At 38.1% G+C, this 71,582-nt stretch overlaps 4 protein-coding genes and 2 long non-coding RNA genes across 15 annotated transcripts in view; 3 read left to right on the top strand and 3 right to left on the bottom strand.

The window, feature by feature from the left end:
- Window positions 1-4,640, bottom strand: part of LOC113677193 (vacuole membrane protein 1) — a 14,118-nt gene extending 9,478 nt beyond the window's left edge. The window contains exons 1-3 of one of the 2 annotated variants that reach the window (XM_027193958.2): window positions 4,320-4,640; window positions 4,135-4,199; window positions 2,406-2,467 (exon numbers count right to left, since the gene is read on the bottom strand). In XM_027193958.2, coding sequence (XP_027049759.2) covers window positions 2,406-2,467; window positions 4,135-4,199; window positions 4,320-4,475 — 283 coding nt within the window. In that variant the 5' untranslated portion in view covers window positions 4,476-4,640. The remainder of the gene's footprint in view (window positions 1-2,405; window positions 2,468-4,134; window positions 4,200-4,319) is intronic. The other variant, XM_027193959.2, reaches the window with a different exon arrangement.
- An 11,173-nt stretch (window positions 4,641-15,813) lies between these two features.
- Window positions 15,814-44,040, top strand: LOC113677198 (A-kinase anchor protein 1, mitochondrial). Of its 8 annotated transcripts, none has more exons than XM_089190736.1 (8): window positions 18,310-18,366; window positions 23,876-23,961; window positions 26,161-26,273; window positions 28,861-28,997; window positions 34,853-36,010; window positions 39,426-39,493; window positions 39,794-39,924; window positions 40,727-44,040. In XM_089190736.1, the coding sequence occupies exons 4-8, from the start codon at window positions 28,945-28,947 to the stop codon at window positions 40,784-40,786; spliced, it is 1,470 nt and encodes a 489-aa protein (XP_089046862.1). In that variant the 5' UTR covers window positions 18,310-18,366; window positions 23,876-23,961; window positions 26,161-26,273; window positions 28,861-28,944; the 3' UTR covers window positions 40,787-44,040. The 8 variants fall into 8 exon arrangements, with proteins under 8 accessions (XP_089046864.1, XP_089046865.1, XP_089046862.1 ...); XM_089190735.1 differs by lacking the exon at window positions 18,310-18,366 and adding an exon at window positions 20,448-20,910; XM_089190738.1 differs by lacking the exons at window positions 18,310-18,366; window positions 28,861-28,997 and adding an exon at window positions 15,814-15,877.
- Window positions 16,929-49,677, bottom strand: LOC149036264 (uncharacterized). The gene is made up of 3 exons (XR_016182034.1): window positions 49,589-49,677; window positions 48,928-48,986; window positions 16,929-18,436 (listed from the first exon to the last, which is right to left on the bottom strand). It is a non-coding gene; the product is annotated as an uncharacterized LOC149036264 (long non-coding RNA).
- On the top strand, window positions 44,858-49,591 carry LOC113677182 (uncharacterized). The gene has a single exon (XM_027193946.2). It carries the CDS (start codon window positions 46,408-46,410, stop codon window positions 48,607-48,609), a length of 2,202 nt encoding a protein of 733 aa, XP_027049747.2. The 5' UTR covers window positions 44,858-46,407; the 3' UTR covers window positions 48,610-49,591.
- Window positions 49,678-53,714: 4,037 nt separating the features above from the next.
- On the bottom strand, window positions 53,715-62,047 carry LOC113677183 (uncharacterized). Of its 2 annotated transcripts, XM_089190734.1 has the most exons (6): window positions 61,705-62,022; window positions 59,486-59,541; window positions 58,674-58,752; window positions 56,976-57,029; window positions 56,700-56,795; window positions 53,715-55,813 (listed from the first exon to the last, which is right to left on the bottom strand). In XM_089190734.1, exons 3-6 carry the CDS (start codon window positions 58,705-58,707, stop codon window positions 54,285-54,287), a joined length of 1,713 nt encoding a protein of 570 aa, XP_089046860.1. In that variant the 5' UTR covers window positions 58,708-58,752; window positions 59,486-59,541; window positions 61,705-62,022; the 3' UTR covers window positions 53,715-54,284. The 2 variants fall into 2 exon arrangements, with proteins under 2 accessions (XP_089046860.1, XP_089046859.1); XM_089190733.1 differs by lacking the exon at window positions 59,486-59,541 and having other exon boundaries at window positions 61,705-62,047.
- Window positions 62,048-67,849: 5,802 nt separating this feature from the next.
- LOC149036263 (uncharacterized) lies at window positions 67,850-68,579 on the top strand. The gene is made up of 2 exons (XR_016181829.1): window positions 67,850-68,119; window positions 68,414-68,579. It is a non-coding gene; the product is annotated as an uncharacterized LOC149036263 (long non-coding RNA).
- Window positions 68,580-71,582: the final 3,003 nt, after the last annotated feature.

The raw sequence follows: 71,582 nt of genomic DNA, 5'->3' as shown, positions 1-71,582 counted from the left end.
TCTCAAGATGTCATTAGTAATCCTTCTTATTGTCTGCTGTAAAATTCTGAGATGTTACATATAGTTTGGAGAATTTTACGGTCAAGCAATAATGCCCTAATCAATAATTTTATTGATGCTTGTTACTTGTCTGATATTGTATTAAAGCCAAGGTTTGATTCTCTTGGTGGCATGAGGTGTTCGCTGAACATTCCAGGACATCTGATAATTGCTATGAAAAAGTTAATAAAGCTACCCTTGACCAAAAAGGAAAAAACCGCAACTTCTGATAACTACATTTCTAATCATTTTCCAGATACAACTCTACTTTGTTTGCTCATTGTTCAGAAACACGAGTCCAGAGAAATGCCTCAAACAAACTTAATGGGTCTAATTCGAAATAACTCAAGCGGCTGTACACTAAGCTTATTTTCTGTATAGAAACAATGCATGTCTTAAAGAAGACAACGGTAAACACAAGGTCCACAAATAGTCCTGACCAAATGTTACAGCAACATATAACAGGAACAATTTAAAACACATCAAAAGAAGAAACTCAAGAATAGCCTAAAAAGCTGTACCAGTAAAGCTGATTTCACTGCCGTGATCGAAGGCTAGGCCTACTTAAGGCTAACTCTAACAAACCCTTCTTTATACAAGTCATGGTTTTGAACTTAAAGTCCAAAACCTGTGTTGATTATATAATCCAGAGAATACACATCGCTTTCAACTGACAGTCTCCCTGTTCTGTCTACAAGCTTCCGCACAATACAACTATTCTTGTAATGACCTTTTAAGTATGAAGGTTTTGGAACAGCATTTTTAGCTTTTCCAGAGACAACACTCTTGCCAAAATCAACTATAACAGGGTAGAACCTGGTCTTCATGTTTCTCTAAAACAACATTATTATATTTTAGGTCATTGTGAGCAAATTCACACTAATGAATATTGTCTAACATGACTACCATGTAAGGAGGGTAGAGAAGAGCTTAGAAAAAATCCTCAGGTATACACTACCCAAGAGGGTATTGGAGAGATTAAAAGTAACCCTCAGGTATACACTAACCAGGAGGGTATTGAAGAGATTAAAAGTAACCCTCAGGTATACACTACCCAAGAGGGTATTGGAGAGATAAAAGTAACCCTCAGGTATACACTACCCAAGAGGGTATGCAGGAGATTAAAAATAACCCTCAGGTATACACTACCCAAGAAGGTATAGAAGAGATCAAAAGTAACCCATAGGTATACACTACCCAGGAGAGGATAGAAGAGATTAAAAGTAACCCTCAGGTATACACTACCCAAGAGGGCATGAAAAATTGAATTCACACTAATTAATATTGGGAGAGCACTCTTTGTCTAGACCCTTCCTTTTGACTGAAAGTTGAGGTATCCACTGTTAACTTATATAACTATTATTCTTTACTAGTTTCTGAATGTCTTTGTCAAGCTCAGCTATTCTTGACTGACAACTAAATGTAGTTCCCCATAATTATTCAACGAGAGGCATTTCCTACCTAAAGCGTATGGTCAAGAGTGATCTGATTTACCACATCAACAACAGGATTATATTTTGAGACCTCACAAATCCATCTGCTGGAAATTCTCACTTTCTAATTAGTCCAACACAGAGATCAAATGAACATACAATTCAATAATTCATTATTTCAATATCATCGAGGTCTTAAAATCAACTTGCTGCCAAGCTTGATAATTGATTCTGGCAAACATTAATTTTCTGTCTTCTGATTAATGAAGCCCTGTTGGGAGGGGGGGGGGGGGGGGAGGGAGGAGCCTATATGTCTCCTGTCTGAGTTTCAAACCTTAAAAGCTAGCTTTTCATGTTGCAATTTTGGAAGGTTTCATGTCGCTGCCACAATGTTGCCCAAAGCCACTGATAGAATGTTAAATGTAAATGTGTCCTCATAATTCTGTTCCAGAACCATTTTATGTTAGGATAATTTTTTATTATCAACCAAACTTAATTAATAACCTTGCAAAGTGTGACATGGGAATACAGAGAGGAAAAACTCATGGAAAGTTTAACTTGTTTGTAAAATACAATTTCTTCTACCTGAATACACTGCATATTTTAGAAAGCCAATGTAGCTGTTGATTTCACAGTTCTCTTTGTCCCAGAGTCATGTGGCTTTGTCAGAGTCATGTTGCTTGTCGGAATTTACCTTATCAGGACCCCACTGATTGGGTGATAAGAGGTAACGAAAAACTAAGGGAATACTGTCTGATTTACCACCAAACTCTCAGACATAAAAATAAAGGAAACATTTGACAAACAGTATGGAGAGTTTATTTATAAATAGTAAAGGTAAGAGGTTTATATTCAGTCTGATAGAAGAACTTTCACATAGTTTCTTTTAATAATGATGTACTTGATTCTGTGTTTTAAGATCACTCTTCTTACCTTGATTCATTTTTTCCCTATGCCTTGCTCCTCCAGTATTGGCAGAGGAGGTTTGTTGCTTACTGAAAACAAAAACATTAATAGATAAACAAACAAATGGCAGTCAAAGGTGGATCACTGTGGGAGAAAACTAACTGATAAATTGTGGATCCTACAAGAGAATATACAATAAAACAGTACACAGGAAAAGGAGACATACAACTTTTGATCCTACAGACAATAATATCACAATGTGTTAAACATTTCTGCACTCATGCTGTGTTTGGGAGTTAACTTTCTGGATCACAAAATCATTGACATATATAAATTATAAAATAGGTTGATACTGAGGGACCTTGAGCAGAAAACTAGTGATTGGTAATGATTGTGTATTTCTCTTTGTGACAGTTATTGTTAGTTGTACTCTAAGAGAATATTGGGTAAATCCTAACATTAAAATACACAGAAGATCTCATAAAATGAAACACCTCTGAAAGTATTTATATCCTAAAAACAATGTTAATTTTTTCAATCAACCCCTGAAAATTAAAGCCCCCTACTCTGGAAGTAATAACCAGTAAGTAAGTACCAGTATGTTCAAAGTGATGACAGAGATCTCAGATCCTTCTGTTACATCATAGTTATCATATCAAAGAGCAACTTGGTTTACAAATGAAAAAGAACTGAATACTTCAGAAGTAAAAAACAGCTAGAGGCAAATTGAATTCATTGCCTGAGAACCAAGGCAAGAGGAGAGTGGATAGGACAACACATAACAGGGCAAAAAGAACTACCAGAGCTAAGAGACTAACTCAGTGATGAAATGAGTTTGCCGAGTTGATACAGAAACATTTCAACTCCCCCCAGTGATGGAAATGTCTGGTCATTGGAGGAATCTACAGGTCAAATAAATTGTTTATAAACATTGACTGATTTCAATAAATGTAAAAAGTGATTTTAAAGTAGTTCATGCAAATATACTTTCTCAAAAGCTAATGTTAATTTATTCCTTCAGACATTAAAAATTGTCAATTTGAGCTGAAAAGTCAGCTAAATAATGAAAAGAACTTAGAAATGACAAAATTATTCTCTACATTTCAAACAATTGACACATCATGAATTGCAAATAAGTAAAAAATTGGCAAAGAAAACTGAATGACATCATCACACATCATGGATAGAAAAAATAAATGAGCAAAAAACTGAATAGAAAGGAAATATGATAAATTCTAATAACACTGAAACTGAGACTTTCAATTGCAGCGGAGGAAATCATACACATCAAAGAGATCAGACAATCTTTCTTCAACTAATTTTCTTTGCAATGAACCCCAGAACAACATATCACAAACACTGTACAGCTAATCAAACACGTGGATGTCACGACTAACTTTCGTCGGAAAATGAATTTGTTAACTTCCAGTTCTCTAAGGTTTAAAATACGAAATATGCCACACTTGCGACTAAAACAGTAAATAATGAATTGACAAATCACTGCCAGCAAAGAAAAAGAGAATTCTTCAATTCACATAAATATGAGTATTTTCCCGGATAAACTAATAATACCAGTGCGCCGGATTTGAACACGTATGCAGACACAGTGAGGACGTATGATTGCAAGACAACCATGAGAATTACACCCCTAACTATTTCTTTCGATGTATGTCTTTCTATCATAGCTATAAGTGTAAAATATATGATTACAATCAAATAATAGCCTTAAAGACGGTAAAAAAGGGAATCTGCTTACCAATTGGTAGATTCTTCGGACATTTCGTTTAGGGGTATTACATCTAAACTCTCTAATCGTGCAATCTATGAGTACAGCGGAAACGAAATAAATGATAAATATTTAAATAAAGCTAACGCGGAAACGCGAAGCTTATTAAAGAACAGCATATAAACATATGTAATTCAGGTACAACAGAAAATTACCAATTCTGCTTTCAAGCCTGTTGTAGGATACCCTCTTCTTTTTAATTCTTGGCGCAATTTCACAACAGTCCACGAGTTCAATATTGACGGACTGATCTCGGGATCTTTCGCCGCGATTCGTGCCAGCTGTCGGGCACTTCGCCTACGCTCGGCCATAGATCGCGCGGAAATATTAAGGGCAAAGTCCTTGCTGTGGATAAGCGACGACAGATCTCCTAGGTATCTGTAAAAATTGCGGAAATCCAAGGTGTCAAAAGAGTCCAACGAACAAAGGAAAAGCGCTCGAAAATGGCTGCTGTGTTTCAAATGGGAACAACCGCTGGAAACAATAATTGTCACCTTCGCTCAATCTCATACCGCTGACTGAGAAGTAAAAAGACCCTTCCTGACTACTCAACATTCGGTTTCTACAATTCTACAATGACTCAGTCTCGGAATTACTGGAATTATTAATTAATAATTTTTCTGCCAGTTTCACGTCTGAATCTTTCATATATTCGGGTTTTTCTCCAGTTCCCCCCACTTCCCTCCCCCCCGGCAACCGTTAGTATGGACGGAAATTCCTTCTCCGCGACGCTTAGCATTGGAAGGAAGCCCCATTCGATTGCATCTTTCCGTGAGTTATTGGCGACTTTCCCCTCCTAAAGGATCAGCTGAATGAATTATTTGGAGCTGTATCAAGATCTAATAACATTCTACCTCCTCCTAATCATTTTATCTATTCAATTTTTCCATTTACTGTGCTGAAAATGCGAGAAGTTGAAGTAAATCTCTTCAGGGAGTTTGCGACACAACTTGAGCCACTCGTGAACTTACCAATTGGCTTAAGCTGGCAATAAAAACGATGGAACATAAAAAGGAACCATACCTGTAATTCACTGCTGCTTCTTTTTTGGGCCACGTAAACTGAACGACCCATCGGACAACCATCTTAATAGATAATAGATAAATAGTTTGATAGTTAAAAGAAAATTTTTTAAATAGTTGAAGAAACTTTAATTCGGCCATTTCTCTCTCTTGCCTGAATAGTATAGTACAGTATAGTATCTGGTATGTGTTAAATTTGGCGGCAATTCGAAGAAAGTATATAGAATCGTTTAGCTAAATCAGAAACATCATATTATGATTGTGAATAATATTATGTCAGATTTCTTGTCTCTATCAAATCAGAAGAGATTCATTCCTCTGAGGTCCGCAGACGAACGTGAGTTAAAGCCAAGAGCAGAAAGCTGCAAACTTTTAATGGAGAACATGATGAATTAGGTGAAGTGCAACATGCTGGGGTAAGAGTGGTGCCTGTTACCACAGAATACAAAATAATCCGAAAAGAGAAATGACACCAACTCGTCCCAGGGCTTTTCCCTCGAAAATTGGGGCATCCCAACTCTCAAGGGAGAAGCCCTGGGAACGAGGTTGTAGGGACACCTTGCTCTTCACATCATTTTAGATGGAAGACATATATGACCATATATGAGTCATCTTGAAAAATCCTTTGACAATAAATCTTTTAAGATCCAATCTCACTTTTCTACGATGGGCAAAAGTACAGTTGAAAATACAGAATGGTGAAGAGATTCTGAGAAATATCATTATAACAAAAAATTGGAGCTCCGTTCTGTGAGGTTCAGGGACTATCCCAAACAATTAAGCTTGGTACAGTAAAAGAAAGCGAACAACATTCGAAGCAGTCAATTGATAAAATTTATTATGCGTTAATCATCAAAAGGACAACAGAGAGAGAGAAAAAAAAGAGCATTTCAAACTTTGACCCTATGATTAAAAAAATGAGATTCCATATTGCATTATCTGGTACATCAAAGCGTAGCAAACGGAGAGCGCCAAAATCAAAGGACCAGACCGAAAAAAAATTAGAAAAAACGAAAGACAAGTCTTCGTTATTGAATTTTCATGAAAATCTGTTAGACAACAGCCATGCAGTCAATTATAAAAGAGGTCGTTTGAAGGGCTGCATGCCGTGCGGTAAAGTGAATGACAACATGTAATAATTAACGCTCAACCTTCGGAATTTAGCTATACAGAAAGCTTGGAAGCTTTCTCGAAATATCTTTGGCATAACGTTAATTAATTTGCCAAAATTACTAAATTTACAGAGGGTTTCCGGCCAACTAATCTGGTTTCCGACCACCAGTAGAAAACCAATTTTCCCTTGACAAAGAAAAACAAGCTTTCCTCGCCAAAGAAAAGGGACATGCCAACTCATAAATGCACTTTCTTTTCCTTACGTTGAATTTAGAAAAAAAAAATAATGATCTCGCTCACGCGCAAAGCAGCACGTTTACAAAGAGTTCGCGGGTCGTTTAAAACTGACCATTCATCTTTGAAGATCATTAAACACGCCGTAGAGGAAGTCTAATAAAAAAATATTGATAACGAATGCACTGCCTCGAGTTTAGCGTGGGAAAATCAGTATTGTATCAGTTGATTCTTTGAACACTGAATCCACAAAATGTCGTTTTTTTGAGCCATCATTTTCATTTCGTATTGACTTTTTCGCATCTGGTATAAATAAATACCTGGCAACACTGGATAAGAAACTAGTAACCCCACATTCAAAATGTTTTGTTCTTTCGCTGTCAAAAATTTTCCCACGATTTGAAATTTGAAGCCTTACTCCTACTTGTTCTCAAGTCCGCTCTATTGCCACATGTGTATCGTGTGTTCAGCTAGCACCACGCGTCCGAAGCCCTCAGCGTGGGTCTCCTATTTCCAACTGCTGGGTTACTCTCACACTAAGCTTGATAGAGCAGTTTTCAATTTAATGGCGAAAGTAATCCGGGATTGTTTTAATTTAACTGCATGACGGTCTTTAACCGGTCTAGAAAAATTCGTGCCACCCTCTCGATCAATCAGATACGAGAATCAAACCAATCGCAACTTGGTCACCAGCATTTTCCCGCGCTTTAGAGAGATCGGACCAATGTGTAAGAAGTTTCTATTGGCTCCAGTGATATTTTCCTCTGTTTTGACTGGCCGTTGTGATTACTCACGGGCTTTTTTTTTGGCTCTAAGGCACTCAGTTGAAATATATTCTAACCTACTGCTGTTTAGGAAAGAGCGAAAGCTCCTTACTCTTTAGAGAACACTGAACTCTAGAGAGTGGAGATAATTGAGCATACTTTTATACACCACGTGGCGCTAAGCTCACAGATATCTGTATATTAAATATGTTCATGATCAAAGTGAAATTGAAGCTATTGCTAGATAAAACCACGTTTTATGAATGCCTCCTGCCTTTCAGGCCATTTGCGCGACTGATAATGGAGAGGTTTAGTATAACGTTGGCGGTAAACGGAAGACGCTATATGGTAAATTTCAAAGTCACTTTCGGCGGTTTCAGCCGTTTTTGCGTTAAGAGGAAAACATTTACTTTAGCAATGAACAAGAGAACACTCTCTTGCTATGAACAAGACTCTTTCAGTCTGCTATTTTTCTTTGCGGATTATTTAACGATTATAGGGGAAGTGAGTTAAAACAGCCTTTTTTTCCGCCGTTCAACTTTGTCATAGACACGCCATTTAACTCAATTATGGAGAAAAAAAATTCGTATCTAAAAAAAAAAAAGGATACTCGCATTTTTTCTGTTCGATTCATTTACAGACCAAAAGAGAAGTAAGCGAAGGAAGAGGTGAAACTTAAGAAAAGTCGAGTTTTCAGTAACTCGGACGTGGGTCTCTCCGCGGTCCCACTGGCATAGTGCAAACACACATTTCTTTCACTAGTTGTGCACGTGCGTCTTATTTGGACCGGTAAACCGGAAATTAAATGCATTGCAGCGTAGGCCATAAGGTAACTTAGCAAACGGACATGTCAGTGTCATTATTGATTGTACAACTACAGTCATTAACTTGAGAACACATCAAAACATATGGCATCTCTCACTTATCCAAGGCCACGTGATACTCATACTCTTTCATAATTGATGTGTGTTGCCCCTTACGATGCTTACGTAAATTTTCAATAAAGCGTTTTGATTCGTGATAATTGGGAGACCATACAGTATGAGAAAAGATTCAAATTCAGTGTCATCATTCACAATTTTTAAACAACTTGATTTAATTTATTCACGATGATGTATACCATGTCTTATCACAATTGCCTGGAGCCGGAAAGGGTGAACTTTTATCTAAAACTTTATGCGCCAGAATAGCTGATTTTCGGCTGCCATTATTTTATTTGAGATCGAGAAATTGTTATTCGTTAATTCGAACGTTAAAATGTCAGGAAACCAAAAAAAAAAAAAAAAATGTTTTGGCGCATACGCCCACGTCATCATTCCTTAAATTTCCTTAAATTTTGTTCCTAGAATTAAATATGGCTTCAGACCCGTAAAGTTACTAGAACTTTCAAGGAACGGGCCCGAAGCCAAACGACCTGTAACTTGTACGATAAGGAAAACAACGATTGTCTACAAAGAACTGAGTTTGCGTTAAGCCTGGCTTCCAGCATCGCCTCAAAAAATTCGCATGATCAAGAAGATAGAGGCGACTGTTCATCAAGCCTTACCTCTATTATCTTATGACCTGTAAGCCTCTTGAGAGCTTTTATTGAAAACTATGAGACAAAAATCCCCGTATCAGGGTGGTACACGATAGCGTGGGCAGGGCCTCGAAAATCTGCACGGTTCCGCGAGCTAAAGAGAGAAAGGCGCAAAAAAGAGAGAACGACGGTCATAAATGGTTTTTAATTTAGTTTGGTGGCGCCACGACGGGAAAATATTTGGCGCTCGATCATGAAGCACTAACCTCGCTACGCTCGTTCCAAATATTCTCCCTTGCGGCCCTCCCTCTTTGTCAAAAAGTACATATCATTCCAGATCATATTATACAATCCGTCGGAATCGTCTGGATCAGTCTTTTTTAAGTGTTCACAACCTCGTCGCTAATTCTCCACCACAGAATACATCTAATCACGGTATTCATTTTTCTTTTTTTCTATTTTTTTTTAAAATTCCAATCATGACATGGTAAATCCTTTTAAACTTTATAATTTTTAACTTTCTCCTTTATTTTTTGTTGTTTGTATTCTCTTTCTTTGACCTTTAGTGTCGGGTGTAAAACTAGGCGAAAACTTTGCGAGTGGAAGTCCAAGATAGCATATTCTTCCAACTCAAACATGCAATTAGTGGAAGTGTTGGAAATAGCTTGCGTTAATTTTCTTTTCCCCCCTGCCTACGCTTACAGTGCAGAGATACGATGATGAAAATAGCAATGCAAATAAGGTTTTGATTTAAGCGATATTCGGACAAAACTGCACAGCAATTTTGACAGGCGTGACATGAGCGAGAGGTTTTTTCACTGAAGCCGTTACTTAGTAACAAAGTAGCAAAGAAGATCCGTTTAGTCATAGAAGCAGGTGGGTAATCCATCTATTGTATTTCTTCCTGCATTAGTTGTTTGGATAGGCCCTGTGCTAGTAAAATTCGTCCGCCGAAAAGCGACTTTTCTCACTGATATGTCTGTAACGATTTCATCCGAACATCTGATGCAAAATCAGTTACTAAGTAAATTTACTGAATATGCATATACTATTGCTACCGATAGGGTCTTTCTGTTCTTACTCCCAATTCATTGATACACTGACACAAATTTGTGTCATTTATGGAGGAAGTCATAAACCAACTTGACTTATGCTCGCCATAAAAGCCCACATGTATTTCGCAACCGCCTTTTCTGATCAAAGCTGGATCAGCTGGCTAGGTCTTATGACCCTGAGTGACAAGGACTTCTAATTGTCAACGACAGTGTGGAAAAAAAATTGTCATTGCGCTGGGTTCTCGGTTTCTTCTGTAGAAAATCAAGAACAGGTGAGCCAGAATTTCTCTTTTGAATTGGTTAGCATATCAAGATGTGTAACAAATTAAGACTCATGAGCTAGTTACCTTGAGTAACATGTTCCACGTGGTCGTCAAGTAATATTTAAAGTAACTCTTTTCTCAAAAAAGTATAAAAAAGGCCCAAATGGTCAACGACATTAGAAAAAAAAAAGAGAGGGAGCAAAATCTTAGAAATTTCGGCTTTAAGTCATTCTTATCTTTAACAAGTTTAAAAAAAGGGACAATGGAAAAGTGCCGACGATTTCTTGACCTCAACATGACAAGGTCATAAGAAGTTTTAACTCTGAACTAATTTAATTCTGCGGCAATCACTCGAGACATGAATTCTGATTGGTCATCAAAATTTCTGCTATATTCATCAATCATCGAAAATATGGTACAGAGGTGTTTGTGGAGAATATATTGCAAAAGGCTTACTTACTTTGGAATCGAGGGGGAATTGAATATCCCGCGTGTAAAAATGTGCAAAAACGAGGCCCGCGAAAATGGAGTATCTCGTAACAATATTAAGAGTTTTGTACCTCACGAACGGAGAGGAAAAAAGCCGCATTTTTATTTTCTTGCAATTTTACGCGCAGTGCAACAATCAGGTGTTCAGGTAGAATATCGCTTAGGACATGTTTTTCAGTCTTTAAACTCGATGCGACATAACACGGTTGAAAAAGCTGTTGCCATAATTAAGATGAAAACTAGGTTTATTGTAAACTTCCCTCACGGCATAAGCTCAACCGAAGGTAAAACAAGGCACTGGCTGTTAAACCTACAAGTGTGGTAGACTGAATGATGACTGCCTCTAAAAGACTCAGTTAAATCGCTCTCAGTTAGACAGGTCTCATGAAAAATTTGAGAAATCCAATTAACAAATCTTGCAAATTTGCTCCAATTTGAAACGGTGTAGATTATTGAGTTAGGTGTTGTTAGAAAATATGCTGATCTAAATTTATGAAACGCACTCAGAGTAACAAATGGAAAAAAAATCACTGATTATATTTGATGTCAAGCAAATTCAAGTTGCCACCGTGCATGCTTCAGGTTTGAAATGTATCGCTTCAAGGACAGCTCATTTAGTTAAGCTGTGTGATGTTACTACATGGTATATTATTACACTGATCTAGACTTTCACTCAACAAAACGAGCACCGTGATCGGTTGATTCTTGATCACTTGTCCTGATCAAATTCAAATGTATCCCGACCGGGATACAATTGCGCAGTTGTTGCACGCGTGCCGAATACGCGCGCCGAATGCACGCGCCGAATACGCGCGCCGCATACGCGCACCGCATACGCGCGCCGAATATGATTGTTTAAGGGAAAGTCTAAATATATAAAAAAAACACTTTATGTATGGTTCCTCGGGAAACTAGTTAGTTTTGTGTTCCCTAGAGTCCTGATGTTTCCCTCGACTTCGTCTCGGGAAATATCAGGACTCCCGGGAAAACAAAACTGACTGTTTCCCTCGGGACTATACATTAAGTGTCTAACGTAAGTTAGAGGTGTTCCTTGCAAAATCACTGAACATGCTATAAAGATCGTGCCTGAACCTCTACATCAGTTTTACTGATTTTTTTCCCACTTGTCGAAGTAGAGATATACTTTCACTAAAAATCAAATCTTTTCGATACTGAAAGACAATAGGTATGAAGCAGTTATCGAGTTACCCCGATAAAGCAGATTAAGGGATGAGAACGAGCATCTGCGTTCAGATCGAGGAAAAAAAAAGATTCTCGTTTAAAAGGAACATAAGCTTTGTAGCTTAACAGAATTAAACACTATGTGAAGCAGATAATTCAGGGATGTTGTGTCAAAGTCGTGAGGCAACTGACAAGCTACAAAATTCACGGTGCAATGATGAAACGAGCGTTCGAACTTCACGAATGCTGTTGCTGTAGCATATAGGAAGTGACTTTCGTTCTAGCACTAAAGTCACGTGGACAAAATTCTGTGTTCTTGTGTGCCTGCGCTATCTTTTCTTGAGCAGCGATCATCAAATTTTGCGAGAGCCATAAACAGTTGACACATTCTTAATGAACTCTTATATCTACAATTAAAAAGATAATTGGTTGAGGTAGAAAGGATAGCAAACAAGAGGCTGCAGTGGCCTTGTAAAATAGAAATGGAGCGATAACGTATTTAACGTTTTTGCGAACATTTCTACGCGGCTCGAGCGTGTTGGTCGTGACACCGTTTGCCATGCCTGTGACCATGCAAGTCGAGCTTCCTTAAAAAAAGTATTTCCATAAAGGCCTCGACCATCGAGAAAGGACACAAGATTGCGCTCTGTTTGTTTCAGAGGGCCGTAAATTCCTTATTCTCGTCCCCAACGGCCTTGCAATTTTTTAAATCGTCGGAGCCTGATAATCAGACACTGCAAGGGAAGATATACGACGACTGCAGGGTAATTTTAAACTTGGACTTTTCCCCAGGAAGCCCACGTTATGAGAATACCTGTTACACGTTACACGTAATAAGAATACCTAGTATGCACAAAAGAAGCGAAAACGTCGCTCAAGGCGATAGCCGCGAGTGACTCCAGCTTCTCGAGTGCCAAGCAAACATCTCACGTGTATCGATAACTAAATAGTGTACACTGTGGTGTTTACCATTTGTTTTATAACATAATATTGATACCTTGTAGAAAAAGAGTTCCCTCTTACTGAATCAATCTAACGCGTCAAGACTAAACAAATGCGAAACTTAGTCATTGCTTTTGCTAACGTCGGCAGAGTACACCCTTGAAAAATAGTAGACACTGAGTTGATCAGTTAAAGGGCGCTTTATACGTTGGCTAACATAAGTTATAACAAGTGACGGCGAGCTCACTGTGTATAATTTGCTTAGTTGAGGATTGATGCTGGACTGAACTATTATAAGAGACCTCTGAATGAAAGAAAGAAGGACGCACATATACTTTTAGAAGGATAAAAGAAAGAGCTAATTTTGTCTCCACTACACAACAAATAACACAGTAGTATACACCAAAAAGTTTATTTAGGTAAGCCTGCCGAGGACCAACGCGAGGCTTTTATAAATAAAAGAGCTATTTCATCTGGGTGAAATCTAAGGTAAGGGTGAAGTAAATCATTTTCCCATTATTCAAACATATTTTTTATTGCTTTCACCGAAAGCACCTAGGCTTAACATGGTGGGTGATCATGATCTTTAACAGTTGGAATTTCGGATACTTGTATTAACACAACATGCAAAAACCAAAAGCTTATGCTGTAGCAAATCAACCAATTTCATATTATGAGCTTTATTATACCGACGCAGTTTGATTAGTATTTACTTATGATCTATTGTAGGACAGACGCGTAGATGACGCCACTATTACCAATATTTTGCTTTTGTTTATCTTAGAGAAAAACAAACAGATTCCATCTTGCCGTGGGTCTGTTCAGTAATAGATCACAGAAGGCGTCAAAATGTGGTAGGAAAATCAGTGACACTCTCAGCTGCGCCTCGTGTGCAATTTTAATTTTCTGTTCCTACCACTCTTTGATGGATCTACAGATTAACACCGGTTGTAAATGAAGACGTTGAAAAGCTGAAGATTTATATTCAAGGAGGTGCAATCCGTAACGCAGTCAGTTTAATCTTCATAAAGAAGTTGACAGCCTGTTGTACTTATTATACAGAATATTATCTCCATTTCTCGGATCAAGAATAACAAGCTAAACACTGAGAAAATGCAGGAACCAATTATTATTGGAGAGCAAAGAACCCTAAGACAGACACACCCACCTCTCCGGCGACCTATGTAAATGCAATCGATACCTCGTTCATTGTCTATTAAAAAACATTCGATATAATATGTAAAGTGTTTATCTTGGAACTGCTTCAATTAGCACAACGGATTCTCATTAACGAAGTGAACGTGAAGGCGAACGAAAATGTGTCACTTAGTTACAATTTTTTTTCGTCAATCCATCATTTTTTTTCCAGATGAGTAATTTTTTTCCCATTTCAAACGAATAACTTTAAGTCGAGAATTGTTGACAAAGCAAAGCTAACCCTAAGCAAAGTATAAGTCTCTTAGATTGCGTGCGGATTGCGCGTGGAAACTCGTCGCTTGCAATCACAATACTATCGAGTCCAAACTTGATTTTCAAAATCTGAAAAATAATTGAAAGAAAACTTGACTTTTTTTTCATTGAGGCACTGAATATTTCTTTGAACAAGGAAAATATACATTATTTATTTACTCCGTGAACATTGCTTGATTTAGTTAACAACTATTGCGCAAATGTAATTGCGCGCCCACGACAAATGTCGCTAGGACTCTTACTATTTTTGGATTCAGAGCAGCTGGTACAATTATAAATAGCCTGACAAATTGTATTAATCCTGACTGCCTATAGTTAATTCTCATGTCTGAAAAAAAAAGATATGAATATTCTCACGAGCTCTCACGAGAGCAAGGCGCGATCGTGATAAAAATAGAACCTGGGTTAGAAGTCTTATCACTTTCAACCCTCAACAGGATGAACTTTACATGCAAAAAAAAAAGATGAAAAACCTTCAGAAAATAACCCAAATGTAATGTGCATAAGTTAACAACTGAGTTAAAAACCATTGCGCAAGGAAAATAAGGCGCCCGCGGCTAATCTCATTAAGATTCGTATACTTTTTGGATTTAGAGCGGCTGAAACCACCATAAAAAGCCTGACAAATCAATCGTGACTGTCTACAGATAATTTCCATGTCTGAAAAAACACGGATATTTTTATGAGCCCCAGTGATAACAATGCGCGATTATAAAAGAACAAAGGAGCTAGCTCTGAAGTCTTACAAGTTCGAACTTTCGACAAGATACAACAATATTAATGCAAACCCGACAAAGAAATTTGCGTATGTAGCGCACATAAGTATACTTGCATGCACAAACGCCAGGAGACGAGACTGCAGACGTTAGGTAGCATACAGGGAAATATTATTTATGATCCTCTGGCACTCGTATTCTTTGGTGTCAATTTTAATACCAAGATCTGTTTCGAACTCTATTATGGCCAATCACGTGATAAAAGGCATCGCTTGACCACAGAGAAAGTCAAGTCTAGATCACCGCGCATGTGTAGTCAGGCGTATGTTGATGTTTTAAACAATTAGTTTTAAACTTTACCTGACTACAAGTGAAAAGATTGATACGTGGGCACGTTTTCTTTGCCTTGACCTTTTGCAGGATTGTTGAGCAATTGCTTTCGTGGAGTGTGAGAACAAACAAAGTGTTTAAACAGTCATAAAATGAATAAAAAATTCAGAGGATTGAGTGCAATTTAAATCATAATAGAAGTTTAGCTGTTTTGTAATCAAATCAAGAACATTTATTGTTTCCCGTGTATACAGTTCATTTCCCATAGAAGTTGATTTTTTACTAAACTGTACGATTAGTACCATCGTTAAAGTGATATTGTTGAATGCAGTGAGCACTTCAATTCTCTTTCATTCAACGCTTCCTGAAGCTCAGACAAACTTAAAGGTGGGTCAAAATAGAAAAAAATATTGTGAAAGAGCAGAATTTCGCAATATTCTACGTACGAAAAAATACGTTTAGTTGTTGTTACGTAATGAAACCACAAGTGATGACTTGAAAAATTTATGACCTGAACTTGTATAAAATATATAACTTGAAAAGATCTGTGGTCTTACGGCGGGAGCCTTAGGAGCGACAGCTGGAAGGTCTTTGGCGTGACTTTGAATTTGATGGTAAGTTGTGACTTCTTAATTATTTTAAAGAAATCTTTTTGTCATACTAGTGCTACAAACAACGATTCAGAGACACACTTCAGTTTCAAAAAAAAGGTTTTAGTGACAAAAAAATGAATTGATGGTAATTCCTTGGAATTGAGAGTAACATGAGATATCTGTTTAAATAACCTAACTGTTCTGCACAGTCTATACAGTGATCTGAAGAGGATACAGAAAAATAGGTCACCGCGCTTCACAATGCGATATGACCAACGCAGATAATTGTTAATACAACTATCAAACTGCATGTTAATACTATACAGTGATTTAACCTTCGTCGGGTGAGCACAAACAATACTATGCTGAAATAACTCTTATTTAAATGACAAACTGCACGTGATGCATTCGTTGTTAAGTGTTTCGTTACTTAGGTTTCTTAGCTCTTGACTTTCTCAGCTCCAGTACAGTCTCCTAGTTTGCGAGCAAGCTCTCATCAGCCCTACGGCACAATTAGCGAAGCTTGCGGGTTTTCGAGGGGGCGGGTGACGAGAGCGTGCAAGAGGCTGGGTGCGCGAAGGATCTGCAATTGTCTACTTCGCAGTTTATCATTGCCTGTCGCGTGACGTTGCGTGACACCGCAAAAGTTAGTTATGAAAAAGAAACAATTCAATTTTCATTTCACAGTAAGGTCGCACGTAAATAAAAGGCACCGGTTATATGGAATCGCAGATATTTTTTTTTGTACACTACTGAAGGCTTCGTTCAAATTAGCACCATACCATTTTTCTAAGATGATTCTTGGAGTCAGTTTAACGACACAAAGAAGAGGAGGCCATTTTGATGCGTGCCTAAGCGAGAGCTCTAAAGTTAGTCTTTTTTGCGCGCTATTTCGCGCAAGAAAATTTATAATTCACAGTGGGGAACAGAGTTACATTTTAATGGCGAAATTCTCTGGGATATCAGGAAAACCTACGTGCCAAATTAGATAACAAGATTACTTCATCAAAGGCAGTTTTCGAATGCGCGTATAAAAAAATACTGAGATAAGCAAAGAAGTAGCCGTATATTCCAAGGCATTTCCCGGTTTTATTTAGCTACATTCAAGATACAACGGGTGGCTAGCCATAATGAACTTAAAAAAAATGCATTTTCGCTGCTTGTCGTCTATGAGAAGGAGATGACGATGATCTTTTGGATATTTATAATCTAAGTTTTTATTTTTTAGCCAGAAATGTGCATTTTTTTAATACATCTTAGGTAACCCAATATCAGCTATTATAATTCAGATTATTCCCCTCCACAGGAAATGGGCAACTAAGCCAGGCGAATGCAAAAAAGAAAACAACAAAAAGGAACTGCTTTCAAATTTAAATCCGCACGAAAGCAAATTTTTATGTAAACTATGTGGGATGGAAAAGGGAGCTGCATACTCCTTTTCATCTAGAAATATCACGTAAAAAACCCACACAAAGGGTCTGTATATTCAAAACTGACGCAGTCGCTCACCTTTACTATATTATTCCGCATCACAACTTCAGTTTAGCTGATCTTTAGAAACGTTTGTTCATGCTTCCTTACTTTCGAAGTATTAGATAAATTACAACTTACAGGGAAAGTTTAAGGCAAGTTTACGATTTTTTCAGTTTAAGCGAGATATGAGCTCTATGAACTGAATTTTTAAAACGAAGTTGCCAATGTTTGCATCTATGGGGTACATTATAGTCGTTCGTTGACAAAAAAGTACTCGCGTAGTTTTAACATTTTTCGAACGAGTGAACAGACAGCCCTGATTAGTAAATCGATACTATAAGAAAGGTTAAATGACTTATCGGTAAATTATTGATCGCAACATCTTCCCTGTATTTCTACTTTACCCACTGTCATGCTCGATCGCGCTTTGTCAAGTTGCGAATTGAAAAAATTCTGCGCTAACGTTTCGTCTTATGCAATCTGCTTCAGTGTAACACATCCTCAAACATCTTTACACCTTTCTAAATTATTCACAACTAGTTTTTTTTTTCAATTAACCAGCAATTAAAGTATTATCTAGAGTATTATTTCGATTTCTAACTAAAATCTGAATCGAAGTTTAGAACTACGTATTAAAGAACTGGTCCAGAACATATCGTGACGTTGGTGTACCAGCCAACTCAGTCCATCTGACGCGTGCAAACATGTTGGGCGTGAGCAGAGGCGTGCGCACGCGCACGTTGAAACCCAGCCTGAGTTAAAATGTCGTTAATAGTTAAGGGGGCTGTAGTCAATGACTTATAACTAAACCACTGACTCATCGAGGTGGGATTATTTTAAAAGGAGCTAAGATCATGCAAGACGTGATTAAAAACTCAAGTATCTTAAAACACAAACATCTACATGACAGTTCCACACACGCCTTACAAGCAAACCCACATGCCTTATATTGTATTACATGGTGCGTTTTTTATCACAAGTTGTCGAAGTTCAGCGAAGTCAGATGCTGAAGAACGGAGGTTCAGCGTGTACACTAGGTAAGCTTAATTTTTTCATGGGTCTTAGCGAGCGATTCAGCTGGCCGCCATGAACAACGTTACATTTGATCTGCAAATTAAAGAAACAGGAAGTTCAGATTAAGGCTAAGACATTAGCAAAATTAAAGTTCGCATACTACTGCATGGTTCGCCACAACGACCGGCAATCAAGGAACTTGAGTCAACTTCAAGATCAATTATTTTGTTCTAATTCAACTCAATGTCATAATTTTTTGGGCATTATTATTTGTGTTAATTCTTAAACCAAAATGGTAGTTTTAAAGTAAATCTACTATTAATTACTCTAGCTCTTTTTAAAAACAAATGTTTAATCGTAAACCGCAAACAACGCGGTAAGTTCAGTTTAAACCAGTTTAACGGTTTTTGTTCTTTTTCCTGATAGCTTTAGGGACTAGCATCAGATTTTGTTTTTGAACCCAGCAAATTAGCATTTGTCAACTAAATGAGCTGCTGTAGTCAGTCAATGACAATCCGTTTACTCTTCTCTCTTTTTTTTTTTTGCTATTGAGCTGTTTTTTTTAAAACTTTTATTCGCCTCTGCGTTCGGTCGAGTCTTTGAAAATGGCCGGTGAGTTCTCTGAGGTTTATCAAGATCCGAATTCGAACTGTAAGTGGTCGGATCAAATGTAGGTCGTCCAAATAGATTGCGCAATTGCAATCGAAAGCAGATTAATTATGTCGGTCTGAAAGCATATTACATACAGCGTCAAATAGATGTGGATAAAAAACGATGGTAGCAGATTACGAGTCGACAGTCGCTATTTCGAATCCTGTTGACCAAAGAAATTTATTGAGCCTCTCATTTGAAGCTTTTTTGAAAAAATATTGTTGTCATAACACGAGCCGAACACAAACACAGATAATGAACGGGTCGCCATTTTCGGCTTATTCGCTACTCAGGTTTTTTTTGAACTTCATTGTTAAGTGAGAAGGGGAGATTAATACGTAGGACGTACCATGAGGATTTTGTTTTGGTTAGATCAGTTTTTCAACTTAAAAGCTATTTGAAAAAGTCGATCAAAATTTGCTTCCTGAGGGGGTATGGTGCTGAAGTAGATGCAGTTCACGGGTTGTTTTAAAAAGCCTTAAGGCACCGGTGGTTGGGGCACGTAAAACGGCAAAACGAAGTGTGAAAGAACAAAAGGACCTTGTGGGTTGAGATTTGGGCGCTCAAGCGTGGGACAGTTCTTAACCACCTCTCGGTGGCAGCCATTTGAATGTCAGTTGGAGATTTGACTGATATAATAGGTGCCTTGGATAAGGCTGGAGATAATGCGAATCGCGGTGAGATTCAGTGCGTACTGAGAAGCGATTCGGTTTGAAAAAATTCAATCAGGAAAAGTAGTAAATCGAAGTCTTTCTAAACCGATCGAGCAAATGTGCTGAGTAATAATTCAAACATTACTTAACAATCAGCGAAATTATACATTAGCATGTGTGCATTTATACATCAGTTCCATGGCTAGAGAGGATTTCCGTATTTTTACTGGGAAAGCGGAAGAAAAAGCGAACGACAGCCGTCACATCGCGACTAAGCGACTTTAAACAGCAGATGAAAAACAGAGCTATTTTTAAGATATTGTTAAAATGATTTTTTTCATTCGGACTCAGACACACACTCAGTCATTCGGGTGGATATGTAGGCTGCATTTGAGGTCGTTTTTTCAGAGTCGGCGTTTGGAAGGCCGAGGTGGACGTTTTTTGAAAAACACAGTTATGACTTGAATAATAATTCTGTCTTAAAAAAAAAATTTACGTGCAACTGAAATATAATCTATTTTAGTGGTCTACGACAATAGCAACCTGAAAGTGTTAATGTCTAAGCCTATATTCTCCGACAGAAGGGACAGAATTACACCAAGCCGTAATAGCTATTATGCTGAACGCGCGACTAATCAGAAATATAGCGACAATATTATGTAAACTATTAAAATTTCTGCGATGCCATAGTAACTTTATTACAACAGTTTACTCTTGTTGTACATATTAGCGATGAAGCTATTCTTTCGTTCTGTCGTTTTTTGTTCTTATGTAAGTCTCTGTTTCATGCTTTGCGGCAGGATATAACCGTTAGCGATGCAAGAGAAAGTGAAGAATCTGTTCACCATGTTAGCGCGTGGGAGGTACACTCGCGCCTTATGCATTGTGGGATAAAATATTCTCGCGTGGGAGTTGCACGTGGGCCGCCAAAGAAAATCTGCAGCACTCATGAATGAAATTGACAGAGTTTTACTAGAAGGCGTTGTAGGTTTCGGGAGAGGATGTTCTTTATTGCGAGATCGATGCCTTGATGGGAGGAATTCCGACAATTTTCACTCGCGAGAAAGAGAGACATATCGTGTTGTGGTACTCGATGGTGTGACAGCTCCTTGTTCATCGAGTAGTCCCGGCAAATTCAAACTTAGATTATCCATGCGAAATATTCTCATTGATAACTGATTTAAAGGATTGTTGTGGTTTTTTAAACGACGGTAGAAGGATTAGGGTGGCCATTTGGGGAGAGAAATAGCGAGGAATTTTCAAGTAAGTGCAAAGATCGATGTGTGTAGTTTGTAGTTCACCAAAAGAATGCAAGTCAGTCGCACTTCGATCGTAAGAGCTCAAAATGCCACGGACTCACTTCAGAACAGCGTGCTTTTATTTACATTGATTAAAATTTCTTGGAAAAAGCGCACCAAAAATTTGTTTCAAGCCGAAAAAAAAACTTTTAAATGTCAGAGAGATTTCCAATGGGATATTGCAAAGTACTCTACAATAGTGCCAAGTAATAACAGTCCAGCGGAATTCCGGTAAAATGTCTAAATCTTGGCTTCAAAGACTTTGCATATAGTTGGGATTTACGACTTCCTGTAGACTATAAATAATTTCAAAACATTTCGTAATACTCTTTAGAATATTAACGAGCTTTCACGAGGTTAAAGTTCTTTCTATAAAGAACTTTTTAAGAAATCAGCTGATTGTAAGTTAAGACTAAGCAGACATGGAAATTAACAGTCAGGAAGTCTCCTTCGTAATATTTTTTGCAGTCAGTTCGTTTGAAACTAACAGCTAAACTCTGTTTCCTTTTTAAATACAATCACATGCTCTACATTTTTTCAATATCATGAAATAAAAATATTTGATAAAGGACTTATTAAAATTTTTGGAGTGGGTCTGCTAGGATATTGAGGAAGTTGTATGGTGTTATTGAAGAACTGATGCACGTACTGAACACCTTTTTAGATAGTTTTTCTGAATAAGTTACAGCGAATAACTCAGTTTCCACGAGAGTAAAGTTATTTTTTTATTTCTTAATCCCATCAGTGATGAGTGTTGGACAAATCCTGTGGTTATTGCTGATAATAAAATTCATTGTGAAGTTAGTACATACGTACAGTACTTGTGATAAGAATAGCGAGTCTTTCGATATTTGTTTCCCTTCAGGAGACTATTTCATTCAAAATGATGTCGAAAAGCTGGGTATGAGAGATTAAAATAGCATTTTAACCTTCTCCTGGCAATAATGTAGACAGTATGACTTAATACACAGTGAAATTAATGTCTAAACCTGTTAAAGCTAATTATATACCAACTTCCAAAAACAGTTTCATGTAATATGATGCACACAGCATTTTGATTGGTTGGCATTGATAAATGATAGCTGGACAGGAAGATATTGGGCACACAAAGCAGGAAATTGTAATTTCTTGAGGCTTTTCTTATGATAATGAGAGGTGACTAAAGCCAGACAGCATCTTCCTGTATTCAGCAGAATGAAAGACAAAACAAAACATAACATACCTTACCCACAGAGGGGAGTATCACTATAGAGACATGTTAACAGTGTGAACATATAAATGTAGTCGACCAATATTTACTGGAACCATTAGGATAGTCAGCCAGTGTCTTATGTTTAGATGTCACCCTGCTCTGGTGACATACAGATCTCAGCAAACAATTGAACATATGGCACTCTCCTGTCACTGTATTGGTTAAACCCATCGGCTGTCTATCACCCTTAATACATGTGTTGTCTGAGTCTATCTGCCATACGCATGATTAGAAAAGCAAAGGCTGAAAATATTAATTTTCTGGTGTAGATGCTATGGCTTGCAACAGTAGGTTCAAATTGTTAATAATTTACTTGACACAATATGTTTGGAGCACCTTCAGTTTGTTTGTTATGTGAAAATCCCTCAGGCTAGGTCACTTCCTGAGCTAAGAAAAAAATCATAAATAGACATACCTTCAACTCCACACTCTCAGTCACTCATCTTGTCTAGCAGAATAGCTAACTAGCATTGATGTATGTGAAAAGAGATGCAAATAGTGTATAGATCACGACTGGTTTTGAGGAGGAGGAGTTGCCATGTTTACTAGGTTTGTACATTGTAAGCCATAAAAACCACAATTGTTAACTTATAAATATACTATTCCAGCTGATCCAGGTTTACAAGAGAGATTTCGCTCGACAAACTTTCTATCTTACTTGAAATGGCATTACAGCCCTAAAAATATAATTACAAGGTGTTGGTTATTGAAGTGTAGTAATACTTTCCTGTGATAATCTTCAGCAGCGATTTCAAAAGAAGAGACTTGGAATGTTATGCAAGTAGAGTTAAGAAATACTAGAAACACAGAATGCAAGCTGCAAACAATTTAAATTTACCAGAGAATGGCTGATAAAATTTAAATTTTTAGCATCCTCCCACTCGTCTTTACTGTTGAACTTAAATGGTATTATTGGAATAACCCCATGTGACATCTCTCTACACCCACCTCTAGGAATGTGTTATCTAAAACAATGGAAATTTTTACCTTACAGATCATTACTGATGATTTTTGCCATATACATAGATGAAATTTTGCCTATAATGCTAGCTTGATATTTTAGAAATACAGTACCTCATTAAGTTTTTCTTTTAAACTTAAGTTGTGATAGTTTTGCTCAATAAATAAAAAAAGCATATTTTAAGTTTAAAATACTCCCTATAAATAAGACAAATATACATTTAAGTTAGAGAAATTTTACAGTGTCTAGGAGGGGAGAGGGAGGGAGGGAGGGAGGGAGGGAGGGATGGGTGGGCAAAAGACAGCTTTAAAATCCAAGATGCAGTCAAAACCAAGATACAGTTTAAGGGTCTGGAGTCAAGCCTCCTTCCCTCCCCCTGAGTGTTCAGAAGAGGCTATGAAAAGGGAGGAAACAGTTGTCTTTTGCTTTTGAAAAGTACTTCTCAAAAATACTCCTGATGCTAAAATGTCACAATACACTCACCCAAACACAACTATCAACCAATGAGAGAGTGTGTACTATCTCAATTATTTACTAATGAAAGTTGTGATTATTGTTTGTATTCTGTTTCTGCAACAGAATTTTCTGTATGTTACCTTAATTTTTTTTTAAGTTTAATTCTGCCCTGCAATATGACTTTTACCCCTTTAAGTAAGGTAAACAGGGAGTAAATATCATATGTTAACAAAAATAAATGTTTCTTCATTAATTTTCCAGAAAAAGATTTAAGTCTCCAATACACAGTGGAAATTGTGCAGGATTAAAGATATTTGAGAGAGGAGGAAACCTGTTACAATCTGAAGGTACAATTTCTTTTGATATTTCACCCTTTACATTCTACCATCAGAATGTATATTCTCCATACTGTTCTCCTTACATTTCATATGGTGCTGACAAGGAGAATTTGTTTAATAATCAAGAGCTTCTTTAGTTGGTGATCATTTCCTGTTTTCTCATGAGCAAAATGTGTGTTTCAGGGGTGATATTGTAAGGAGAAATTAGATGCTAGTCACTCTTAGGAGTCAGTGAGTTAAGCAAACATGTTTACTATGTGTACATAGATTTGGTGACTTTCGTTGAGTTTTTGTCTGCCTAACTGGCCTTTTCAAAATATTACAAGAACAAGAACTGTGTCTTCTACCTAGCTGTGGCTCTTGCTGGGACATGCAGTCATGCATCACACCACCTGTACCTCTCCAAGTCAAGTACAAGGAGAGGAAGCATGTTAGATGAAAAGCAAAACTGTTGCTGTTTGAGAGAGGGAGGGGACTTTGAGAATTTAGACTTGAATCACATTTTGTGCTGGGATGGATTTCCTTGCATAATAAATGCAGAGCCCCGCATTGAATTAATTCTCTACACATTGCACTTTCCTGGCAACAAACTAGAAGGAATTAAGAAAACTGCAACAAAAATTAACCAAAATTTAATTCCCTTTAGAGCATAGATGTTGCAATTATGTGAGCACTGACCCCTTCCCACAGCAGTGTTGGAGTTTTGATTCACAAACCATTGATATCATAAGTCAGTGAGATTTTTTCCTGCTATGAGCTTTGGTCAGGGCTCTCTCCTAGTTTTTCTCTTCCACTTCCCCTCCCTCCCATAAAATCAACAAACCAAACCTTTAATCAACTTGGAAACAACCATCTAGCTTAAACTCCTGGGGTAGGGAGAGGCATTCTGGGAGTTGACCCTTTTAATATCACTTGGAACCAAAATGGAACTTCACCGCCCAACAAGGAGAAAATCGGGGAGGAAAAAATGGAAATCATTAATAAAGAAGATATTGTTAGAATTAAACGCGAAATTTTCAGAACTAAAATTGTTTAAAATGTGGTAGAGACAGTGCAGAGAAGTTACAGTTAGATCATGGAAGCAAAGTAGGGCTTTGTAAAATGACCAGGAACACAAGACAATGATCTTTGCCTGGGTTTGACCTTCTGATGCGCACCACTCTCTCTTCTATTTAATGGACTGAAAACGTTTTTGGATTTTTTCTGCACTGCACTTTGAACCACCAAGATCCGTAAAAGCTCTTTTTGAATTAAATATTGTGTTTGCCGACCAAAACTCTGATCAGAACAGTTGAGTAAAGAGAAAGTAACTCAGATGTCGAAATGTGAAAGAAAAAGCAGAGATGGTTTAGCTTCTCTTTTCAGTAAATTGGCTGGTATGAGTTTCTCTTGGTTTACGGCCAAACAAGGAAAGGTCAAGAATCAAAGTTTTTAGTTTCTATTACTGTAAATTGGCTATTAGATTTTCTTGTTTAAGTCATCCATACTGTAAATGCCAGCGCAGTTCATACTTTCCTAAGGACTTCCTCAAACAATTTCTGAGAAAGTGGTTTTATTGCAACATCGTGCAGTAAAACAGATAGGAAAGTGCGTCAAAGTGCCAATTTAGAATGCCATGGATGGTTTTCTTGGAATCACCTACTTTCAGGTTTCTGACGAAAAATTTCATGTCTTCAAATCACTATTTCGAGTTAATTACCATTATGCAGTGTCACGATTTAAATCTGATATTAACAGGCAAACATTCTGTTTTTGGCTAGACTTAATACCCGGTAAAAGGTTTTTTTTAAAACTACGTTTTCATTAGTTGTCCACACGGCTAACTTTTTAGGTTGCGCGCGTATTGCTTAAAGAAAAGTATTAACAAACAAACGTATTTTGCAAACGATACTATTCCGAAAGTTATTAGTTCAGCGTTAGCAGTTTCGTGGATTACAGACCATATAAACTTGCTCAACTTCAAATTAAATTAATTTCGGCGAAGTTGTCTACAGAGGAAGCACTTGAAGCTGTTGCAAAACCTCATGTGTGCGCGCGGAGTGTTAAGTAACCGAGTATATCACGCGAGTACTCTGCGCGAAATAAACTCACTCTTCGCGTTATGGAAAAAAAATTATACGCCCCATTTATTTGGTGGTTTTAATGTGTAGTTATTCACGCTAAACATGCATGTTGTGTGATACTGACGGAAATGTGATCTATTTATAGACTATTTACGAACAGAAGATGGTTCAGTTCCGCTATTGTGACGAGTGATTACACAACGCATGTTACAGCACTGCGTTTGGGGACCTTGACGCCGGAATAAGCCGAAGTGTGAGGTAGGTTTCAGTAAATCTTATACGACATGTCTTGAGATGTCTTTATATCTATATAAGGAATAAAATCGCTGTAGCATAGCGTTTAAGACGGATTAAATGGGCCTTAAACAGCTTGGAATAACAATAATAGGTCGGTGGGTGAAGTCTGGGTTAAGATGAATTGAGAGATTTTTTTCGACACTGTGGAATTTTAATGTATTCTTGAAATTTCGCGAATCGACTTTTTCAGCGGTGTTTCTTTGTCTTGGGAGTTTTTCTGTGTGTAAGTTATTTTTAGGTCTTCCTTTTAATCGACACCGTAATAAAAACTTTAAAACAGCGTGCTACCGTTAAGATGCAACTAAAACTTTCCCTCTTGGAATAGTTTACATGTCTATCTAATGCGTTTATAATACCCTTGGCAAATTGATCGCGCGTGTAGCAGGAAAGTCTAAAAACAAGAATTCATATCAAGGAGGAACTTATGACTCAGCTTCCTTGTTTCGAATCATTCCAGCTGCAAACCATGGCACCCGTCAAAGCCTTTTTAAAACTGAGAGAATTCTCAAAGTGCTTATAGAAGTCGGGGCATCATCCGACTGTTTAATTGCATCTGCATTGGTTTTGTTAAAGAAGGACTTTCTTTACACGTTCTTGAGGTAAAGTTAATTAAGTGAGGGAAGTTTTGAGAGATTAGACGATAATTTTACTTTCCGCCTAACGAACGAAATAGCGGAAGCAAATAATGTTTTTTATGACAGTCCTAATACTCGCAGCCATATGGTCTTTTCTTTTAGTTCTCGTCATATCCGTATATTTTCCACACATTCGCTTACTTGTGCTTGTGGAACTACGCTGGCGTTTTCTGCGCTCAGTTTGGGAGCAATCTCAAGTGCTGAAGTAATTTTTCAGTAGTTGCTGCATATATTGAAATAGTTTGATAGACATTAACTTCCGGCACGAAAACTCGGTAATTCAAAAAGTGGACACATCTAAACACAAATGCTTAGCAAGAATCTTAATATCTGTCACCAATCGAAGACATTATATGGCAATGAAGGTATTCATATCCGTATAAACACAATTTGTGAATGAGTACTTGACAATCCGATGGAGTAGCAATTTTATTCAGCTATTCTTTCTTGGCACATGTGTCAGTCAGGATGCAAATGAACCAATAAAATATACATGGCTAGCGGATTTCGACTTCGTGTCAAAATCCTTCGTCCTTTATTAAAAATAATTTTCAAGGAGATTTTGGAGTTTCTATGGAATCGGTCTTTTTCATGATACTTTGCACAGATCGGAAAAAGAAATTTCACGTGACTGCTATCATTCAGAGGAATAATGCCTATGAACATTTCCGCTTGCATCTTACAAGATGAATACAAAAACAAAGTTAATGATAATTTGATAAGTCATTCAGAGTTTCCCACTTCAAGTAATAGAGCAAATTAAATAAGATATAAAGGTAGCAATAATTGTGTTGACGATAACTCATAAGAATGGTAAATTCAGTTGAAAATACATTCAAGGAATCGCGTACACATTGCAATAACACGTAACGATTGTTAAGTGCAAATTCCATTGTCAGTGGCAGTTCTCACATGCACAGCGATACCTTCTTGGTCGTTCTTCATCAGCTTTACTTCACGACTGAAAAACGGCAACAAAAAGGGAAAAAAACAAACAAACAAACAAAGAACTTAAGTCGAGCTATTTTAAACGATGACCCTGTGAGTGTCGAGAGGAAAAAACGAGATTTTCTAGGAAGATAGGAGGAGGGCAGCCATCAGACCACTTGTACTAAGATTTGCGAATGGAAATAATTTGTATCGCTGTGCAACTGGTAATTAACTTAGCGGGAGATATCCTTATAGTGATTAGTTAGCTCGATACATCTTCGCAGTCAGGGGAAGGCGATCATTCAATTCGACAAAGTAAGCTTAGTTAAACCAAGTTTCGTTATAGTTGTTATGTCTCGGCCGTAAATTTATTAACCGTCCAGTTTCAGAGTCCACATGGTCTAACAGGGTTATTTAAAGAACATTTAAGCGGCAGTTGCTATAGCGCTACGCGTAGGAATGAACCAGCGCTCAACGCAATACATCCTCATAAATTTGTAAGTCGTCGCGTTTCAGACGTGTGTCCACCAGAGCCTACAAGGTTTTACAGAGTTATTTAAAGAACATTTAAGCGGTAGTAGTAACGGTGCTAATCGCAAGAATGAATCATCGCAATGCGTCCTCGTAGTTTTCGTGTTTCAGACGCGTGTCCATTAGAGCCTACAAGGGCTTACAGGGTTATTGAAAGAACTATAATTTGCCTTATTTTAGGCGCTAAAGGCAAGAATAAACTAACGAAACGCGTCCTCGCTTCGATCAAAGTTTAAGAGGAATTCACCTGCTGAAGCCGACCGCAGTAGTTTGAGTGGAATTTATACGGACCTGTAACAGTGTTTTTTGTACGGTAAAAAAGTCTCATACAGTAAACGCTTGATAAAGCTTGACAAATCAAACCGGAAAAGTGCAATAAAAAGCGGAGAAGATTGATAAGGTCCGCAAACAAGCACCATTTAAGTATTTTGGCTCGTTTCCTATTTTTAAAGAGGTGACGGTAAAGTGGCGTGATAAAGTTTGAGAGCAGACCTCGATAATTCTCGAAGCGAAGCAGACAATTGACGTGGAAGATAATGAATGCCAAAGATTACGAGAGAAAAATGCATAAATGGAAATGTGATCGCAAGTAAGTTATTTTAATTTGTCACATTTGGCTTGTGGATAATAAGTTACAAGGAAACTGTTATGAAAGCAAAATGCATAAAGCAAAGCTTACGAAAAGAATTGAGACATCAGCGGAAGTAGCTCCAACCCATGTTTCCTGGATATGAGTTAGGCGCTAAACCATTTCAGCTTAAAAGGCAAGGCAATTCCAGTGAGTTCTGTTTACCACGCATATGATAATCATGAAAAAAAAAAACATGCAAAAATGATATTTTTCTCTGTGCGAAGGGCCGTGTTTTTACACCGTTTCGGCCTGTCAAAACTCGCAAGCTTTAAACGCAAGTTTTTTTTTTTTCTGGCATGTTTTCCAGACCGCCACTCGCAATGTGTCAGGTTGTTTTCCCGAGCAGACGCCGGAAAATCCTTCTCAAAATCATTTTTCATACTTCTGTTGTTGTTACAGAGGGTTTTTTTTGTTCTCTGTTGTTTTTCAAAGTCTTTTGTTACTTTAAGTTACTTCCCTATAAGGATAGCGTAAACGTCGTGATACAATTTCTCATCGTACAGTAATAATTTCATCTTCCGTTTTTCTAATGCGCTGAATTCTGTTACTGATCCTTGAAAGTGAAAGGTGGAACTAGAATTATGTTTTTTTAACCACCATTGCACACCGCAGAAACGTTTTTCTACGGAACTTTTTCCTTATTTGGCAAAAGCGTAGTTCGTGTGGGAAATAGCGTGTGATCGATGATGAGAAGAGTTGCTATCACCAGAATGTGACTCAACAGCGTCAAGTTAATTCAAGCGTGGGCAGTAGTTTATTTTCTGCACTATATCTTCGTGTTGCACTCGTCATGTTCTCACGGCTTATAGCGTTGCTAACAACGGAACATGTCTCCATTGTGTCTTATTATGAAAGGCGTGGGTACTAAGGTTTCTGTTTGTCACGTGGAATTTAAGGTGAAAACATTTTCTCAGTCTGTTACGTTACGTCATTACGGCTTTGAACCAACTTGATCGAAATAATAACAGAGATTCAGTGGTTTCCTGAAGATGAACCAAAGAAATTAGGCATGGTTTTCCCATGGTAACGACTGATGAAATTGGAACGCTTGTTTTAAAAAAATCTGATATTTCAACTCGACCTAGTTTTAGTTCTTTCATTTTTAGATGTATCAATGTCGCATTTCGTTGAAATAGAAATTCATCGAAACCATTGAGGAGGAAGTTTTAGGCAAACTCCAACTACAAGTATTTTCCTTCTCCGCCATATCCTATACGTTTGGTAATTGAAAGCTATGGTTATTAAAAGCGAAAGCAGGAAAAAATGTCAACTAAACTTTAGCCGAAAGAGCGTTCTTTCCTCAACGTAAGAAATCAGGTTAAAAATGAACGCGATTATTTTGACGAGTTAATTTGCTGTGGGAAGTAGACTAAATAAACGGGATGTCTCAGTGATAGCTAAGGAAGTTGGCGTTCCACTCACCGGAGTCGTCAAGGCACAGCGAATGATAGATAGTTTTGGGGATATCAAGAACAGTGTAGATGTGGCATATTTGGTAAATCACAACACAAAATTCGTATCTCAAAGCAATTTGTCTATTCCTAGAGAATTTTTTACAAGGTCAGTTACTGTAAGGGAAAGTTTCTGCTCTCAATGTCGACAAAGTCCCTCACTTTCTCTTTAGAGACTTCCCGTCTTTTTTTTCTTCCTGTTTTAATTACCCTCAGTGCAAAATAGGAACAGTCACGGGAATTTCATTTTTTGACGGTTTTGTTCCAGTATAGTATCGCTAGCGGGTCATGTTAGGGAATGAATTCACCGGAATGCGAACGCCGTTTCGATGGATGTCGAGGAAGATGTTCTGTTAAAGACTCATCTACGTAAATCCAGGTATATAGAAAATGTAGCTTTATTGCCAACATGCGATACTGTGAGAATTATCGAACAAGTAACGGCGAGGAAGAAAGTGTACGGGCGATTTAAGAAGTTCATTTTCCATTCTACAAAATTACTAACAACAATTTCTGCCACTAGTAATTGTGCTTACATATCGGTTTTTTTGTCAACCTTCCATTCGTGAGTCGGTAGTTCAAGTTGCCTTAATTTTTGCAACGGATGTCGCGGAAGATGTTCTGTTAAAGACTCATCTACGCAAATCCAGGTATACAGAAAATGTCGCTTTATTGTCAACATGCGATACTGTGAGAATCATCGAACATTCGAAGAAAGTGTACGAACGATTTACGAAATTCATTTTCTATTCCACAAAATTACTAACAGCAATTTCTGCCTCAGGTTACTGTGCTTACATATCGGTTTGTTTCAACGTTCCAATCGTGGGTCGGTAGTTCAAGTTGCCTTAACTTTGCAACGGCAAGATTCTTTATAGCACCGGCGTTTTTGTGTTTTAGAATCACTTTATAGCCGGCATTGTTTAAGTAAACGGGCTTTTGAAAGTAGCGTTAATTGCTTGTGGTAAAAGCGTAGCTTAATTGGGTGCATAAAGGTCAATAGATCGAGATTTTGAAGCCTAAGAAAATTTCTCATGGTAACGTGTAATTTGGGTAAGATACGTTACCACCTCACGAACTCTTTGATCTACAAGTCTAATTGGCATTGGTAAATTGCGTGTCATGGCAACCGGTTAAGGGGAAAATCCCAGGATGGACTAACACCCCACCAAGACGGAACAACACAAAGTGAGAATGCGGGGCATGTCTCTTAAAAAATTTAACCCCAGTTTGGTTCTCTTCTTGAACTGAACCAGTATAGTAGTTTTTATTGACCCTCCGCCTGGGAGGGTATTTTGAGTTAGTTAACAACTCTTTGCGAGGAACTTCGGCCAGACAGCGTTGATCAGTTTACAATATTTTGAAGGAAATTTTTGCAAATGCCTCCAATTTCGGAATCAAATTTCCTAAAGAGGAATGATAGCTAGGGCATTTTTCCTCTGCCGTAGAACGTACCCATTTCTACACTTCGTTTCTAAAATGTGAAGAAACCTCAAAAGACCTACACGATCTAAATCTATTTCAATTTTAGACAGAACGATAAAAAAAACATATTCTTTGGAGCAGCAATATCTACATAGTCAACAACAAGGTGTACACCCTTTACTTGGAAGTAAAATTACCCCTAATTTGTTTCACGCTAAGATTATCGGTGTATGCCACTTAATTGAGTGTTAGGGAAGGCTTGAAGTCATTGTATTTTTCTCCGGAATGCATCTGATCGAGAAGAAGAAAGACGAGAAAAGGTTTCGAGTCTACACGATGTTGGGTTCAAAAGAAAAAATGTCGAGGAAATTAATGCTGTAGTTTTTTACTTTATACTTTGCAGTTGATACTCCTACATTTGTGGTAGGTGTGCGTGAGTGTCTCCCCTGTGTTAATCTACTCTTGTTAACGATCAAGTTAAGATTTGTAGCCTGCGAAACGTCACTTCCGATGCACCGGTGTTCATATGTAGGTGACATATTTTAGTTATTAAGCATATTCTTGGTGAACAAGTTTAAAGCTGGTTTTAGTTATACGGAGATTGCAACTCGACGTTACATGATAGTGCAGCGGTGAGAGGCTTACATTTTGAAATTTTCACTCAACAAAATGTTTATTTTCGTAAAAAGACGTTGCAAAATTGAGATGGCCAGGTCGGTTTCTATTGAGCTAAAACCAGCCAAATTAACTCAAATTAACCAGCCCTTAAGCTCGCCACATAAATCCACCTGCTCAGATCAAAATAGCATGCCCCGTTTTAGCTTTGCGCATACAAAGTTGTTATTCTCCCGATTATCCTATCGGCGGAACAGTTACACATCTGAAATGAAAGAAACAAGTCTATCTTTTAGAGCGCACTCTGTAGTCCCTCGACGTTTTGTCAAGGACGAGGCTTAACTGATAAGCGTCAGTCGTGGCCACGGAACCGGAATAAACGCGTGCAGAAAATGGCCACTCTTCGTGAAGTGCCCGCTGGGCAAGAACGAAATGCGAGGCGTATGAGGTACAATGAAAATGCACGACACATAGTCATCAGTTAAAAGTCAAATTGCGTTGCAGTACAGGCAAGCAGTTAAGAACACGACAGTGCACAACAACACTACACGGTAATGAACAAATTCTCGTCCGAAAAGATATTTTCTTCTATAATAATTTGGTTGGGTGGTGTGTTTGTCTCATCACCATTCTGGTTATGTAATAAAATGCTTTCTGCGTGTTTTGTCTATCAGGTAAACGCAAGTTGTCGAGTTGTGTTATTTTCGACCATTTTTCGCGATATGCTTGCCGCTTTTCTCATTAGCTACATGACCTCTGAATTAAATCTTCTTGAGAAGTAGATGTGCAGTTTCAATTCGAGCTTCATCAGTCTCGTCGCTAATTTTGATGAGCGAACGCTTTTTGACTAACGTCCTTGTTTGGCCTAAGCATTGACTGTAAGAAAAAAAAAAATCAACTCAAAACTCATGCAGCTCTCTTCAGATCGGACTGGTTTTACGGCTGCCATTTCCTCGGGCTTTGAGCGCTGATTGAAGAAACACAACAACTGAAGATAGTGGCTTATGTGCCAGTTTTTTAATAATATAGTTAAAAGTTTTTTTTGAAGAAAAAAGACAAGAAAATAAGCGACGCGGAAAAGTGTGGTGGCGAAATGATTAATCTAAACACTAGCAATTTTATTATTTTGCAATTAGGACGGAGTTAAGCCACCTACGGCAAAAACGAACTCGTGAACAATGTCGCCAAAACACACAAAGAAAGCTTATAGTAGTTCATTACTTTGGCATTTTGCACAGAACTTGCAGTCAAAAATCGCGCAAGTAGTTGTACCCGCGCGTGAATCTAAAATGTCTCCAATATCTCTTGGGAGAGAGAGAGCTAGTGTCGGCGTTTCCCCGGTGTAAGTGGTGACCACTTAGCTGCGTGATTTATTGTACTAGACATTTGCAGTCGTTGTTGATCTCATTACTCTTATTCCTCCTTCAAGTGTGGGCCCTATAAACCACATAGAACACTCAGCAGTTCTTACGAGGGATTAGAGCCGACATTTCGTTTGAGTCGAATAGTCTAGCACCTAGGCAGTGCCCTTGAAAGATTTTAGAGTTACAGCCAGGTTCAATCCAACAAGTAGTGTGGATTGCACTAGAGACGACTCCAACTCTGCTTTAACCCCATCTTAAGGGATCTACCAGTGTCTAGCTAAGAGCAAAATCAAGGTTTAGTGCGCATGTCACAGAAGCGGACTTTCTATCGAAACCGAGGATATTTTCTTGTTGCGGAAACGATATTGCAGCAATAATTCCTGAAAGTATTGACGTACATCGTATTTGAATGATCTAAGGAGTTCCTGTGGCTACGCTTACACAAGTTCTTTTCGACAAAAACGTGTCAAGGTAATTTATATCACGCATTGCCCGTGCATTCACCGAACTTTACATAATGTCGCCAGACCTGGGTTTCATATGCTGTGTCGAAGTATTTCGCGGGCTGTGAGATATGAAGACCACTGGGTGAATCTTGGCCAAAACCAGGCTAGAAACACGAAGAGTCGTTTCCTTGTTAGATTCCAGTATTTGGTGAAACACTTTACTGGTGTAACAACTTTACTTGCTAGACCTAGGTTGATAAATTACTGGTAACCGAACGCCCAATGCAAATTTTTAAGTCCCTTAAAAACAGAACACATCTTCTTTGCCATCCAAAAGATCGTTAAGCTTTCAAACTTTGGAGAAAAAATTGAAAAAGATTGTAATGCTTCTGAAATCGGGTCTTATGTGTTCGTAAGGGGGTTTCAGCTAACGAAATTTAGCGGTCAACTGTTCCCATCCGTTCGTTTCGTTTTGTGTTTTTGCTTAGTTTATTTCAATGCTTCGTCCTTAGGTTGGCCGATATGCACTTTTCTACCAAACTGTTTGTATCTCTTGTCCTACCGGCTGCCATCACTATCATCGTAAGTTTTTTATGGCTGAAAAAGAAGAACAAGGAGGCGGAAGAACTTGAGCAGCTTGAAGAAAAACCAGATGTAAACAGTGAGGGAAAGGAGAAAATCATCCCAGGCAAACACAAAGGTGCCTCGAGCGAGAACAGCGAAGTTAGTGAGTTCAATGTAGACACGGAAGCTTCAGACTTGCACCATTTCCGGCTGGAAAAACAGCCAAGCACAACAGAAAGCACACAACAAGATTACGGGGTAGAAACGAAGCCGTCGACGAGTTCGGAACTCAAAGAATCGTCGGGCGGAGAAGAATCAGCTAGCGAGGGAAGTGTCGATAGTGGCACTCTTTTGAGTTTCACTGAAGGTTTCAATAATGGCACTCCACCTCTCGGCGAAGAGAATGCAAGATCCCGAAAAAGCTCAGACAACAGCAACAAAGACGTGTGGGAGATTGAATTCCCCCAGATTTTGTGCGGAAGATTGATAGGACGGAAAGGCAAAAACGTTCGAGTGATCTCCGAGAAATCTGGAGCGAAAATTCGATTGATTCCTCAGTCGCCAGGCGAAGTTTCAACGCATCGAATCATCTCAGTTACAGGAAACGCCACACAGATTCAAAGTGCGCTAGATTCTATTCACGAAAAGTTTCCCTGTGTACCCCTGACAAGGCTCAACTCTGCTGTAAACGGTACAGCAAACGCTGTACACGTTCAGCCCATGGTGACCGCTGCCATGCCCGTACAGGCCTTACCTTTCGTTCAAGCTATGCTTCCGAGCGTTGCTAACTTCGATGTGGTGGTGACGAGCGTAGCGGATGCTGGTCACTTTTTCGTGCAGTTGCATAACGACTTCATGCAAAGGCAGCTTCAAGACCTTCACCAGAACATGTTGCAATGCTACGGACAAGGGACAGCGCCATTGATTCTTCCTCTTCCACAACCAATTGTGGTGGGCTCGTGCTGTGCGGCGCCGGCATACACCTATAATGGCTGGTACAGGGCACAAGTTCTTGGGCCAACTGGTAATCCTGACGAAGTAGAGGTTAAATATTTGGATTATGGAGGATATGGAAGGATTGCTGCGTCGAGTCTCCGACAATTAAGGTGAGCAAGCGATTGTGTTACAAAGATGCATATGTGACCTCTGCCAGTCACTTTTTAATGCTTAGTCATTTGTTCTGGTTCAAACTTTCGCTAAACCGAAACCTTAGTATTTTACAGAAATTAGTTTTACATTGCTCTTCGGAAAACGCGAAGAAAAGTACTCTCCACTTGATGATTATACAGTTGAGACACGAGTATTTCGCGTAAAGGGCTTACTTAACATCCCATGTCTTGTCAATTCAGTCCGATAAAATTAAGTCGAATAAAACTCAGACATCGATATTGAAAACTTTCTTTACAAAGCTTAGCTAACCCTTTTTAGGCACCGTGTATTTGAAACGTGTAGGCCTGGAAGGAAAAAGTAAATATGGCTCTTCTGCCACGTTCACATAAACGGTTCCTACTCATTTCCATGCTGTTTGAACATCGACTTCATTAAGACTAGCGATTCTATTTTCTGAGTTTTTTTCCCTGTTTTTGGCATACTTGAAGGGTGTAAATACTTCCGTGTCCATAGAAAGTTTAAATTTAATTTTTTTCTTTGGCGGTGTTTCTCGAAAAGAAAGATAGTTTGATCAAAATTTCCCACGCCTTCCACAATTTGGTCCTGAATAAGTAATCTTATGTGCGCGCGTTTTTAAAACACACACCCCCTTGCTCTATGGTCACGAGTTTTAAAGGAGATATATTTTTATTTAACTCAGAGTTCATCAGTCTCAAGGTTACGATATGCTGGCTTTCATTTATGGTGATTAATTTTAAAAAATTCCGTGTTTGCCGGAAAAACATCTCGAAGTTGTGCTTCTTCCATAACGATTCGCTTCCTTTCAAATCGTTTCTCTGTTAGCTGTTTCGTTGTAATTAAACAGGAACGCATTTCAACAGGAAATATAGCCTTAGATATGGTTTCGTTTACGTTTTTTCTCTGGTCTTTGATCCACTTGTGATGTATGACAGGTGGTTTAGATACCTCTGGTTGATGACTCCCACTTCATACTATTTAAAACAACAGGTCTTCTTCGATGACATCGTTTGGCAAAGCCGGCGGATAATTACGATTTTTTTTTTCAAGAATTAACTGTGCGTGCTCTGTACACTTTAATTTTTTTGGTAATCGCCTACGTGTAAACTGCACGGAGACCCTATATTTAATTTAAACATGAGGATATTTGCGAAAGACAATTCAGTGCTTCCACGACCAATGAAATTGAAATTTGGTGTATGATCAGCAGGTAAATTCTTCGTAGGATGTTGACATATTGTCTAGCAAATTGCTAATGAGAATGAAGATAATTGTCAGCCAGGGGAAACTGATTAACATCAAATTCTCAGCAATAGCCTGCTTGGATACTTATAAAATTATATTGGGAGAATAATGTTTCCGATCGTGGACGTTGAAGGCTATGCAACATTAAGTAGGGAGTGTAAAAGAAATGTTTCCTTAACTAATCTGCAAAGTTTGTACGGGTTTGAATGGCTGTCAAAATCGATGAATGCTAGACAGATGTGGTCACATAAAGTGTAGAATAATATACTTTTCATAGTCTTAAACCTTTGGTTCACCAGTAAGAAGAGAGAAAATAGCATAAGCGCTAAAAATTTTTCCCTTATGAAGACCTACTATTGAAAACGTTTGTTTTTACTTTTTTAAACTACATTTTCGCCTTGCAATGAAATAACTCATTTTAAAACCTAGGAGAATTTCATGGATGAAACTCAAGACTTTCCAATAATTCTAATTCCTATGTTTTGTTTCTTGTGCCATAAATTTAATTATCAAGTTAAAAAAGAAAGACGAAAAGTGGCGTGCAAGCCCATGAGAAGCCGCAGGACTTTTACATGATGGGCTTCCTCTACTAAATATTATAATCACAGTTTAAATGTAGAAAAGAAGCGAATCACTGGCGAGGAGGAAAATTGAGCGGAGCTAAAACGTAATTTGTAAGTCTTTTTTATAGGTATAAAGCATAATTACTCTGAAAACAAAATTAAACAATAAAAATCGAAAAGAGCGAGAAAAAATAATAAAATACATATTGATATATAATTGTATAGAATATGCTAAGTTTGTGATGGGAGGGATACTTCCAGTATCAACGTTAAAAAATTCAATACTAGAAACATTTTGAATTTCAAATCACTTAGCTGCAGCATAAATCATAGTCAAGAAAGTGTCATGGCGTCATAGTAGAGAACAACTCGGAAGTCAGAGAGGGAACGAAACTTTTCGTGTTTGAGAGCCTTACATCTTGACGTAGGCTTGCTAAAACACGTACTTGCTATTAATTAAAATTCGAGAATTGAAGGTAAGGTGGGGGCGGGTTTTTTGTTTTTTTTTTTGTTTTGCTTTTTCCTTCCCGAAACTGCCGCCTTTTTTCCGCTTTAATTTGCAGTATTATGTTTTGGGCTAAAAAAAGGCTTCACACCGGAATTTAGATTCGTAGGTAATTTTTTTGAGATAGTTGACCAGTGCGAGATAAAACTGTCAATTTTTTCATTTGATAATAGCTGACGCGGAAGAATTGTCGCCCCGGCATGAGCTCAAGTTCAATCTCAACGAATACAACAAGCATTGTTTAAGAAGGATGTGTATATTTGTCTACTTACTTAGGACTAAAAATAAAGGGACGTTTCTATATTGAAGATCCTTCACACTTCCACTTCAATTTCTGACGTATGCATGACGTCACGGGTTTAAACCATTGATTAGGATGCTGAGTGAGGGGGGAGGAAGGGAAGAGATGTTCTATTGACAATCCCGCCTTTCTAGGGTCCAGTTTTTTTCATGGGTGATATGGTAAACCTTTCTTAATGCGTTTTCTTTAATCTGTCATCTAGTATCTATTGACTCGTTTGTTCTGTCTGTCAGCCTTCAACCTAGGTTTAACATTGAAAATCAGTATCCTTTGAAAGTTTTACTTTTATTTTATTTACTTTTTATAAAATTAATATTTTATTGGTAGGTGTGCGCACATCTCTCATTATAGTATCATCATGGTTGATGGATTACTTACATTGAATATTTAAACTCTTTAAGAGGGTGTGACATTGGATATTTAAAGTCTTTAAAAAGATGTATGGAATTCATTCATCAGTTTGACTTTTGGTAAAGTTTTTGTCTTTCTGCTATCTTTGTGGAAGGTTTTGATGAAATTATCTTTGGTTCCTTTTCGCCTTTCTTTCTTATCATTATTATTATTACTATCATTATTATTATCTTTATTAGCTCTGTTAATAATATGATCGTTATTTTGTATCTTTCGTGTTAAACCGCGCCGAGCTACTACCCACCAACCCCACAAAAAAAATTTGGACAGCTTCTTTAAATCACGTTCTATGTAAGTAAATTCTTTACAAACAGATTTGAGAATATGGGAAAATTTCCACTTGTTAATGTTGTTGTTTAAATTTTCAGGGCTGATTTTCTGACGCTGCCTTTTCAAGCTATCGAATGCTACCTTGCTAACGTGATCCCACTTCAAGGTTGGTGGTATTCATGCGTAGTCAGTTGAAGTCAGTGGAACATAATTCCAGCACTATCCCTAAAAATCCAATACCATTTCAAACGGAATGGTGATCAGATGAAAGAAAATTATCGGCTAGGGAGAAGTGAGTGATCTAACACCTAATTCCAAGACCTTCAATCTAAAAATCTTTGACAAAAAGCTAGAAGAATTGCTATTAAGAACTTGGGAGTAAGAGAATGAATTTTTTTTCTCTTTTACCCTTTTCTTCCCTTACTGTACAGGTTATCATGTACTAACTAACTTATAACCATTTCAGGAGACACGTTTTCAAGCGTGGCCGGTGCGGTTTTGGAGGATTTAACAATGAATGCTGTGTTAACTGCCCGCGTTGTTGGTCACAGAAGCGGTTTGCCATGCTTGGAACTGTACCTTGTGCAAGGACAGCAGGTACACACTTAGTGTGATCTGATGAGTTACTCTCCCTCGGAGCCAATTCTTATTTCCTTGCAATTTAGTTGGGAGAAATTGTTGTCAAATCAAGATAACTTCCTTTGGCTGACGACATAATTTATTCGGAAAACTTTTTTTACCAGACAATAAATTAAAATTTCGAGGATAAATTAGACGTTTTTCACTTGTCGAAGTCTAAAGATAACGTTTAAAACTAGAACCTGAGTGCGCCAAGAAAGCCCCATGCTTCATATTGTATCTCTGGCATATGCGTTTGTTTTCATTCTTTAAATACTGGAAGTTTTTGTTTGTTGGTCTGTTTTTGTTGTTGTTATTTTCTAACGTCTCAGTTTTTTCAACACAACTGCTTTTCTACAATGACAGTCACTTTAAAAATGGAGGAAGAGGTTATGGGTAAAATTCTTTAGCACAATCCACCCTTCTCCAATAGCGAGTGGTTTATTTACCATATCAATCTCAAATCAACACGACTCAAATTCTGATCAGATTGTCAGACTTATCGACATACCGACTGACCAACAAACCGACCGAGCGTCAAACAGACAGAAAGACAGACAGAAAGAATGACAGGCAGATACATAGACAGAAAGACAGACAAATAGACAGACAAACAGAAAGACAGACAGATCGACAGACAGAAAGACAAACAGATCGACAGACAGACAGACCCAAGTTACTAACGACTGACTTATGGCAAGCTGGTCAATCATTAAATGTTTCACTTGAGTAATGCATTCACTGATAAAGTTATCTGAATGAATTTTGTTTAACTTTTCAGACAATCCTGATAAACCGAGAGCTGGTAAGCCGGGGCTTAGCTCGGTGGGCGGAAACTTGAGGAACAGGGCACAATGAGCTACGCGACATTACCTTATCCATCGGTTGGAGCTGTTAACTGCTTGTTGGGCATAATCAGTAATTGTCTCCGATGAATACCGTGGGGAACCAGCAGTTTTATTTGGTTGGAATATTTGGAATTTTGATATGGTATGAATGGGAGAATATGAAATAAATGAATGGAAAATTGGGAACGGAGTTAAGAAGCTCATGGAAAAAATTGAGTTACGAAAGAAACTACTTCGATATCGCCTGAAAATATCTTCGGTAGATGGCGTAAATTTATTGTACAGTGTAGAGGTGTATAATATTGTTAATATGCCTTATTTACCTTCAAAATGAAGGAGTTTTTACTACTTGACAAAGTCGCTGCTTTATGAGTTCTTTCGTACCGAAAGGCTACCTGTACAAACGGTAGGTTATTTTTGGAGATTTCAAGAGATGGCCACACGCCTAAAATATGTATTTTGCCTCACAATGTCATTCGTTCTCTCGATTTTCCATTTTAAAATTGAATTATATACGATTTATTTTATGAAATTCACTTATTATTAACGCCTTGATAAAAATATCTACACGCACGATATAATAAGTAGAGTATTTTATTAGAGAAAAATGGCAGTGATATTTTAGCCAAAGTAAATTATATTTACGTTATTAATAGAATTACACGTAAGCTATAGTTATATTAATATATTAAAATAAATGGGTAATGTTTTATTTAGGCCAGTCCAAGTACTGCTTCTATTAACAGATGGGAAGTCTGCTCGACTTAAAAATTTTAATTACAAACGACCAAACTGCGAACAGTCAAGGTTGTGGTTCATTGAAAATGTTAAGATTTCTGTAATTACCACATGAAAATCTTTAAAGCTTTATCAAAATTTAGGAACATTTTTTTAATTGTTTGCTTTTCCATTTATTAGGACTAGAGATCTAATATTTGTGATATCTTTGAACGTCATAGCTTCGCGGCCAATTTCCGCCAATCATAATTTAGTCATGTTGCATTTTTAACAGCCCTTGTAAGTTTTATTGCTGGTTTCCAATCCAACAGTGATCTCAAAACCTGCACTGAAAAGGCTCCTAATTCGAGTAATGAATGACCTTGAAAACCAGGTCATCCAAAGTAGAATTGTCAGAAATAGACTTTCCCTTACACGACCTTTTTAAAAAGCTGCGTAATAAAGAATATCGAACGTTATTATCGAATAAGAATTTTTTTGGAAACTTTTGCTGTGAAGGTGAATATTACAGTAGCACATTCAGAAGGAATCAAGTCAGTCCACCTGTAACGTGGAACCTTGAAATCAAGTTAAAAGCTACTCGCATATCTACTGAGTTTTCAGTAACCGTGGAGTCATCATTTCTTTTGTTAAACAAAAGTCTGAGAAATTTTTTTTAGTTCAAATGAACACGTTTTTTTAATCACCGAGGATTTAAAAAGCAATTTAAGAGCCATTTTTTGAAAATCAAAATGGAATAAAATTTAACAAAGCTCAGAAGCCGCACCCTTTAGGTGGGTGTACACTCCGGTAAACACAATTAAACTAACTCACTTTTTCAATCACCAAGGATTTAAAAGCAATTTAAGAGCCAATTTTTTTTAAAATCAAAATGGAATAACATTTTACAAAGCTTAAAAGCCGCACCCTTTAGGTGGGTGTACACTCTGGTAAACACAATTAAATTAAATCAACTTCATTACCAAAATTATCGTGTAAGATAAAAAATGTTCGAAAAACTTCAAGTAAGTGAAAAACAATGCTTTTAAATTTGTCACATAAGCGTGATACTCTTTTCATCGAAAGAGAGCTGGTGTAGTCACTAGCATTAAAGGCTCACCACTTTAGGAGGATTTAAGAAATCAAGCTTTGAGGAAATATCATGTAAAATAAGCTTTCAACAGATTGAGTTGTATGCGATAAATAATTCTCTTTCTTTTTTCTATTTCTAGATGTTTTTCCAAAGGTTACCTGATTATTAAGAGTTTACCTTGCAAAATTGTTAATCTTTAGAATAACTTGCGTTTGCCACGGTTATAGCTGTCACTCAAAGTTGCCCTCCGATAAGTAAAGATTTTGGAAAGATTGCTACCTAGCAGCGACTGAAGACATATGCACAGAAACGGGATTCTAAAAAGAATTTGTCTCGCTCGTTTTATTTTTCAATACGATTTGTTTTTAATTTGTTTGTTTGTTTATTTTTTTTTTCCACTTCAGTTTGTATATCGTCACACCACTTTTTCTACGGTACGATAGTCAGCGAGTCGATCACCAAATTATTGTAAATTCGTTCTCTTATGATTTTCGCTTGAGCACTCTCTTGCCATCATCTGTATTTATCTACTCACAAACATAATTTTGTTGACACTCGTTACTTCTTGTGTACTCGTGCATTATTTTCTCGAGTGTTATTTTGACTCGTGTGCATCGCTGTCTTTGACTCCTGTTCAATAATTTGGACTTGTGTACTTTTTTCAACTCTCTTGTAATCACAGTGTATTCGACTCTTGAGTACCTTCATTTGCTCTTGTGCATCATTTTCGAATTGTGATTACTTTCGTCAACTCCCCGGCTTGCGCACTCTCGTTAGCTCTTGGGCACCCTCGTCGACCTGTCATGTACTCGTTTACGTTCTGGCAACACTTTTCTTTCTGTTGGTCGATTCTGATGTGCACCTGGTAGTTGTGTGCTTTCGACAACCATCATTTACTCTAGTGGATTCTAGTTCATTCTGAAGAATTGCAATGAAACTTTCAAAGACTCCTAAAATTTCCAAAATTTAGTTTTATCTAGTGTTTAATAGAGCCTTTTCAATACACTCTGTTAGCAAGATGGCGTAATAAAATAATCAAAAAGGTCATTGTAGTATAGAAGAAATTCACGAGACTCTTTAAGAATGGAGGACGGTGGAATAAAAACAAAAAATGCTGCCGCTATTTATTAATGCTTAAATTAGTGAGAATCCTTTTTCAATTTTTCTGTTATTGTTTACTATGAGACATTTATTTTTCCTTCATGTTATAAGTGCCTTAGTCGAGACAGATCATAATTTTAAAACGTAAGTACTTTAGTGAATCGCTGAATAAATGAAAGTATTAAGAATGAAGCGTAAACAATATTTTAAAGAACTTGTTATTTAAGAATATTAATTTAAAATTAATAATTTAATTATAAATAAATGATAATTTAAAATGTAATGTGTTGTTAAACTGCAGGGAAGCTAAAATAAATAAATGGTTGGAAGTGAGAACTTGTCGGAAACCAGTCATTACTAATCCAGTTAGCCTCCCTGGAAGCTGCTAAATGGAACAGTGTACTATATGTCTTGTGACATTTCCAAAAATGGAAAGTTTTATCTCAGGGTGGTAGGGAGGGGGAGTAGTCTTCTCTGAATACCACGAGATTGTTTACCAGAAGATGTCGCAAAATACTCTTTTAGGTGACAGAAAATCGTTTTAGAGGCGTTAGGGTAGTCCTTCATCGATTTCACTCATGCGATATACCAAACAGATTTTTGGGTAATTTTGTTTCCAAGTAAGCGATTCAAATGAAAGAAATCTTTGCCATAAATATCAAAGCTAGGGTTCCCATCATTTTTCAGATCGGTAACCTATACGTATACGACTAGCAGCCCCTCCCCCTCCCCCTCCCCACGCATGAGGGGACGCAAATCGTCTGTACTGTAAGTATCACGGAGAGTCCCCTACATTTTCTTAGACTTTTAGTCTAAGAAAATGTATGGGACTTTTTGAACGCTGTAAGGTGTCATAATCCTGTTGCTGCTGACATCGATGTGACAGATAGTTGCTTTTGCACTGTTTTCTTTGCCGGCTTACACTTGTCATCAAGTTTCAGTAAGACGGCTATCATTTTTCACAAGAATAATGAAGTTTTCGTAAATTGTGAGATCGGATGCAAGAGCACGTGTTCAACTATTCCCTCTTCTTGCGGAGCTTGATATGTACTTACAGTGCAGACGATTTGCGTCCCCTCATGATCTTCCCCATCGAAAAGACTGAATTCTGTGTGCAATAAGAGCGGTTTGAACTTTTATGTTGTGGTTTCTTTTATTTTTAAAATAATCCATAGTATATCGGCGATTTTGCTCCATCTCCTAGTGGTTATACCATGCGCGATGTTGGTGAAAATTCCGAGCCGCCTAAAAAGTGTTTCAGTGTTACCGGCCTCCTCATTTTACCTACAGTCTCTGTTGGAGCCTCGCGGGAGTCCTGAATGTTTTGAAGTTATATTTTAATTAAAAAGACGACTTAATTTTCACCTAGGACAAAGTAAATTATTACTTCATCAGTTTTCTTAGTTTTAGCGTTCACAGTCAGAGAATTTCGGGTTCTGAAAGTTGAACGATTTGTTGATTATGTAGAACCATTCATTTGGCATTTATTTTTTCATACCTTGGAACGATTTCCACATTTCCATAATAATTAAAAATGCTGGAGTACAAGCAATGAAACTTTTTCCAAAAAATATTTGCTTCGAAGCGAAGCTACGAGTACTATAGCTATCAAACGGGAATAGAAAAAGCCAGCAGGCGTGCGAGTTGTTTTTTCACACCCGCTAACTTCCGCGCATCATTTATCAGCCAGCGGGAGTCGTCGCGCATCAGTGACGCCTTATACATGGTGTAAGCACGTGGCTAAATATTTCTAAATTTGCATTGTAAATCGTTGCGTGAGGTACGTAATGTTTTTAATTTTACTGAGTCAATATTATCTATTTTTCCCCGATGTAATAAAAAGAAGAGGTATTTCCCTAGCCGTAAATTCGCGCTTATGGACGCAGAGACGATATACCTCGTGGTTATCAAGGCATTACACAAACCAACAAACTTAACAGTCAAATAATATTAACATAGATTCGTTGATAGACAGTGATTCGATCGAGTTTAATGACACCGCTTTAGAGAAGCCTTTTGTCTGAGCAAACACGATGATCAGTCGTTGTCAATAATGCGAAGCTCTCTTTTGTCGCAAAGATTTGTTGCTAATAAAGTGAACGGAAACTAATCTTGTATTAATGACTGTCAAAAACAAGCTATTCTTTTACAAGTGAGCAAAACTACCAGTTTACACCCGAAAAAAGTGTACGATAAAGATCTATACCGTGCCTTAAAGTTTGAGGAGGAAAGCAAACAGTTTGAGGATGCTATAACGAAGTAAACGAGGCGTTGAAAAACAATTTACCGAAAGTGAGAAGAGCGGTTTCGTTCAACCTGCTGAACACCTAAGACAATGAGTAAAGAAAATTATGTTATGTTAAAATGATTCGACATCCTTTCTTTCTATACTGAATTTGCATTTCTCGCTCAGGTAACAAAGACGCATGAAATTGTCTAAATACCTGGCGCGATTGGTTCGTTGTGTGTGTTAATTATTTAAGCTGTTAATAGCACTTTATTCGGCTTATCAACCTCTTCACGTCACAAAGGCAAGCTTCGCTGAACTGCCATGAAATATTAATGTCCTAGAGCATTTGAACCGTCGCTTCTTAGTGATAAAACGCTATTTTGGGTATACAGATGTTTGTTGGCCTAGCTACAAGCAATTGCGAATCGCGTTTTCCTATCAATCATCCTCTGTCACAAGCGAAGGTATAGAAGATGAGGATTTTTGTGCTGTTCGACGGAATCAGACATTTACTAGACGTTGAAGTTGGGCAAACGGTGAGCGAGATAAAAGGCACTCTTCGAAAGAAACTCGATTTAGATACGGTGCAAAGCGAAGATAGCGAGAACGATATGCTTATGGCGATTAATTACGCGGGATCCAATTTAGAAGACGATTGGGTTTTCACGGATATTAGTATTCCACCGGGTGCAACACTGAGATGCGAACTGCTAGAAAATGTCAAAACTTATCTTAGTGTCACCTGTTCACATTTCAACGAAACGCTTAAGTTTACAGAATGGTTTGACGTTTGGGAGACAAAAGTGGGACATTTTAAAACAATGATTACAGAGAAGACAGGGTTACACGTCAGCGTGTTTCGCCTCGTTTCTTCAGAGGGAAAAGAGATGTACGATTGCCATCCATTGAAGAAATATTCTGTCGATTACGGTGACACGATTCGTTTAGAGACATGGAATGGCTGGGGTGCGTTCCTAAAATCTGCTACGTCAGGGCAGTTAACTCCGACCATAAAACACATGGTTAGTATTCATGATGATCCATTGGTATTTAAGTACCAGCTTCGGGTAGCACTGTTCATCGCGGCTCATTTCAATTACACGCAACTCGCCACTCAACTGATCAAGAGCGGGGCGAGATGCGATGAACCTGTCGGAGAGCACCCAGTGCGAGAGTGGTGCAACAAGGAAGTGCATCCTGATCATTTAAAGACTCCAGTTCACGAGGCCGCACAACACGGCAGCCTTAATTGTCTACAGAAATTTATCCATCACAATTACGCCTGCATCCTTGCCAAGGACGCACACGGTCTGACACCGTGTAATATGGCACGAAGGTACAAGCAAACTGAGTGTTTTAAGCTGCTTATTGCCGAGCAGTTCCGCTCTCGAAGTACATGCGGTTTGACGTTGGGAATATACTGGCGCGTGCGAAAATGGTGTGAACGCGCTCGGGATAGGGCTATTGTCTTTCATAAACATTCCCCTAATCCCCTTCTGTTGGCAATGGAAAATAGAACGTACCGAAGTGCCGTGGTTGGGCAAAAGGTTCAAGTTGACGGCTTCGGGGAAAATATGCAAAGTGGCACCTCAAAGATACAGCTCTCTTTGGCACTCAAGAGTGTGAAAAATAAACCAACGGCAGGTGGACAAAGTAATACAAGTTTTAGATCAATACTCAGTGACAAAAATGGTAATTCCTCAGGAGGTAGCGAAATTTTGAGTCTTCGTGAAAGCGGCGAAAAAGACGACAGAGCCGATTCAGGAAACTGTTCAAGTGGATCGAGCGAAGAATCGAACAGCGACCGAGCGACTTGTGTGGATTGCTTGCTACCGTCTGTTTCGAAACAGCGTAGCCATAGCGATATTTCGAAACTGGAAACATCCATAAAACACAAGTTGCAAATTAAGAATGCGAATCAAGAAAGACGCACAGCGAATCAACGTAAAGCGTACCGATGGAAAGAGAGAGAAGACAACGAAATCTTATGTTTCTGTCAGTCGTCGAAACATCACAAGGATAAACAAACCGGCAGTGAAACAAAAAACGATCAGCGTGAGAGCATGCCACTGATTTCGACAAACACAAGCCTGGTCGGAGTAAACAAAAGTGATAAAAATATTGATATTGAAGTTATCGATGAATCAGGAAACCGAAGTGCCCATGACTTTTTCGTCACGCAAGGGGTTGCGGTGAGCTCGCAAAAACGGCCTATTGAGGCAGAAAATACTCTAAAAGAAGAAACAAACAAATCAGTTGATCGAATACCGCCTATTAAACTGCCTGGTGGTAATTCAAGTTTAAATCATACGAGAATAGAGAACATCCCCTCGACAACAAAATCGGCGAAGAGTTCTAAAAGCGACGGCGCGCTTATCAAGCAACGCCGTAGAACTCGGTCTCTTAATTCAACGCCTAAACGCCTTCACAGCGCAAACCAACGTCGTCGAGCAACCTCCAGCGAGGATTTGAGCCTGCAGTTGACTCGCATGTACAGCAAGGTCACCGGACAAGATATGCACGAAGCGGCGAAGGAAAGCATGGGTGTTGCAATGACTTTTAGGAAGAAACGCTGGTTGCAGCAAGTTCACATGGCAATCGAGCTTAACAATAACAATTTTAACAGACAGCTTCACGGGTACAAAGGAAAGAACGGAGCGGGCCATGTTTCTTAACATCATGGCCGGGATAAAAAAAAAAGTTTCATTTCGAACAGATTATACTCACAAGAAAATATATAAACAAAATTTTTGTAGGAAACAAACAGAAATAACTAAAAAAAATTTAGCATTGTTAGCGGATTTGAGAATTACGTTTAATGAAAACGCTGAAGGGAAGATTTTAAATGCCCGGCTTATTGTGTATTGACAACACAAAAAATATTAATGATTGTATTCATTGCTAAAAGACAGGCAGCAAACTTAAATTTTTGCCATATGCTTGTTGAGTGTACGTGTTTTAAAATCATTCTGTTCTTATACAAAAATACTTACTTTAGCCATTTGACAAATTTTCGACAAATACAAGGAAAGAAGGTTCCAGGAATATATATCTGAGAAAAGTAAATGAATGTTATTACCAAACAATCTCTCGCCAAAATATTCACCATAAATGAAAAACAATTTGTCTGATATTTACATGAATTAGAATTGCTATCAGACAGTGTTTACCTTTCAAGCGAGCACTGAGCTAAAAGCTACTTTGTTTTTTTCATACATCTCTAAAACTTATTACTAAAAGGTTTCGAAAGGTTTTTAATACAACTTGGCGAGTGTTGGCGCGCTACGAAGCCTTTCTATCTATAAACGAGTTAGTTAGTAACGGCCTACCAAGGAGCAAATAATGTCTCCAAATGAGTGACTGTTGCAGATAAATGGGTGATTGCTTTGTGTAGCTCTCAAGAATAGCGGTCTCACAGAGTAAATGACGATTCTTTTATCGTCTCCTTTGAGTGCTTAAAAATAGCCTCATATTCTTAAAACGCCGCAAGGAAGGCTTAAATATAGTGCATTTACAAAATGCCTCCAGCCATTGTTCGACTCAACACATACTCGTTTTAATAAGGGTCTTTTGCCCTCAGAATTTGAACAAAACTATTTTTATCTTACATAATAGTGTCATATACAGATAAAGGACAATAAATTACTACTTTACCTATTTACAGCGGAATATTTGCGTCGAATCTTCTTAATAAATTTGCCTGTCCCGCCAAAGCAGCCATGTTTACATTCACTATCGTATCCAGTGCTTGGCGTTATGTAACATCACGTGGCCGCTTATCAAGAAGAATGTACTCGTGGGAGGGGTGAGGTTCTTTTACTCTTTTTGTTGCCCTTTTGCCTCCCTTGATGTGTTCTAACTAGAAATTATAAACTAGTACTGAATGTTTCTATTTTTTATTAACCTGCGTAGCAAAAGGGCTTTATTTCTCATGATGGTAGCCTTTGAAAATCTAGAAGCTACATAGGCTTTTTCTATTTGTATAATGGATAAGAGCGGCGCTAATACTTGCTCTTGCAGGGGTATCCCTAGTTAAAGTTAGACATTTTTTTTTTTTGCTGGTTTTCTTCCAACAATTTGAGTCAATACTGTCCGTACCAATATCTTTTTGTCACTATTTTTTTGGAAAACTTGGAGGTAACTCGGTTCTAAATGATCAACAAATAGCTTTATATGTAATGAATAAAAGGTATCCACTCAGGCTAAAAACGCATACTGATCTAATGTAGCGAACACTGCACGCTCTCGACCCACTGTAGACGGGTGGGGCTAGAATCAAAGAGGGGTGGTTATAGTCGAGAGGATAAAAAGTTCTCGGAAACACTTCAGGTGCGATGCAATGTCTCTCCTCGGAATGACACGCAAAAGGTTGAACAAGCTCACAGGCTAAGAACATCTATATTAATCCCTTACATTGCAGAAAGGCTAAATTGAGCACGATAAGTTAAATAGATTGACAAAAGAGTTGCAAAAGCACAACACAACAAACAGAAATAGAACTCGCCCCCAGTTAGGCTAACCTTTAGAGCATTTAGTGGTGCTGATTCATTCCAAATCGGTACCAAATAGAAATCAACTGAGCCTCACTCCCGTCCCCTTCCCAGAATCCATTTTTAACATTATGCACGTGACTGGACACTCCATCTACAACAACAATCAAAGTAAAAGGTGGGGCACTAACCACTATGAGAATATCATTCCAAGAGAAACGCTTGAATGATTGAAAAAAACTAGACCCTGTGAGCAGGGTAACTGGGATACCTGGATGGTACTGGATCCTTGGAATCAAGTGTAGTGATACTACGGGTGTCGGACTAGTATACTGAAATAGTGCGCTCAAGTCTGGCCAAGGGCATAGACGTATTTCAAAACATAGGCATGGTATGCATGCAAGAGTTACTTTTTTGTAGGGTGGGTGGATTACTTGAAACATTGTGAGTGATGTCTACATTCTTACAAAAGGAGAGAAGAATATTAATGTGGGAAAGGACGAAAATGTCAAATTACCTCACTCACAGGTATTTTGTGGTAGATTACGTGTGTTCTGCGAATAAATGTAACCAAAAATAAACTGTATTGGTGTCACAGATACCTGTTAGTACAAAATGCAGACAGCAGACAGCAGACTGCAGACCGGATACAAAATATAGACTGCAGACTGCAGAGTGGGTACAAAATGCAGACTAAGAATCTGAAGAGTTTTTACGTCAGGTATATAATAACATGTCATCTTACAGCTTACCGAGCGTCACGCAATCGCTTTTCTGCGATCCGCCTTCACGATTATTTGCAGTATTGAGGAATATTCCTGGCCCATTTCTTGATGAAAATCGATCGCAATATTATTTCAAGCCTTCAATATAGTCTTATTACTTTGCGCGCGAGTTGGTTGGTGTGATGTCTGTACAGATTTTATCAACGTAATAAAAGTAGATGATGTGAACAACAGTGATGGTAAAGCAAGCTTAACACGGCAGAAATCGCCAGAAAATACAACGGATACACAGGGTATGAGTAATTTTTATTGACTTTACGAGAAAAATGTTCATATTTCGAAGTATGTATCGTTGTAAATCGACCATACTTCGTTCCCTGTACTATTCCTTATAACGTGCAGTTCCTCTCGTAACTTAACACCGAGTCACACAACGCGTGACGCGTTCATAAATTAATCGTTGGCTTTTTCTCGAGACGTGAGCTTGGGCCGCTTGTGACAAGACAATTGCGTAAACAATATTTAACATAACAACATTATACACAAAAAAACAGGGTTTTGGATCACGTATTTATTAAAAAAGAATATCCATACAACTACAATGAAAACAAACGTAAGATTCACCTTTCTGATCGTGAAATTAATACCATTCGTACTGTTATCGTAGCTACGTTCCTTGCCATCAAGTGAATCCAACATGTCGTCTTTCTTCACAAGCAGTTTGCATCCCTTATAGCTATGTTCTTCAGTCTCACGGTAGTAGCGTTGTTCAATAGATTGCATAGAGTATATGCAGTTTGGTTTCAGATTTCAGATTTTGCTTTTTACAACAAGTGAACATTTTTCAACTAAGACATTGGCATACTTAGCATACAAGGCATTCAAGGCTTTCATGGCTTTCAAGCGTTCGCGACTCAATCCGTTCCAAAATTACCGCTCAATAACATCTTTCAGTGTGGATTAGCCGCGATTAATACGACTTGTATATGCGTCTGTAAGTATTTTGCGCGTTTGTGCTATAATGCTCCAGAAGATCGCAATCCAAATACGTTGAAATACAAAACAACTGACCTAAGAGTTTTAATAAGCAAAATCTCGTGTTTGTCATGTGACCCGGCCCTGTCTGTGCATGACAACGTCAATCATCATCAAGTTAACACGCGTGATCAGCATGTGAACACCTCATTGGATCACAGTTAGTTGTCATGGAGTTGAGGGATAACACGCGTGATCAGTATGTGAACACCTCATTGGATCACAGTTAGTTGTCATGGTATTGAGGGCCCAATGACCTCTGGGTACTATTGCGCAATTTTTCCATTTTGTGGCGGAGGAAAAAAAAAAAACTAGACCCTGTGAGCAGGGTAACTGGGATACCTGGATGGTATCGGATCCTTGGAATCAAGTGTAGTGATACTACGGGTGTCAGACTAGTTTACTGAAATAGTGCGCTCAAGTCTGGCCAGGGACATACACCTATTTCAAAACATAAGCATGCTATGCATGCAAGAGTTACTTTTTTGTAGGGTGGGTGGATTACTTGAAACATTGTGAGTGATGTCTACATTCTTACAAAAGGAGAGAAGAATATTAATGTGGGAAAGAACAAAAATGTCGAATTACCTCACTCAGGTATTTTGTGGTAGATTATGTGTGTTTTACGAATAAATGTAACCAAAAATAAACTGTATTGGTGCCACGGATACCTGTTAGTACAAAATGCAGACAGCAGACTGCAGACCGGATACAAAATATAGACTGCAGAGTGGGTACAAAATGCAGACTAAGAATCTGAAGAGTTTTTACGTCTGGTATATAATAACATGTCATCTTACAGCTTACCGAGCGTCACGCAATCGCGTTTCTGCGATCCGCCTTCACGATTATTTGCACTATTGTGGAAAATTCCTGGCCCATTTCTTGATGAAAATCGATCGTAATATAATTTCAAGCCTTCAACATAGTCTTCTCACTTTGCGTGCGAGTTGGTTGGTGTGATGTCTGTACAGATTTTACCAATGTAATAAAAGTAAATGACGTGAATAACAGTGATGGTAAAGCAAGATTAAAACGGCAGAAATCGCCAGAAACTAGAGACATTGGCATACTTGGCATACAAGACATACAAGGCATTCAATGCTTTCATGGCTTTCAAGCGTTCGCGATTCTGTCCGATCCAAAATTACCGCTCAATAACATCTTTTTGTGTGGATTGGCCGCGAATACGACTTGCGTATGCGTCTATAAGTATTTTGAGCGTTTGCCCCATAATGCTCCAGATGATCGTAATCCAATTACGTTGAAATACAAAACGACTGACAAAATAGTTTTATGGGCAAAAATCTCGTGTTCGTCATGTGACCCGGCCCTGTCCGTGCATGACAACGTCAATCATCATCAAGATAGCACGCGTGATCAGCATGTGAACACCTCATTGGATCACAGTTAGTTGTCATGGTGTTGAGGGCCCAATGACCTCTGGGTACTATTGCGCAATTTTTCCATTTTGTGGCGGAGGAAAAAAAAAAAAAAAAAAAAAAAAAAGACGACAAAAAAACAAAGGCATTTTATGACTGGGCTACCACAGGTATCCCAGTAAAAATTGAGAAATTGTATTCTTTATTTCATTCGATTCAATTTCCAAATTGTTTTGGCACAGCAATCAATTAAAAAAAAAATTCTAAACCATATCGGTTTTTGGCATTGTAGTAAGTATGTATAATTCCAAGCTATCTTCGTTCGTTTTCCACTCGTGATTGGCAATTATAAATATAACGAGAAGTCTTGTCATAATTACAAAATAATTCACAGACTTTCTTGAATATCGAGTGTGCATATTTCTCGCGCGTGTACTGCAACTCGCCTACGATAAAAAGTAATTTAAACACTTTTTAACTTTTACTAAAATAAATTATAAGGTTATCTTAATGATAAAATAAATTATTTCACAGAGACTAGAAGAGTGTCACTTTGCACGTATAAATCCTAGTTCACGAAAGAATAATTTAATTTTTCGGAAGAAACGTCAAAGATTGTTAGTTCAAAAGTCAAAAAAGATGGTTTAGGCTTCCGAGTTAGTGCGGAAAAGAAGAAAATATGATTTTTTTCTGGAACATGACGCTCTGCTCATTCAAATCAGATAAAGCAGCTCTCCCTCCGGAGTTTCAGAAGTTCTTCATCTGTACTAGACATTGAAACAAAGTCATCATCAAATGTTAACGCAACGACTTTTCCCGCCAAAGTTCCAATTTTCTCTTCGTAAGATCCATTTTCCGAAGCACCGAGAACCTCCCCTGAGATGACACCCGAAGGACTGTCTGCGTCATCATTCGGAGCAACATCCGCCATTATGGTTGCTATTTTTTCTCCGGTTGCACAAGACAACACATCTATTGAAGCGGTAGCAACATGTCCTTGCGACGCCGCCTCTCCAGACACAGCCAAAAGGTCTCCTCGAAGGGTGGCTAGATGGACACTTGATTCATTATCAGTAGGTGTAGAAGTGACATCTCCCTTGATGATCCCGATCTTTTCCCCTGGTTTGGGTGTGGTCGCGTCCCCGTCTATTCTTGGCACACGGTATACAGATCCAGTAAGCGTAACATTTTGTCCCCCCTGTGGATCATCTATGGAGCCTACAAGAACACTCGCGCTTAAGGTGCATATACGCCCAAAAACCGTCCTGTTTCCCTTCAACGAAGCCTCGTCGGTTGATTCGGCAAGAGGGGCTGCACTTTGTTTATTTTCAAGCGCTGAATCCTCCTTGGAAGGATCTGTTTGTTCCGTAGCTTCGACAGGGGCGGACGTGGAGTCGTGCTTAAGGTTATCACCAGAACTGTCTTCTCCACCGGGAGATAAAAGAACCTCTTTAGTGACTTCACTCGTATCAGAGTGTTTAGTATTTTCTGTCGTAGCAGGTAATACGGAATCTAACTCCTGAATTAAAGCATTCACCTCACTATCCGAAGGTAACGTGGAGTGGTGACTTGAAGCTGTACTAGATCGTTTGGTTTGATTAACAGGGGGTGCATTTTTAATCTCGACAGGTAAACTAGCATCACTGGCAACTCTTTGTTGGGTTAAATCAGTTTCCGCAGCCTCTTCATCCCCGTCAGGGGAAGTTCCACTGACACCCTGAGTCTCATCTTGTGAGGGATCCTCTTCATTCTTGCCAGGTATGTTGACTTCACCGGCGACTTTCTGTTGCACTACACTAGTCTCAGCCGCATGTGTATCAGCAGTGGCACTTTCCGTACTTATCTCATTTGGCACAGGAACCACATCTTTGTCACCAAGAGCTGTACTTTGGGTCTCGGTAGCTTCCTCCTCATTCAAAGTAGCTTTGCTTTGAGACGAACAACCATCCGAAGCAGGCGATCCTTCCTTCTGTGGCTCTTCCTTATCATTCGTAACCTGAGTCACATTGTCTGTGGCATCTGTTGCAGAAAGATTTTCAACCCTGGAATTTCCTTCAGAAGGAGGTGGTTTATTATTACTGGGACCATCAGTGTCAACCTTTTCATTAACTTCCTCACTACTTGTGCTCTCTGAGTCTATATTGTTGTTCGCACTTCCCTTTGGAGAATCACCACGAGGAACATGACCATTGGCAGAGGAAGGCGGAGACACAGATTTACCTGTCTGCTTACTGGATGACTCTCCTCCTACAACCAAAGTGTAAAGGTGTTTTCAAATATTTCAAATAATGGATGGTAATTTCTTATTTATTATTATTTTTTAAATTACTGAACTCCCGTTTCAAATTTAAAGCATCACTACTCAGAGGTGACGTATCATTCAAGTGAATCGATGGTGTAAAGTCGGTAGCATACGTGTAGCTGTACCCATTCCCTCCCACCCAAGGTGAAACTGAAGCGAGGGACGTTTCCTCCCTTCCGTTTCACCTTGGCAAGAGGAGGAGGGTACGGCTACACGTAAGCTATAAAGTAGGATGCATCTAGGAGATCTAAAGAGGTGCATCTCTGCTAATCGTCACGCGAGTTTGGCGAGTATGCATGCAGTTTCGAGTCCCTTGCGCACACTACACTCCCACTCTGTATCAGTCAGTAACTCTAATTAATGACTCCACCTTTTCAGAAGCAGTCAAGAGAACTGTAGCCCATCACAGGCTATAAGTCAGAAAAGAGGAGCGAAATAGAAGCGGGCGGTTAATGCAGTTGTCAATTTTTTTAACGCACCCACCTTTTCGCTTGTGTCTTCAGATGGAGTGCCTGGTATAGGATTGGAAAACTGCGTAATGGATGTATGTCGGACGCGTATTGAACGCGCGTCCGTCTAGTATGAGGTCTCTGACTAGAGAGCTACCCTTAACCCTTTAACTCCCATGATCTGATTGTTAATTCTCCCCTCTAGCTTCTACACATTTCCTTTTAAATTAGTCGAGAGAATTTGGTTTTAAACCAAAAACAAATTCTTCGTGATAAGCTTTAGTATTCTCATTTCTTTTTTGCTGGATGGTGTAAGAATATTAAAAGGAGAAGTTGTCTCTCAATCACTTATGGGAGTTAAAGAGTTGATTTTTTTTCTTACCGTTTCCACCATTCTCTGTTATTCTCTGTGCATGTCCATTGCTTTCTTTTACTGAAGAGCGGGAGGATGAACTCCGTTTAGAAGTCGACTGGATAGCTGTAAGAATAATTTTCCAACATTTGTTTTAAAAGAGGATAACTAAGTCTCTTAACTTTTCAAGACTGATCAAAAAGAGATTTCTCCTTAAAAGTTTAATGATATGACTCCTGTCGGTAAGGTATACGTTGAGTTACTGTTAGTAGAAATCTGAAAACAACTGCTTTTATTTTGACTTACCATTTTCATCCTCTTCTTTTATTCTCTTCAATTTTGGAGCTGGCTGTGGAGAAACTGCCAAAAGTAAAGGACAAAGTAGTAAAAAAAAAAAATGAAAAGTTTGAATTCAAACCCAACCTAAGTGGCCCATTCAGCCAGAACTTATCCCTGTTTCTGTAGCATGAAGTGATTATGTTTGCACCTTTCCCTGACTAGGATACGAGCAAGGTTACCACTACCCACACCCACCCCCCCACCCCCAGCATATGAGCCAACTTCCCCTAAGCAGACTTAAAGACTTCCCCCTACAATTTTTCAGTAGCCATTAACACTCCTGGGTGGAGACTGAGTGCCACTGAGGAAATAAAGTGTCTATCCCATGAACACATGATAGCATAATGACCCAGTCATCACTTACTTAACTCAAGCAGGCAAAGAAAACATGAGGGCTGGGTTCAAACCCTGGCCAAGGCCATTAACCTCTTGCAACCTAACATGGGTCCCCATATTCTCAAAACTGTTTTCTATACAATTCCTATGGTGCATGAGAGGAGAATATGATAAACAGTCAAGAAGTTCTTTACTTGGAAAGCATTCCCCTATTCTCGTGTTTGATTCAGCAGTAGTCTGTATGGGATGTATGGGTATATCAGATCTCCTCAATACTGTAAGGATAATTAATTAAAGATGCCAATCACTCTTAGAGGTTAGAGGGTATAGGGTTCTATTCTTGGGCAAGACTGCCAAACCATAATGTGCCTTTCTCCGGAAAGAGAAGTACAAGTTGGTGTTGGCAAACTGTTGGGGAGATATGAAGAGGCATTGGGAGTTAAAAACAAAGCTGCAAAGGGCTAACAATTCATCTAGGAAAGGAGGAACTTTTTCCCAATGCTCTTCATGCTACAGAAATCTTATTCATGTTATATCAAAAAGGCAACATCCCTTTTATATATAAAAAAGAATACACAGTTGAGCTATTCTTTTCTGTTACTGAAGACTGAACTGAATCTATTGACAACTAGAGGGTAGAACTTGCTTAAAAAGGAGAACTATCAAGGTATCTCAGAACTAAGTCTGCAGCTGACTAAACACTTTAAATAATGTCATAGATTTATTTACAATCATGAACCCAAATAATATCACCTAATTAATAATTAATAAATATATGAATAAATGAACACAAAATTCAGTTGTTTTCTCGTAAACCATCCATTATCGTTTAAAATTTACTTTGCTGATCTCAAGTAGTTTAAAATTACAAGTTGGCCCATCAGAATGTTGACTTAAAATTAACAATATGGCAATTTCTGAACAATATGCACTTGGCTTGCAAAAACATAACTCGAAGATAACATGTTATCAATCACATGTAAAAAGATCATTGTTGCCATAATTACATAAAAATTGCACCTTTCCTTGCAATTCATTGTATTTACTTAGTATCTCATTGATGTTTATGTACAAACTCTAATAAATAGGATATTACACGGCTGTTTGGAGATACAAAATATTTCTTCTCATGTAGAAAAACATTTCCACACTCAAAGAGAAATTTCATATCTCCACACAGCCATGTAAAATCCTCATGGCAGGTTACCATTTTTTTAGAAAAATGCAAGATCCTCCATAGTAAGTAGATTTGCACCTCTAAACACATAAAGTAAGAGGCTCACACCTAGTAAGTTGTTGTGTGTTTCAGAAATAGGAGAATTTGCCTACCTGTGCTTGTAGCTTTTGAGGAGCCACAACCCATAAGTGAGGTGAACCCTGTTCAGGACTTTGTGTTTCTCAGGCTGAGCTAAAGTAAGAAAAAACAGTGTCATTGAATTTCAAGCAGCCTGTTTCCTTGATGTACCAGTAAGTGAAATATTATGAATCACTTCTAGTAATTTACATATTAACCAGATTTCATTTGGTGTAATAGTACAATACAGTATGGCCTGATAGACCAAACTCTCCCACCAGAATGTAAGTCATGCAAGCATGACAACATTTCCCTTGAGGTACATTTTTCAGTCATGTACTATCAGCTAATTCAAATTCACCGAGTATTCTACACTTTTCTCAGTTTCTCTTTCACAAAGCTTTCCTTTTGAAGGGTGCCACATTGGCACATACACTATTGAAGAATTCACCTGTGCATGAATTTTAGAAATATGTCATATGTCTTCTGAAATATTGATGTTACATGTCAATTATTTTTGATGAACGCAAAGATGTAACAGAGATAAGGTTTTCTTGGGCATGCGTGTTAAGTGAAGTTTGCTAAGGCTCTAAGTTTAATTTGCATTATTTTAGTGTAATTGGGAATCTGAGGATTAACTAGGAAGTCTTTACATGGGGTTTTACTGAGTGTGCAAAAATTCAGTTTCCAATAATTCACTCTCACACATATTATGCTAACTAACATACAAGACCTTATTAGTGTTCCAAATATCCAAAGGCCTAGTCACTTTAACATATTGAATTTTTAATGAAATCTAGGTGTGAAAGGATTACAAGCCATCTTTTTTCACTTGGTTTTTCTTAACCTTTTTACTCCCAAGATCTGATTCTCAATTCTCCCCTCTAGCTACTACATCTTTCCCTGTAAATTAATCATAAGAATTTGGTGTTAGATCAAGATAACCACTTAATTTGATAAGTTTGAATATTCTCATTTCCTGTATACTAGATAATGTCAGGATATTATACATGTAGGGAGAAATTTCATGTTGATCACTTCTGGGAGTTAAAGGGTTAATTCTTAGAGTGAGAATGAAGAGGAGAGATCCTTGTAAGGAGGTTGAGCTCTCAGATTCCAGGCGTTAGTCAAGGGATTAAGGCTGTTGTAAGGACAACTCCTGTTTTGCTCACTGATGGAGTTCAATTTCCTCACTGATACAATTACCTATTTATGTTAACTATAGTTCTGATTCCTAATAACTGGTGCTTAATCCAAATCTATCCTGTCTCAACAATTTTCAGCAACTTATTACCTGTCTCTTGTACTAACCACTCCTAGCAGTGAAAGGATTAATAAACTTTTGCTCAAAAAGTATTCTTTTAAGTTTAATTTGTGCTACAATTCATTTGTGTTAATTACTCTAACCCAAACACATCCAACTACACAAACAAGGTACTCAAATTAAAACTAAATTTATGGTCTTCACTTCACCCCCTGTTCAACAGTAGTTTACATTTATTTTTACCTCAAAACTTTGGGTTCATGTGACAGTTAAACCAAAAGATAAAGAAGACTATTAACTACACTTTCAAGTGACTCAAATATTTCCTAACAAGGCTATCAAACTTATTTGCCAGTTTAAGGCACAATTACTCTGCTAGATCTGCCATTTTATTTAATTAATATCAACAACAATAAAAAAAAAACAATCATTGATGGAATTGTATTTAGCAAACAACAAAAATCTCAGAAAAAATTTAAAGCCAGGTTGCAAATTTTACACTTTCTGTAATTGGTCACTTCACCTTCTCAAAAGTAGTTCACATTAATTTTTGCATCAAAACTTTGGGTTCATGTGATAGTTAATCAGAAGATAAAGAAGGCCATTGAATACACTTTCATGTAACTTAAATATTTCCTAACAAGGCTACCAAACTTCTCGGCTGGTTTAAGGCACATACTCCACTAGAGCTACCATTTTATATAATATCAATTTAAAAAAAAAAAAAAAAAGCAGTCACTGATGGAATTGTATATAGCAAACAAAAACAATCTCACAAAAAATTTTAAAGCCAGGTTGCAAATTTTTTAGATTCTGTGGAGATGAATACTCGTGTGTACCTTTATTATAAGCCAATCATATTCTGAAATTGGATATGATCACCTTCCAATCCAACAACACTAAATGGAGTCCAAAGAATGCACAGACGGAGTATAATGCATAATTGCACAGTTATTGGACAGTTGGTAGCCAACCTGTTTAACAGGTTTTGCTCTTGCCTGCAATGGTTTTTTACTATGCATTTTGCATCATCTCTCACTTTATAAGAAAAGGATAAAAAAAAGTGGTTGGATAATAAATAACTTGCTGATGATTTGGTGTGTAGTTTCGCTCATAACATCTACAGTAGATAAACAATAGCCTCCATTTGGCACAAAAATATACTCAGATATTTGTCTGCCCTTACCAACTAAGAACTTAAACAAGGAATCCAACTAGGCACCCCAGATCATCTCTCCCCAACATATTGTTGGCAACTCTGTTCATGGGATCATGAAAACCAATGTAATCCCCAAAGAAAAGTTGAACAATTATTCTCCATGCTCAAAAATTTTACTGATAAATGGCATATGCCAGAAATGATTGTATAAATTACTGGATCACTTTGTTTGCGTTTGTTTTTCATATTTTGTCCTTTCAGGAAAATTAGTTGATTGCCTTCGGTATATTCTTCAGTTAAACATTTTTTTAAATGTTTCTTGTGAAACTGCAAGTATAATAAAAGTTGCCATGACATCTCCAAATAAGGCTTTAAATCGATCATTTAATCGGGGTATATTTGCCATCGTATCTCTCAATAAAAAGTGTATTTTACTAAGTTAAACATCACACTAACCTACGAAAGCTAACGTAAACTGGAGAACAATATTTTAAATGAATATGTACACATTCATAAACCCTACTGTGAGAACATGCACTGTTTTTGTCCGTAAATAGGTTAAGCTAAAAGTTTACATTTCAACTTGTAAGCAACTTATTACGCAACTTGATCCGTATGTTTCCTAAGCTTTATAATGACTCACCTTTCACGAGGCAAAACCTCTTCCACGAGTTCAGTACAAAGGAAGTCGAGATATCTTGTTAAGTTCGGTAGTCAAAGTGAAAATTGAAAAACAAATAATGGCGAAGTTGCTATACGCCACGGTTGTTGATTCGCAATGTTGATCTTCGAGTTTTCTGCTCTGTATTCTCTTAGGCGGCGATTCAATTTCACACCAAACACAAGTGGAATCCTTAAAAAGAGAAAAGGATGACGTCCATCAGAAGCAATTTGGATGAATTGTTCGCTGCCACAGGTCACAGTCCCGTTTTGTTCTGATCTGACGTACGAAAATGCCGTATCAGTTTCGCAACCAAGCGTGAAGGAACTGGTAACCATGGTCGCTGGTACCCCTCCCTCCTCTCTCACGACGATCACGAAGAATAAGATAATTCGTCGTACAATAACGACCATGTTGTTGTTATTTTTTTCTAACCAAATTTGAAAAAACTAAGTCTCTGACTCGTTACCACACAACAAATTGATTGAGGTAAGAAAAACAAACCCAAAGGTTGAAGGGAAAGGAGGGAGGGGGGGCGGGTAACCGCTAGGAGGGGATGGAGAAAGGGATGGAGAGAATAGAGGTAAAAGCGGAGGGGAAACGAAATGAGAAGAACAAGAATGATGAGGTAAGGAGGGTGGGTGAATGGGAGAAAGCTTTACAGAAAGGGGCCAGATAGATGGAGCCAGAAAAGAGATAGCAGGATTAAGAATGGGATAGAGCTAAGGGAGGCGGAGCAAAAGAGAGTAAAGAAAAGGAGAAGGGAGCAAGAAAAATGGTGAGAGGGCATAGATTGTGAATGCAGAGGAGTTAGGGGGAAAAACAAGATTGGCAGCTTGGGAGAGAAGACTTGGAGGCCGGTCATTATTCAGCCTCCTAAGAAGGAAGGGGTGGGGAAGAATTTTGGCTGTGTCACGATAAATTTACCTGACCCCTAAGGCTCTGTAATATTCTTATGTTCCCCCTTGACCCTCAGGGCAGTTAATCGGCCGTCAATTTTCTTTGTTCCCCTTTTATACTCTGTTTGCTTCGACTAATCCCCCATCCCTTCTTTCTGAAAACTATGTGATTCCCCCCCCAGTTCCTCCACACACCCATCCCTCCCCCGAGGAAATAATAATGACTGGTGCCGTAATTTCGCTTCCTTCACCCGGGCACAGTGAAGTGACTACCCCTTCGCAACTTTTTAGACACATAGATGAATGAATAATTTATTTACCACATAAACTTTTTGCAGTAAGGGAACTTTGATAAATAATAGAGATTCTCTCTGCTGCGCCCCGTTTCTCGTTCGGTTGGTACTGCAGGACAGGACACCTTTTCATTCTGTTCGATATCGCAGCATCATAAAAACGAAAGCTGTATGGATCCAAATACCAATTTCTCTGGCAGAAGAAAACCGGAAGTTAAGTTTCTTTCGAAAACCTGTCCACTTAACAAATCGCCAGTGGTTTAGCGTGGTGTATACTCTTATCGACAACGATATTCGTCATCACAGTGGTCAAAATTTATTGCTGGCCCACTCGGTTGCGCCTCGCTAAACCACTTTCGTTTTGTTTTTACAACAATATCATTTACGTCAAATAAAACGACTCTTTCAGTGCGTGACCAAGATCTTGACACATTGACGCGAGAAGCGTTATCTGTACTGTTAATTGGCCAATCAGATCGCGACATTACTACCAATTGTGGTACATCTGATTGAGTACATGTCTGTCTACAGCTGCACATTAATGTCTTTGAATGTGTGAGGTCAAGCTAAACTTAAACGATTGTCAGAAATCTAGTATGTCAAATATGTCTTCGGGCATCGCGTGTAATTGGTCAATGTTTAAAATAGCATTTCAATCAAAAGAAAACTTTTTGAGGCGATTTTTAATACTTGAAGCTAAAGCCATGGTTTCTAGCCCTTAATCATGGATGATAACACTTTTAGTTACATGACGATCTTCATAAAAAAGTTCCGTGCTCTGTGTGTGTGACCTCATTTACTGAACCAAAACAGCTACCATTTTAGCACAACTTCTGCTCTCACTATTTAGAGGGAATTCAAAAGACGAGTGGCCGCCAAAGAGGAGGAAGAAGAGCAGGTAGCCTAAGGGAGAGGAAAAGGAATGGTGAAGGATTGGAGAAAAAAAGATCCGCACCAAGCAACGTTTGTTTATGCTTAATATCTTTTTATTTTTGATAACTAATTTCTAGTAAACCTTAAAAGGGGAAATTAAATGAACATCTAGAGATACGTTAAACAAACCGATAATCGTATTTTTGTATCAGAGCTATTTGATACTGCTCGACTGCTATTACTCAATTGAATCCTAATTAATCAGCGAAGCGAGAGCGATTGAAAATTGAATACAGGAACTGAAAATGCATAAGTGAGGTCAAGTAAACCTTCAAGACGACTAAGTGCCTCATAATTGCTGGCTGAAATTCCATATGAGACAAAAATTTTGAAATTGGACATAGTAAATAGAACATTGGCAAACTGATTCCGGCCCTTAAGTGAGAGTTCGTCTCTCTTGCGTATCCTGCTGAACTTTGTAACTTTTGTTTAATAGTTTTATATTAACGATTGCAATTGGGAATCATCTTAAGCTGGAAAGTTGTCAATAAACGTTTCTGTGATTCTTTTCCTACAATTTCAGTGCTTGACAACTGATTAACGATTAATATATTTCGTTATATTTCAAATGATTGCACAACCGTCTCATGGACTCCATGAAGAAGTTACTCAGTCACACTAAATAGCAATATAATGAAAGCCGAAGTTGTATTTCACGCCTGGTTTTTATTGATCAGAATCATTGAGCGGCTTGTTGTCATTCACCCATGCATAATGTCTGAAATCTGGGTATTACTATCGGTTAGTTTTATTGCGCTACTCTTGTCACGTTGAAGATTAAAGAGAGATGGTTCATCCGATAGAAATATAACTAGAATTCGTAAATGTAGTGTGCATTATTACGTTTTACGTCACGTTTGCATAAATCGAAAAAAATGTCAACAACGATTTCAGCCCTATCCTAAAGAATTAGAAAATAAGATACTGAATTACATTTTTGTTGTATAGATTTGAGTATGAGCAGTCCCTCCTTTTCGGCGAGGTCCGTCGCGCGAGTGAAAAAGTTATCAGTGGAAAAAAAAAGTGATGTTAGAGCGCCTCGGTGAGCTCTCAGAGTGAGGCGCTCGAGAAGTCCAAGATCTCTCGCGCGACAGACCGCCAAAAGGAGGGACTCGTAGTCAAATTTATCTGACGGAAATGTAATTCGGCAGCTTATTTCCTAAATCAAAAAATAATATCTGTCAATGTATGTAAGTGATAAACAAAATCAATAATAATCATTAAATCACTCGAAACACACAGAACCAAAGGAAAGTGCACTTAGTTTAAATATCTAACTGTCAGTATTAAAATTATTTTGGGGGTCAAATGTAAAAAATTTGAGTATCAAAGGAATATTTCCCTCGAACCGATTTGAATAAAGGCTAGACCGACAGCAGCAAATTACAGCAAACTTTAAAAGTACGGAAGAAGTGTTTCACACTTGCCAGAAACAAATAACGGAAAGTTCTTTCAGCGCACTGTTAAATTATTTTTCGTAATTCATCATGCCCTGCTTCAAAAACTGATTGATAGCTTGTGTAGTTAGCGTTTTAGTTTGCACTTTCAAGCGTTAAGCCGTGAGACTGAATGAAGTTTGAGACGGAATAACAGAAGAAACCCATGCTCTTTTCCTTTTTAACCCTTTACACCTCAGTATCAGTATTCATATTCTCCACACTGTTCTTTATACATTTCCAAAGGTGCTGGCATGAAGAATTTGTTTTCCGATCAAAGGTTGTTTTCTTGGTGATCATCCCCTTCGTTCTCATGACCTTAATGTGTGATTCAGGGGTGATATTGCAAGAAAAAATAAGAAGCTAGTCACTCTCAGGGTTTAAACAACCAGCAGAGTGTTCCTATCGATTGATGATGGATGAAGGACGTTGTGAATTGCAGTGATGCTTAATTGTTATTTATGTTTAGGCTCTCGTGGGGGGCGTTACGTAATTGATCGCGTTGTTGTGGTTTTTGCTGTTCAATGAACCTTCGTGCAGTAATCGTCGACTCTTGCTGTCCTTGTGAGGGGCAAAATTTTATCGCTCCTCAGTGGTAAATTTTCCATAACATACCTATCCCGAAGGTTCCAATTTTTAATTGAGGTAGTTAATCAACATAAAGTCTAATATCAGTTTCTCTTCACTCAACTACTCCATTCTGCGCACAATTCTAAGAAATAACGGATTTGACTTCAGACCTCAAACAAAATTTTCTTAGAAGTCGCGCTCTTCACAAAAGCCTTCAAGAAAACTTCAGGATTGGTCGAAGCTATAATGAGGGTCAGCCACTCTTCTGATACACTTTCCATCATCTCATTAAAAGCATGACTGTCTACAGCTACATAGGTCTACATACTGAGCTTTCATTGTGTGGGGTCAGGCTAAACTTACACGATTCTAAGAAATCTTGCATGTCAAATATGTCGCAGTGTAAGTCTGCGAGTTTCCTCGCTCTGTATCCTTGAAGAAGTTGTTTCAACTTCATACCAAAAACAAATGGAATTCTCAACAAGAAGAAACAGATGACATCCCGGCATGAGACGCTACTACCTCAGGTCGCAGTTTCGTTTTTCTCTTGTTCTGACGTACGAAATCTTGTGTCAAATTTCGCAGTCATGCGTGAAGGATCTGGTAACCAAGGCTGGTGTCACTCCTCACTCCTCTCAAAAATCGATATTCTTTAGAATTCTCACAACGACCAAAGATTTAACAAATTCGTTCTACAATAAGGACAATCGTGTTTTTCTCACTTGTGATTAAAGAACGAAGCCTCTGGCTCATATCCATGCATGATAAAATAAACTTTTGCTATTAAATTGGCTAAAACGTCGTAACTTATCGTGAATAAAGGGAGGGGAAAAAAATTTGGAGGAAGGAACAGAAAGAGGTAGGAGGATTTCAGTTTCCTCTCTCAGTTATTCCCAATGAAATTTTACCAATGTTTTAAGTTTTGACGATCTATTATTCTACGTCTTCTCTGTAATAAGAAACTGGAATTTGTTTTGTTTTGTTTTTGTTTAATTCCGCACTTCCGTTTGATAAAGATCCGCAAAAATTGCCCAAATCCCTATTTTCCCAACACGGGATTCCCGAACCTTTGCCTTAGACGGGGTGATATAGCTCACTGAGTGGAAAAGACACAAACATTCTCAGCCACGTGACAGATGCACATAACACTCAACAATCCGGTTACTATTCGCTTGGAAAACTGTTTTGAAAAATATTGTACACCCCTCGACAAACTTTTCTTTCGCTCCTCAAATTATTGATGCACACAAACGTGAATAACAACATCTGACTCGTAATGTAAAGAGAACGTCGAATTTCATCTGGTTAACTTTTGTTATTAAGACGGAAAACTGTGACTCCAACAAACTTGATAAATTAGTCAAGAACGACTAAAAATCTTATTTAAAACTGCGAGTTTTTCCACAACCTTTATATCAAATCGTGTGTACTGTCTCAGAAGGCATCAACCATAGGATCCTTCTCCCAGTATTATATTCTCTCCATTGGTTGGAAGAAGTTCAGTATGATTGATTAAGTTTACAGTGGAATATTTGGTACTTGCATTCCTTTTAAAAAAAACTGGAAAATGAAGGCAAATATATTATAGAGAGTGTGCTTAAATAAATGCTAGATTGCAACACAAGTAAGGGTGAAGATTGTTGATCTTATTGTTTGGCATGCAAATTACTGCAAAGTAACCAGAAACATTACTCCTCCTCCAGATGGACTAGACATTAGCATTGGATTTTATTTTTTTCTTGGCGTGCTCTCCCTCGACGCTGACGCTTTTTCTCAATTGCGTCTTTCTTTTTTGGAGCTGAAGTTCCTTCACTTATGTTTGTGCTTCAGCAAAGTTTATTTTAAATATTTTCTCAACGTGACCATTCACTTTTGAATAAATGTGTTTTACAGCAGTTTTAATGGCTTTTTGCGTTGGTTTCACTTTACTTTGTGTCTTCACCCCACTTTCAATAAGGGCCTCTTTTAAAAGTTTTTGGGTTTTGAAAGTTTCTCCACTAAGGAAAAAATTATGGATGGCATGATAGTGCACTTGACAACCTCCACAATTTGACAGTGTGTGCTGTTTCTTCTGCGCTGTATTAAGAGCTTTCCAGTTTACCATTGAAAACGTGTCTTGGTACTGGGCCCTGGCTTTTGAGTTCATCTTTCGGAAAGAGCTGTAAATTGCTTTGGATTTCTTGACGTAGGTGGAACGTTCGACCGCAAAGACTTCCCGACTATCACCCTCGAACGCTGCAAGATAGTTCTTCCACTTTTCACTAGGGTTAGTTTCAACCGAAGCACTTCCAGCCTTACGAAAGCTCTCCTTTACAGCAATTCTTGCAAATCCACAATTAAAAATGACAGACATTTTCGTTTCACACGAATACACTTAGCTCGTTATCGAGTAGTACCGTTGTTAGGGAACAAAACCTTGAAGAGTTTCAAGGAATCACTGCGATAACTTTCAAGTTTTGCGCCAAAATTGTAATTCAGTCTCGTTATATGATACTACTTGGGATAAAATTACAAACGTTCTTTATTTTTACCGCCCAAATTTGGAATTGTGTTTTATTAGAACTGTCAAAGGCGATCTAACCCTGGATTTACAGAGATGCAATCGACCTCAGAAAACGAGAAAAAGAAATAAATATCATCAAAAGTATACAAAGTTTGCCAATATTACATCTGAGATTGCTCCAATTAGTATTTGGTAGTGTATCAGCCGTTAAATTATTGCTTCTGAACACTCGCGTGACTCGCGTGTCAAAATGGCGTACACTAAGTTGAAGTACATGACTGCGAGTTTTCAAAATTCCCACCTATTAAACAGTTTTATTTTGTCTTTTTTCCAAATAAATAGGAACCTGTGGGATTACTTTCGTTGATAGCGGTTGGAACCAGGTAAAGGCTAAGATGTTTTCGTGCTGATTTAATCTGCCTAGCACATCTCTCTTTTTTTTGGCAGCCATTCCAAGTGGGAAAACAATGGAAAACGTCTCAAATATTCATAGCGATAACTGCATTTTGATTTGCCTGGTGTTTAGTGGTGGGAATTTGCTCAAGAAAGCAACCGACGAATTTGGCGCTTAAATTAACTGTTTTTGGCTGTTGAGAGTATCATATTACGCTGCCACAATTCAGTCCGAGAGAGATGGTAGCACATTTCTGCCAAGTATGAGAAAAATCCCTCGCAAAATAGCTCAGTTATTCTCAATTTTGTGAAAATATGGGTTAAAGACAGGGTGACCCAGGCCTTAATTAACCTGAGCTACGCGCGGCGCTGTAATTTTCGGATTTCATTTGGTTCTGCTCTTTCCCTACTAAGCATGTACGAAGAGCGGAAGTAAAGGATACTCTTCCCAGGTATTTTGAATAGATTTTTAGGTTCCACCGTTTAAGATTTTACATGCTCTCCTACGAACAGGACATATATTATAATTGATAGATTTCATTTGAATCCATATATTAATAGATGAAGGAGAACAAGTCCTCATTTTGTCTTTTATTTAAACTTGACAAAAATGAAAGCAGGATAGCATCAAACACAAATTTTTCTCCCTATGAACAAGTATGGGTAACGGTCTCTTTCTATGGCCGGTTCAAATGAATCCATTCTACGCACGGTTTTTAGTGATACAGATCTGACCTGGGAACAAATGAAAATTATCTTTAGAATTACGTTCTTCTCAAACACGTTTGATAAAAGTCAGCGATTGAGCGAGCCCATTCTGAAGGTCAGCCACTCGTTCGAAAGCTGTCCATCCTCTGATTAAAAACAGTCTGTCTACAATTGCATAGTAAGCCTTTGAATGTGTGAGGTCTAGGTTAACTTACACGATTCTCAGAAATCTTGCACATTGAATATGCCACAGACAACTCGCATGTAATTGGTCAATATTAATAGCATTTCTGAATCGCATAACTGTTTCGCAATTTGTTTAAGGAAAGCGATATATATCATCGTCCTAAACCAGATGAGCCCGCGACATATCAGCGGCATCTTGTATGAGTATCCGCATGTTACAACGTGACTTCCGCTTATTCTTGTTGAAGCGTATTTACAGTGTACTCATGGAATAGGAAGTTCGCGTAGTGCGTTTGAGCCAGTTTCTGATTTGAACAGAAAAGCGGGTCTTTTGTTGGAATGTAATGACATTTTGATCGATGGCGCTGTTAACGAAATGTTTGGCTGGTTCGTAAGTTGTCGACCTGGTTTCAGTCGATCTGATTGATTGACAACACCTCTAGGGCAATACTATCATCGTCCCAAACCAGATGAGCCCATGACACGTCAGCGGAATCGTAGCGGGAGTCTTCTATTTTTCTGCTCGTTTCCGGCGAATCAAGAGACCGTGACAAAATAATGTTTTCCTTTTAACCACTTGCAAGTAAAAGGACATATCACATTTTATTTGTTAAAATAAGCAAAGTCGCAAAAAAGGACCACTGTGACTGCAGTTTACAATGTAGGAATCAAGTACTATTTTAAAGGATACTTTTCATTACTTCTAAGTTTATTGATAACTTGACTATTCCCATATGACTGCTCTATCTAACAATCCAATAAATCTATTTGGTTTCAGAAGGAGAATGCTGATCACTGCTATAACAACACCAAACAGTGCTCTATAGTACAGGATACGAAGAAATGTGACTGTCCAGCAAAGATCCACCTAAGGAAAATAATCAAGTATCCTGAAAATAAGGTCAGTTTATTTAAATTATTGAATAAGGGTTCAGGGGGCACTACCATTAACATGAATGATCACTAGCCTAATAAAGGGTGCTTAATCCCAATGGGCCTTGTGTTACATGTAGGTGAAGTGGACATATGATAAGACAACCTGGACATTTCGTTGTGCAGAATTGAAACAAATTTACCTGTAATGGAAACAGAGTGAATATTTTAGAAACCAATTTATCAAATATTATTTTAATTAAAACATTGTATCATTAGATTTCAGAGAACACAAAGAGTGGAAGGGAGACAATGTCAAAATTTCTGAGAACATCCCTAGAGTCAGAAAAGAAGCAAACAATAGCTACAGAGGAGTGTATTTACATATTACTTCCTAAACCTACAGATCACTTATTTCACCCCATGGGGAGGGTAAGTACTTGGCCATCAATTAATTTTTTTGGGAATCAGGAAACTGAAGTTTGGTGGGGGATTTAAGTTGACTTAACTTAACACAGATCACCAGTCTACTGTAGACTGTGCTGCTTCCACTGTCATGTGGAATATATATAAAGAATGAATAAAGATTATACATCACAACAAAAGACCAATCAAATGTACTACATGTACAGCTTCTTTTAGCTACACTGGCAGTTATTCCTCAAACTCAATGTCAAGACTATAATATCACAATTTTATCGGAGAGTTTTGCATTATTATGCATTCAAAATATTTCCCTGTTTCTGATAGGTTAAAACCACTCGCATATTTCATCATAACCAGCTGCTGTTGACCAAATTTGGAAAAAATTTTCTCATATTGAACCAATGACATCAAAAGCAGCCGGCTCCAGGTTATTGAACCGTTGGCTAAGTGCTAATTGTGTTTCTGAAATGCAACGGTACCTGCATCATTATGTAAAGAAGGAACTTTTCACAGGCCAACAGCCTCCAGATCTAACCAACAGACAGTTCTTACCAACAACCATGGATGTCAGGAACCACATGTATCGTGCCACAGTGGTATGCAGACATTCACAAATTGATCAAGAAAACCTTGACTTAAA

This window comes from Pocillopora damicornis, chromosome 12 (assembly GCF_964200805.1).
Source record: "Pocillopora damicornis chromosome 12, jaPocDami1.2, whole genome shotgun sequence".
Taxonomy (NCBI): Eukaryota; Metazoa; Cnidaria; class Anthozoa; order Scleractinia; family Pocilloporidae; genus Pocillopora; species Pocillopora damicornis.
This window is presented reverse-complemented; position numbering and strand designations above follow the sequence as displayed.

What these genes read in the sequence shown, in the direction of transcription:
- LOC113677198 (XM_089190736.1), top strand. Translation starts at nt 28,945, where the DNA reads ATGAATGCCAAAGATTACGAGAGAAAAATGCATAAATGGAAATGTGAT. An exon ending in AAATGGAAATGTGATCGCAA is followed by an intron (nt 28,998 to 34,852) that starts GTAAGTTATTTT and finishes CTTCGTCCTTAG; the next exon opens with GTTGGCCGATATGCACTTTT. An exon ending in TCGAGTCTCCGACAATTAAG is followed by an intron (nt 36,011 to 39,425) that starts GTGAGCAAGCGA and finishes TTAAATTTTCAG; the next exon opens with GGCTGATTTTCTGACGCTGC.
- LOC113677182 (XM_027193946.2), top strand. Translation starts at nt 46,408, where the DNA reads ATGAGGATTTTTGTGCTGTTCGACGGAATCAGACATTTACTAGACGTT.
- LOC113677183 (XM_089190733.1), bottom strand. Translation starts at nt 58,707, where the DNA reads ATGGGTTGTGGCTCCTCAAAAGCTACAAGCACAG. An exon ending in CTCAAAAGCTACAAGCACAG is followed by an intron (nt 57,030 to 58,673) that starts GTAGGCAAATTC and finishes TACTTTTGGCAG; the next exon opens with TTTCTCCACAGCCAGCTCCA. An exon ending in AACAGAGAATGGTGGAAACG is followed by an intron (nt 55,814 to 56,699) that starts GTAAGAAAAAAA and finishes CTTTGGTTGTAG; the next exon opens with GAGGAGAGTCATCCAGTAAG.